This window comes from Prunus persica, chromosome G2 (assembly GCF_000346465.2).
Source record: "Prunus persica cultivar Lovell chromosome G2, Prunus_persica_NCBIv2, whole genome shotgun sequence".
Classification (NCBI taxonomy): Eukaryota; Viridiplantae; Streptophyta; class Magnoliopsida; order Rosales; family Rosaceae; genus Prunus; species Prunus persica.
Genome location: NC_034010.1, coordinates 22,902,610 through 22,972,086, shown reverse-complemented (window position 1 = coordinate 22,972,086; position 69,477 = coordinate 22,902,610). Strand labels below are relative to the sequence as shown.

General features: G+C 37.1%; 10 protein-coding genes across 20 annotated transcripts; 7 read left to right on the top strand and 3 right to left on the bottom strand.

Moving 5' to 3' along the window:
• On the bottom strand, positions 7,523-13,176 carry LOC18786291 (exportin-2). Of its 2 annotated transcripts, none has more exons than XM_007220215.2 (2): positions 9,972-13,176; positions 7,523-7,959 (listed from the first exon to the last, which is right to left on the bottom strand). In XM_007220215.2, exon 1 carries the CDS (start codon positions 12,888-12,890, stop codon positions 9,972-9,974), a length of 2,919 nt encoding a protein of 972 aa, XP_007220277.1. In that variant the 5' UTR covers positions 12,891-13,176; the 3' UTR covers positions 7,523-7,959. The 2 variants fall into 2 exon arrangements, with proteins under 2 accessions (XP_007220277.1, XP_020412529.1); XM_020556940.1 differs by having other exon boundaries at positions 7,945-8,032; positions 9,972-13,148.
• LOC18786753 (ethylene-responsive transcription factor ERF023) lies at positions 18,387-19,198 on the bottom strand. Its single transcript, XM_007219680.2, has one exon. The coding sequence runs from the start codon at positions 19,151-19,153 to the stop codon at positions 18,539-18,541; it is 615 nt and encodes a 204-aa protein (XP_007219742.2). The 5' UTR covers positions 19,154-19,198; the 3' UTR covers positions 18,387-18,538.
• LOC18786395 (transcription factor bHLH13) lies at positions 30,576-33,512 on the top strand. Its single transcript, XM_007220142.2, has 2 exons — positions 30,576-31,044; positions 31,274-33,512. Exons 1-2 carry the CDS (start codon positions 30,958-30,960, stop codon positions 33,119-33,121), a joined length of 1,935 nt encoding a protein of 644 aa, XP_007220204.2. The 5' UTR covers positions 30,576-30,957; the 3' UTR covers positions 33,122-33,512.
• LOC18787505 (protein DEFECTIVE IN MERISTEM SILENCING 3) lies at positions 36,420-40,002 on the top strand. The gene is made up of 7 exons (XM_020558042.1): positions 36,420-36,662; positions 37,331-37,421; positions 37,660-37,912; positions 38,454-38,645; positions 38,718-39,038; positions 39,127-39,359; positions 39,717-40,002. The coding sequence occupies exons 1-6, from the start codon at positions 36,633-36,635 to the stop codon at positions 39,305-39,307; spliced, it is 1,068 nt and encodes a 355-aa protein (XP_020413631.1). The 5' UTR covers positions 36,420-36,632; the 3' UTR covers positions 39,308-39,359; positions 39,717-40,002.
• Positions 40,212-43,833, bottom strand: LOC18786720. Its single transcript, XM_007220904.2, has 4 exons — positions 42,642-43,833; positions 42,104-42,209; positions 41,759-41,849; positions 40,212-41,571 (listed from the first exon to the last, which is right to left on the bottom strand). The coding sequence occupies exons 1-4, from the start codon at positions 42,939-42,941 to the stop codon at positions 40,575-40,577; spliced, it is 1,494 nt and encodes a 497-aa protein (XP_007220966.1). The 5' UTR covers positions 42,942-43,833; the 3' UTR covers positions 40,212-40,574.
• LOC18787141 (cytochrome P450 703A2) lies at positions 44,138-45,919 on the top strand. Its single transcript, XM_007220109.2, has 2 exons — positions 44,138-45,067; positions 45,281-45,919. Exons 1-2 carry the CDS (start codon positions 44,138-44,140, stop codon positions 45,917-45,919), a joined length of 1,569 nt encoding a protein of 522 aa, XP_007220171.2.
• On the top strand, positions 47,278-58,451 carry LOC18785228 (lysine-specific demethylase JMJ25). Of its 9 annotated transcripts, none has more exons than XM_020556286.1 (14): positions 47,278-47,708; positions 47,813-47,946; positions 48,198-48,294; positions 48,398-48,530; positions 48,623-48,686; positions 49,292-50,075; positions 50,180-50,518; positions 51,908-52,588; positions 52,676-52,748; positions 52,839-52,924; positions 53,099-53,218; positions 53,869-53,939; positions 57,263-57,643; positions 58,153-58,451. In XM_020556286.1, exons 1-13 carry the CDS (start codon positions 47,400-47,402, stop codon positions 57,456-57,458), a joined length of 3,087 nt encoding a protein of 1,028 aa, XP_020411875.1. In that variant the 5' UTR covers positions 47,278-47,399; the 3' UTR covers positions 57,459-57,643; positions 58,153-58,451. The 9 variants fall into 9 exon arrangements, with proteins under 9 accessions (XP_020411875.1, XP_020411874.1, XP_020411876.1 ...); XM_020556285.1 differs by having other exon boundaries at positions 57,194-57,643; XM_020556287.1 differs by lacking the exon at positions 57,263-57,643.
• LOC18784591 (cyclic pyranopterin monophosphate synthase, mitochondrial) lies at positions 58,770-60,875 on the top strand. 2 transcript variants are annotated; one of them, XM_020556294.1, is made up of 3 exons: positions 58,770-59,027; positions 59,350-59,516; positions 60,005-60,875. In XM_020556294.1, exons 2-3 carry the CDS (start codon positions 59,415-59,417, stop codon positions 60,593-60,595), a joined length of 693 nt encoding a protein of 230 aa, XP_020411883.1. In that variant the 5' UTR covers positions 58,770-59,027; positions 59,350-59,414; the 3' UTR covers positions 60,596-60,875. The 2 variants fall into 2 exon arrangements, with proteins under 2 accessions (XP_020411883.1, XP_007218453.2); XM_007218391.2 differs by having other exon boundaries at positions 58,771-59,027; positions 59,385-59,516.
• Positions 62,484-64,356, top strand: LOC18787178 (aspartyl protease family protein 2). The gene has a single exon (XM_020557835.1). It carries the CDS (start codon positions 62,675-62,677, stop codon positions 64,112-64,114), a length of 1,440 nt encoding a protein of 479 aa, XP_020413424.1. The 5' UTR covers positions 62,484-62,674; the 3' UTR covers positions 64,115-64,356.
• Positions 66,328-69,114, top strand: LOC18785273 (UV-stimulated scaffold protein A homolog). The gene is made up of 2 exons (XM_007220577.2): positions 66,328-66,554; positions 66,946-69,114. Exons 1-2 carry the CDS (start codon positions 66,375-66,377, stop codon positions 68,701-68,703), a joined length of 1,938 nt encoding a protein of 645 aa, XP_007220639.1. The 5' UTR covers positions 66,328-66,374; the 3' UTR covers positions 68,704-69,114.

Sequence of the window (69,477 nt, the reverse complement as noted above, 5' to 3'; positions counted from 1 at the left end):
TTGTTTTGGCTTTTGCTGAACCAAATTTGTAACGAGAGGGATCTCGCTTTCAGAGGACTTATTTTCTAAGTCTGAACTTTGGAATTCTGATCTAGAGCTGTTTTCCTGTTTGTATTTTTTGATTGATTGATGAAAAGAATGTCCCTTTTCTTTCTTGCCTGTTTCTGTTTTTATAAGAGACCCTCCTTTTGAAGGTGGTTTTAAATTTTAATAATGGGCGGCAAAAGATTTCTCAAAAAACGTAAAGCAGGAAAGATTTTTATCAATTATGGCAGATAGACTCCCAGTGGTCATTTCCTATAGCGATCCCTTCCCTGGTTTCCTGGCTGACGGTTTTTTTTATTTTAATGCCACCGTCTGTGTGAGCTGATCCTATGGCGGTTTTGATTTTTCTTTTGTATTTTCTGAACAACTCCCTGTCTCTTGCTCTTGAAAACGTGATTTGCGAAATCTTTTTAGAAGACGGTGTGTTGCTTTGGAGCAAAAAGTCTCTGATCATAGACGCCCCTTTGATTTTTCTTTCTCGGCAGTGTTTTCAGAAACGTCCCTTCTCACATAAAAACTCTAGTTGGATTTGCTGACTTTCCAGAGAGGTGAGGTAGCCACGTGAATGTGTCTTTAGTCTCTTGGGCTTGAGTTTAAACAATATTTTGTGGGCTGATTTTCAAAGGCCCAATATGACAGCTTTGGGTCTTTTTGGGACTGGATAAGTATTTCACCACGGGCCTGTTTCTGGATCTCTTTGGTGTGTCGAATTTAGGCCCAAACATATAGTTTCTCAAATATCATAAAGTGCATCACCTCTCAATGTCTAGGCTAGAAATGCCTTCCTCTCTTGCAAAATGAAGTCCCGCTTTCAAATCCATAATTTCAATAGCTCGAAAGCAAAAAATTATTGCACAGGAATTGCCAAGCCAAGCATGAAAATCACGCATCCATTCTTTAACAACTTCGAAACCATGCTTTCCACCATTTAAGTCACATGCTCTATCAAATTCAACTTGAATTATTGTTTTCCCAACTTATACATGATACCCACATACATTATTATTATTTTTAAATTTAAAATGTTGTAAAACCCAACATCAAAATGTATAACATTGTCTTGAAATGATATACTCTTTTTTAATTTACTTCATTTTTCGGTTTTATAATTTGGTTTGAATTTAAGATGAGCGTGAAATGCAGTTTCTTACAAAGATGGGGTTGGGGCTTGGCTTTGCCACTTCACCACACATAATCTATTGACCACTCCGATCTGTTTTGGTGGTCCTGCTCCCGAAGATGAAATAATAAATAAAATAAATAGAAAAACCTTGTGTGTGGTCCCACCGTACACGTCATAATGCCTAGCTCATTAAGCTTAGCCACGTGGTTTGGTCGTTTCCGTACCCACGTGTCATGAACCCACTAGTTTTTCCTCTCCGATGCAGGACATTCTGTTTCCAAGTCATTGGATAAAGCATAACCCAATGGATTATTTATAAAATAATTTCATAGAATATAAATAAAAAGAACAATAGTTGGTTGTTCTAAGAACAGGGCTTTTTCTTATTTTCCAACAAAACAAAACCAAAAAAATAAGAACAAGGTTTTCCACGTTGTTTTGTTGCTAAAAAAATTACAAGCACACGTCGTTATTACAATTTCCGAGATGATATTTTCGCCAAACTCTTCTAAGAATTGATCTACTTTTTATACAAAGTCAGTCAGCCACACATAATAAATAGAAGAAAAAATATATATTATAGCCAAATTCTGTGAAAATTTCTAAGTCCGTCCTTGAGAATGTTGACGAATACATATTCACATTCGCGATAAGTAATTTAATTAATAATCTGCCTATTATGTTGTCCCAAATCGTCGGACATGGCGATCCTCATTTTCATTAATCTAACATTTTATTACCTTATCTTTGTTACAAATCAAATTGAATAGTCAACTGAAGTTGATCCTGATAAATCACAGCTCTCTTGCAGTGGACCACACTTTTATTTTTCTATTTTCCTCTTTGTATATTCTTTTGGCACCTTCAACAAGATGAGAACATTGATTGAGAAAACAGAAACAAAGTAACAACATAAATCAATGATACTGCAGAATAGAATATCTTATAGAGAAGGGGAAAAAAATAGAAGAAAAGAACAGAGAGCATTAAAACGAAATGCAATTGCCAAAAGAAGCACGAGCAAAGTTGAATTCCTCATTATACGAGAGCTTTTTTCATCTGACTTGTGGGAGCATTTTATCTTAAGGAATATTAGTCATAATTCTTTTCCTTTTCATATGCAGATTAGCGTAATTCGTCTTGTCAGTGCGTCTAATCCTTTGCACTCGAGTTCGATTCCTCTCCTCTGTAAATTAGGGTATTAAAATTTTGCAAACTAAAGAAGCTATAGATTGGTATAATATTATTTTTTTTTCAACTTTATTGTAAACCTCAAGTTCGAGTATTTCATCAATTGTATTTGAAGTAAATATCACATATTATACGCAAAATTATAATATAATAATTCTACTACTTCTCAAAAAAAATAACATGCTTATTATTAAGCATACAAAACGAAGCAAAAGTTGGCCACATTCCCACATCGTTGACCACGAAATGAAGGAAACATTGGAAAGTACAATTCCCACTTGATTGCTTCCTGAAAATTTAAATTGAATAGGTTTACCATCTAATTCTTTAATGGCTTGTTTATTAATTTGTAATCGAAATCAATTATATACAATCATATTTTGGTCAGTGAGGAAATTGTTTTGTGCCTTCCAATTTCGAACTTAGAAATTTTAAGTTTATAACTTCGCATGTACAATCATATTTTTCAACCAAATAGGTATTTGAAACTATTATGAAATGAATTATTATTTAATTTTGTGATTAGACGGTTTAGCAAGTCAAGAAATATTACTTTGGATATATGTACATATAACAATAATTTACAACAAATGGTGTATTTTAAATATTTAATTAGATGTCCCTTAATCTGTTTTTAAGTTCCTGTATATTTTGGAAACAAATTAGTGGCTGGTGGTGCTAGGGTTTTGAAGTTTGAAAATAAAATTTGATTAATTATTTCTTAAAATATGTTATTGGTTAAATTACATATGTTGTAGTTGAATGTGTATGCATGCATGCACGCGTGTGATTTAGTTTTATTTTTGGCCTTGACTCTTTGACCAGACATAGGTAGGGGAATGGACTGCGGAAAGAATCATATTAGCTTCTTAATTATTATTAATTAGAGGTAGTTTTGAAGCTTAATGAGAACCATTGCTTCCAAAGCAACCACTAACCATGTACAAAGTAATATTCTATTGCATAATCAAAGCACACGGATAGGGATATTTTTGCATATATTAAGAAAAGCTTAGTGGTGGAGTAGGATCCAATATATAGTCTATACTCTACACTATGATTTATTTTATATATACCACCAAATTAATGACTCTTTATATATAATGCTAATATGTTTCACTGCCTAATTAAAGGCCTAATAAAAAAAATTAGTGAAGATTGTGTGCCTCAATTATAAATGCAATCTATCGTCTTTATTGACTTTATCTCTATAAAAAAATCTTTGCTTAGGCCATGAAATGTAAGGCTTTTAGCTTCATATATAGGTAAGAGTTTGAGTTTTTTTTAAAGGAAAAATCTCCATTAAAATTAAGTGAAAAAAGAAAAAAATTAAACATTAATTTTTTTATGCCCTTCCTTTTATTTATTTATTTTTGTTTCTTTGTTTTTATATGATGAAATTGGCAAATGAATGTGAATCATGGACTCATTGGAATGCATCTAGGTGGATAAGAGGCTTATTTAGTTAATCTCCTTTTTAGAGAATAATTAGATGATAATGAGAGGGTATGTTCTAATAAACAACTTTAAATTAAGGGTAAAGAGGAGGATTTGATTCTTGCTTTGCATCTTTTCCAACATTAAGCAAGCTTTTTGACTCATAGTCTTTCCTCCCTATTCCCACTAACCACCCAAAAAAAAAGAGCTTTGACATGAGGCCACTGGCTAACAATGCTCCAGCTACAGCTAACCCTAATTATTTAGAGTATTAGTATTCAGATTATAAATTATATTTTAAGCTTAAAATAAGGAAAAATGACTCTTCCCACCTCTTAAGGGTTAAGATCTCCATTACTTATAATTACTACTCAAATAAAAATAAGAAAAAAAGTAGAATTAACCCTATCGTATAATTATATTCTTATCTATGTGTGATCTGTAGATTCCATTTGGATTGGAGATTAGATCCCTCAAAATTGACAAAGAAGAAAATTATAACATGATTAAGGATCATGCTAATAGAAAGATGGCTTCTTTTGTCTTCTTGACCTGACCTTAGCATCTCCTTTGCTTCTATTTGCCACAAATTTGTATAAAAAGAGTTGGTATCTTGGCAGAATCTTCTGAAACTACTGTACCCATTACTTTGGGTTGTAAATAAATGTTTTCTTATTGAGAGAGAGAGAGAGAGAGAGAGAGAGAGGTGACCTCCACATATAGGGTATGTGCCCTACTTGTGTGACATTAAAATATTTTGAAAAAAAGCCTGATTGTTGGTGGGACTATTGATTTTGAATGCAAACCCCATGTGGAGACCAATTCAGTTTGTGTTTCTTCGCTGCCCTAATCCTTAACACATCATTAAGAAGAAGCTTGAGGCTGGGGTACCTTAGTCCTTTACCCTTCTTTTCCGCTAAGGTTTTAGTATTATTTGATGTGGGTACCCTACCATACCCTACCCTACCCTACCTAAATTTAATGAAACAAATAAGAATTAGAGGTTAGAAACTCATGTTAACACATGTGAAAACAATCATTAGTAGAATTATGGTGGCAACAAATAATATAGTTTCAATCTATTTAGCATCTTAAATTGATATTTTTTTTTCTTCATATAATTTCAATCGATTTTTAATAATCATGAAGTAAATTAACGTCGTTCTATTCGAAACTATGTCTTTACTTCACGAGTTATAAATAAGATATCAACTGCATTGTTAATATCATATTTATTTATAAATTTTCCTATAGAAAGTCAATAATGCAGAGTTGTTTAATGCAAATTAATGAAAAATTAATTATGTAAGAATGATTTTTTTACTTTTGTAATTCCAGCCTGATAATAACCTTGATGGTCAATAACATTTTAAAACTATACAAGGGAGGCTGAGTGAGATATTGGTCCAGGATCATGACCCACTTTTGACCAAGTTTGAAACTCTCTAAGCCGTTGGATCCATTTCTTTGGCTCAGAATCTTTGAGATCCATTGGACCTCATATGCTTCTCTGCCCTTTCTATTCCACCTTCTTTTATCTACTTTTGGGTAAGAAACCTCATTTCATTTCGCCTTTACATACGTATAGAAAAAGGAGGTGAGGCCTCTGTGGAAGTCGCCACTAGAAAACAAACATGTGGGGTCATTTTCCTTAGTTTTCTTCACTTTATTTCTGAAACCCTAATGGGAAATGGTTTTATTGGAATTTAAATGTGTCCGCAGTATAGTTTTCATACCTTTGAAATTCTTGAATTTGTTGTTTACATATGACTAATAGCAGTTGATGCAATCAACTATGTGATCACCAATAAAGTTAGTTTAGAGTTCGTTTGGAATTGCTCGTATAACAATTACATTTGTTCACACACTATTTTATTTTAGAAACTTTTTTTTATTAGAAGAACATCGAAATTTTAGTACAAAATTCAACCATAAAGCGTTTTTTTGTATGTCAAGTGCAATTATAAGCATTTTTGGTTGTCAATAAACGTTTTTAACATTTTCAGAAACTCTCCCAAACAGACTGTCAACAACTTTGTCAATGATGTTGGTCTAAATAGTACGTATCTAGTTTTTAATAATATTTCTATTTGTTAAATTGACGTGAATTTTTATTACTCTCTTTCCCAATGACTTAAAATTTTGAGGTCTAATAATCCTCTAACAAGAAAGGATCTTAGCTTTGAAATATATATATATATATATATGCATTGTTGTGTTGGTCTAATGTCTTCTTTCCATCAAACAAGAGAAAATGCTTTCTTGGAACAATTGTTTTCAATGAAACACAGAATACAAGCCATACACATACACATATAGATGGCAAAGAATTGGTCAAAGGGATTAGGTGAAGTCACACCACTAACACTATAAGTAGATTAACGAAAGTACTAAAATGGCCTTTGGACCATCAACTTGGTGATGATGATGGTAGGTTATCAGGGCATAGATGTGGGGACCACTGGCCATCCCTGGGACCATTTGGTGGGGTCCCCAAAAGACATGACCAATCATAGTTTTTCTTTGGTATCAATATTTGGTTTGGAGAAGGCTTGCTGGTAAGGAACATGATATCATGCACTTAAAAAGACATAGTTATGTTATGTCAACCATACACTAATTAATCCTCCAAGAAGAGATTACCAAAAAAAGAAGAAGAAAAAAAAAAAAGGTTTTAGTGGAAGTCAGTTAGGCAGTCCAGCAAACTTCATAGCATTAGCTGATCATAATTTGATTATCGCATAACACATTTCGTTAAACACTGCTATGTAGATGGTTAGTGCTTGTTTACGAAAATCATTAGTTGATTAAAAAAATAAAAAAAAACCTAGTTAAATTTCATTTATTTGATCAGCATTCAATAGGGAAAGAGAGGAAAAGAATCCCACGGAACCCTTTTTTTGTTTTTTTTTTTTGTTTTTGTTTTTTTGTGTTTTTGTTACATCAAAGGAAGAACCTTTTGGGCCTGGTCCTATGAGACGATGGCTATTTTATTTGTTATCTCAAGAGTCATGGTATAAAGCTGATAGCAACGATGGTTGGCGTTGGCTTAAGAAAGATTTAAATACATTTTCAAAACTTACGTGGGCATGGCAAGTGCATGATGTCAGTTAATGCCATAATATTTGTGTAATTAATTAACATCTAAGAAGGCTTTTAGCACTTGTTTAGCTTATAACTTCAGTTGCAGAGCCTTTTAACATCTTACCAACTGGCGGAGAAATTAAAATATCATTCTATCAGCACTTGGGCGTTAAACTAGTTGGCTAAGACAGTATGCCCATCTTTTGAACCCGAGTTCAATCTCCCTCCCCGTATATTAGAGTAATGCTCTAACAACGACATTTTCAACTCCAACAAATACAACTTTAGGTAAGCTGGCCAACCAAAACATTTGCAATCTTCTGAACAAGATTCTGAGGTGCCTTGTCCATTGGGAACCACAGATTGCAGGGTGCTCGAGAATGCAGTGCACTAACACAATATGCACATTATTTGCATTAGTGCTGCAAGCATGCTTCCACTAAAACTTCCTTTCTTCGGCATCGACAAAGTTGAACGTAAAGCTTTCTTTTCTTCCTCAAGACCTAAAGGCTTCCAGTTCTCCATGGTTTAGCATAATTATCTGAAGTTTCATTTCTCAAAAACGCAAGGCAAAATGATTACTTAATTTTTGGTCTCTGCACACACTTGCTAGTTGCTAAACAAGAAAAATGACCAACCTTCTTAACTTAAAATGATGCAATAACTTTCTTTTATATAAATCTTTTTGCGAAGACGGTGGTGAAATAATGCATACATGCAATATTACTGAACAAAAACAAACTTACATGATAACAATACAGATCTACCATTTTTAGACAAATTGCATGCTGAGAAAGGGCAGGAAGCCACAAAGAAATAACCCATGATGATGTATGATTTAAAACCCAAAATCCAATTAACCAGCGGGTGCTTGCTGTGCACGGTAGATCCACTCAGAGAAGTGTAACCAAAAATCCCGCATCATTTCTGCTGAAGATCTTAAAAGTTGCAGAGATGAAGAGAATCATCCAAACCAATAGACTGCAAGATGGTATACGTTTGCTCACACATGCATGCTGACCAAGACTTGTTGAAACTTCAAACAAAAATAGTCCACATCTTCATCGCCACATAAAATTCTGGAAGTTTCCACAAGAAGTTTAGATGATTTCTTGAAGTGGTGGCACGAATTAAATTTCGATTGAACAGAAACTAAAATAGAACATAAAACAAAGATTTAAAGGGGGTAAAACTGTACAAAAGAGGAGCAGTAAGTTGACTGGTTTATGCACTCACACAGATAGACAGAACAAATTTCCGCATATCATACATGCCATTAACAAGCTAGTACATGAAGAAATATACATTACCAACAAAAAAGGTTACAATTACATGTTATGCATGGCATACTGGGATAACTTCAACAACTATATTGAAAATATAGATAAACGTGCCTAATCATATTTACCACAATAGAGGAAGATATGGCATCAAAGACAAAGGAAAATTTGTCATACATAACTGTAACATACACAAACAGGAACGCAGGGAAATTCATAGGTAACACACTCACTCGTGGGCTGACTAACATTGCTAGATTGAGAAATGAAGACAAATACAGCCAGAGCTTAAAAAAAGTTTGAGCAGGTTTCAGATGTTTCAAAGACCTACAGGACCAACTAATCCATCATTACCAATATTTCCAGGTAAATTTTCACTGTGACTTGGGGAAACCCCTTGAGCATTGAACCAACAAGGCTAAATATCAGCCATAAAGACCCCTCCTCTAGTGCAGAAATGAAACCAAGACATACATCATTATTTCACATACTCACAAAACTGGCCAAGGAAGCACAACTAATAGTCAACTCATCAGCAAGGCTGTTGCTTTCCTCCTGTCACACCATGAGCAAACCAATTTCTGGCAATACTCAAACCTCAAACCAGTCCCATTCAACCTAAAAAAGTTTTTGCAAACCACAAAAACACTCATCATAAAAATGTACCTACAAATCACAAAACACCGAAGTCTAATGCTCCTTGGCCACTGTTAATACCCCAGACTCACCATCTATTTTCAACTAACTTTTGTTTACACTTTAATCAATGAATATTTCCAAGCAAGTGATACTTTTCATTCTCATCCTACTTTAAATCTGTAGTTTCTTGGTGGCAGTATTTGCAACATGAATCAAAGATGCTCACAACACTTGCCTAAACAAGATGTATTCCTGGATTTTTATACAATGGGTAACTTTAGGGTCCAATGCACATATGTTCTTAGCTGATGGACAATATATCAAGGGAGATTCACTATAATACCCAATATTGGAGCCTAAATTATAAAAAAAAACCCTATATGAAATGGACTTTAGAAACACACCCAAAACCCATTTACAACATAACAATAAGGCTTTTAACTTCTTTTAAATTACAAAACTGCCATTGATTTCTTAAAACAAACCCAACCCAAAAACCTCATAAAAAAGCCCAAAACACTCAATGGGGTATCAAAGTAATTTAATAATTAAAATTAAATTCAATAGGGCCAGCTATTATTTTTGGGGTTTTTTTTGGGTATGTTTATAGAAATTAAATAGTGTAGGGTTTATTTATAGTTTTAGTGCTAAGAATGGGTATTTGACTAAATATCTCATATATCAATAAGATATGCACAAAAATTCTTATGAGTACACATCACTGAGAAATATGGTGTGGATGATTGAAAAAGAATAACACTCTATGAAGGTAAAAGCAATGATATAAAGAGACGGATACATATTTTCTAAAAAGCAACTCTGGTTACATATCAGAGAGGGGAAGGAGAGCATATCATGGAAAAGAGAGACTAAGGTAAATCGTTGCTGACGGTCAGTGCACATAATCAGTTTCTAATTAGTATAAGATAATGAGAAACAAATAACAAGGAAACAACCTTTTATAAATATAATTCAGTCTAGCACCGACTCAACTTTAATCCTCATTGTGTTTCACATGCTTATTCAACAAACTATTGTCAGAGACTCAGAATATAAATATATCACAAACAATTCCAAATTGTAAAAACGACATGATTCATACACATCAGGCCTAATAGAAAACGGTCCATAATTAATAAAGCAAGAAAATTTAACTTCAGATGCGTACTCACTCAAACAATTGTGCAATTATAAGAGCTGCAGAGACGAAGTAGTTCTGCCTGATTGGTTTGGTCAAGATATTGATTGATGATTTGAGGGTATCTGCCAGGGGAAAGTGCAGAAAGCCTAGCCAAAGAAGTCACCAAAAATTCCTTCGGATCCCTTATATCTTTCAGAGGGTCATCCTCTGTCTTCCCAGCATTGTGAAGACGAACAAAGGTGGCAGAATAACCCACATTTTCTGCAATATCAGGCATTTCTGGTTCTTCTTCAACCCTATCCTGCTCAGGCCGTGAAAGAAGGGTCACAATACTGTCCAGCATTTTCCCCCAATGTTCAACAGCTGCGGCATCCAGAAGGGCTGGAGATTCACATAGAAGTCTAGTTGATGCAACTGCAGTCAACTTAGTCTCAATGACTCCTGTAATAAGCTTAAGATTGGATATCCAAAACTGCACCAAGATCACCTGAAATATGTTGGCCTGGATAGCATTCATTGTATCTGCAAGGTTTTTAGTGCCGTGCTTGACCAGAAAGAGTGACATATAAATCAAGAGAGACTTGATGAACCTTCCTGTTTGTTTGTCTTGGAGCACGGTGAAAAGGGCACTCCAAATTTGGCCAACATAAGGTGCAATCACACTATAATCAAGGCTTTCAATAATAGTATTTAGCACATAGAAACCCTGTTCATCTGTGTTACGAGCTGAAACAAGTTTATAGGATATCCCAAGCACCTGTGTCAACCTCCCCTCTTGATTGAGTTCATGTGGTACCTTATGAAGGAATGCTTGAAGCAATCGCACAAGAGCAGGAACATTAGAAGCCTTTCTCCATAAGTCAGGAGTCAAAAGTATCTCAAAAATCTGAATGTATGCCGATGAAATTGGTGGCCTATTCAACTCAACTAGTTGAGCTAGCAGCTGAAATGCATAAGGAAAGAACTCAGTCACATCTTCACCCAATATCTTCTGGAGGCTGGGAAATAGGCTTCTCTCAAAAATTGTTATTAGAGAGGCATCCTTCCCACATGCTCGCTTCAGAAGAACAGCAAGCGACTCAAAAATATAGTGGTTAAATACTGGATTCTTGGGATTTTCACAAGCTTTGTTGAGAATTAATATCAACCCAGTAATGCAAGGATCAGCAATCTCACGAGAGATGTCTGCAACCCCGAGAACTCGCATAATACACTTCATTACATATTGGTTTTCTTCAGATTCTGGAACCTTCAAGGCCTCAAAGAGGTTGGTCATCAGTTGTGGCAGCACAGGAGAAACATCTGCTGAAGTATATCTTGCTCTTCCACCCTCATCCTTTACAAGCAAAAGTTTCTCAATACAACTTGCAGCATAAGAGTGAACAACATTTGACTCGGCACGAAGGAACCGAATCAAATCCGGAAAAAACTGTAATGCCATAGGCTTTGGTATATGGTTCCGGAACATTGTGAAAAATTTCAGCGCACCAGCCTTAAGCATTGGAAACCCATTCACATCCTGACTCTGCAATTCTGGAACAATTACAGTCAAAAAGAAGTTCTGAACATCAACAAGATCAGTCGAAACAGAAGTACCACCGGCCTTCTTAATAGCAAGTGATACAACCAAGTATATAGCACAGTCCTTATCCTTCCAATTCCCAACTGGGTTTGCAGCAAAAGAGCTTAGCAAATTCTGTATCTGTACAGAAACCAAATTGGTAACCTGTGGTTTATAATTGGTAGCAATCCCTTTAAGAAGCTCACATGCAATCCTCCTCCTAGTATCAAGATCACTACCTTCCATATCCCTTCTAATGAACTCAATATAGTTCATCTCAAACAGCTCTTCATCCTCATCCCTCAACCTCACATTAGGGATCACAATGCCCTGACAAATCTGTGGTATCACTCCCTCTCCAGCAAAAAGATTATGATGCACACTTGTGCTAACGGTGGTCAAAAACTTTATAGCTGTAACAGCAAGATGATCACGGCTCGACACCTGAGACACATTCGACAATAAATTCCACACAGAAAGAGCAAAACCATTCAAGAAGTTTTGAAACTCTTCCTCATTCTGCTCCATATAAAGGTTAATATTCTCGCACACGGCTGCGCGCAACTCATCAACCACGGCAAGCCCATCAGCACTACTCTCAAGCGCTGGATAATTAGTGGTTAAATACTTTTGCATCTCACTCATCCACTCATTCATATGGTCCTCAAAAAATTCAGGCAAATCTTGAAAATTCAATGAGTAGAAAATCCTACAACACAATCTCTGCGACTCGAACAGCAGCTTAAGCACAACAACGGACCCACCACCGGAATTGGCGGACTCAATCAAATTCGCGGTTTTAATGAAAATTTCCAAAAGGGGTGCGGCAAAATGGTCCAAACAGTATTTCAAATCAAGCAAAAGATCATTGGTCTTGTACTGATACCGAAATTTCTTAAATATTGAGTTAGCAGTGCCGAGAATACCGTTAATGGCGGCGTAGTCGCCAGCGCTCGAAGCGTTCTGGAGGCGGGAAATGAGCTCGGGGAGCAAAGCGGGCCACCGCTTTGGGAAATCGTGCTTGCCGATGAGGACTAGTGCTTCACTGAGTTGGCCCTGGATTTTGGGCGCAGCAGAGAGCATGAGGGAGACGATAAGGGCTTTGATCTGCTCCTTCTCGGCTTCGGTGATAGTATGCTCGTCGTCGGAAGAGGAATCGGGGGCCCATCGGGCCTTGAGGTGGTTTTTGAAGTTGACGGAGGCGGCCTGCCGGATCTGATCATCGACGGTGGGTTCGGCGACGAGGCGAAGGACGGCGAGGCCGTAGTTGGCTTGTTGAGAGACCTCGGAGAGCGAAGCCTCGGCTCGGCGGCGAGGCTCCGGGGCTGGAGAGAGAGTGTGGAGGAAGCACTGAGAGAGGAATTGTAAGTTTTCGGCGTTCCACTCCATTGATGGGTTTTTTAAGCTCTGTCGTTTCCCTAGGGTTTTTTCTGCAGGGAGACTGCTACTGGACTAGGGTTTATGCGAGATGTGGAGATTTTGAATGTGAGCCAAAGGTGTTTGCGCAAGTAACTGAAAGAGAAGAGAGTTTGACGAGAGGGAAAAACGAAAGATTTTCGGGGATTTTAATTTTGGGGTTTTGGTCTGTGAACTGAGTACTGCTGACCAAGAAAAGTTGGGATGCTTTCTTCGCCCTGGTTCTAAACGATGTCGTATTTAGGTTGTGAAGGTGAGTTTTATGTGGAAATTTCTTTATTCTTTATAGAAGTACAAATTAACCCTAACTATAATAGGGAATTTTTATACCCAAATAAACCTAATTAAATATAATTAATTAATTTTTAAATATATTTTTGTTATTGGTTATCCTAATTGAGAATTTGGATCAAGTGAATGATATTTAGAAAGTTTAACTGTTGATTTGCCCCTTGAACTTGTACTTAACTTTTAATTTACCCCATATATTTTTTTTTAGAAAATTAAAGATATGAACTTCATTTTTCGTCAATTTCCCCTCGCCGTCTAAATTCACAACATTTCATTCAATTTGCCATTAAATATGAGGGCAAAATGGTCATATCATATGTTAAAAATAAATAAAAACTTTTAAAAATTGAAATACTATTTTCTCTCTCTCTTTTTGTGTGCTAGGTTATGTGGGTGGGTGGTGGGAGCAGGGATCTGTTGCCGCCACAGGGGAGGGGAGGGGAGGGAAGAGATGGGTATGGGGGTTGATCTCCAGGGGAAGAGGGCAAGGGCTGGGGGACTGGTCTAGGCTGGGTCTGAGGCTGGATCTCACTTGGGGATGGGGGTGGTTGTATGGTGGCATTGGGCTGAGGGGTGGTTTGGGTAGAAAGAAAAACAGAAGGTGAGAGAGAGGAATATAGGGAAGAAGCAGGTCGGGGAAGGCATGATTAGGGGTTGGGTAGAGGAAGTGGGCTCTGTGATGTTGAGTTCGTGAGGGGGGTGCATCGGGATAGGGTCTGTGGTCGATGAGGTTGCATGAGAGAGAGAGAGAGAGAGATGGAAGGGGAAGGAGGAGGAGGAGGAGGAGGGGATGAGGGAGACAAAAAAGGAAGGATGACTGGGTTCTTTGGGTTGGGGGAAGAGGGGGTTGGCGCTAGGTTTGGTTTAGTGGGTCCCATGAATTTGTTTTCCTCTTTTTCTTCAAATTCCAAAAAAGTATTTTTTTTAAATAATTTAATAAAAAAATTGGATGAAATGTTTAGGACTCAGACAGCAAAGGGAAAATTGGCAGGAAAAAAGAAGTTAATATCCTTAATTTTCTTTTTAAAAAAAGTATAAGAAGTAAAACGAAAATTAGCTACAAATTTAAGGTCAAATCAACAATTAAGCCTATTTAGAAAGCCATATGAGTGATCATTTGGTTATACTAATCCTGAATTTGTGATTCATGAGATATATCATATATATGTCTAGATAATTAACTAATAAATAAAGAGTTGTGATTTTCTCACTCCCCTTTTGTTCACTTACACTCCCTTTTGTTTTTTTAAATATTTTTTACTATAACAAAAAAAAAGAGTGTAAATGGACAAAAAATGAATGGGAACATACAATTTATAACAAAGGGAGTGTAAATGGATAAAAGAGGAGTGGAAAAACCAGCTCCCTAAATAAATAGATTATGTTTTATTTCATAATAGGAGAATTTTGAACTTTAAAATCTTTTCTAGATATGCCAAAATAATTCTTTCACTTAAAAGGGTTCTCTATGCTTTGCAGCCCCAAAGCCCAATGGACCTAAATAAATGCACAAAAAACCCTTCTTCTTTTGCATGTTTGAATTGACAAATCTGAAACAAACCATATATACAAGAGTAGAATTCTACAGTGTGGGTCTTATCTAAGACCTTTAGATGAGGTCTTATCTTTGAATCGTTGGATCAAATTAGTTTGTATAATTCAATAATTAAGAGATAGAACTTTATCTAAGGGCTTTAGATAAAACTCTTGAGTTGCAAGATTGGTTTGGTCCTGATTATAATATCCAGGCATTACGCAGGCTTATAACTTTTGGTCCTGCTGAGTGGGCTAATATCTTTACATTGTGGCTGAGCTTTGGGTTCATGGAAGCAAACAAGCCATGCCTGAGATTGGGCTCATTATTTGGCTCTTTTGAAATGACCCAAAAATCTTTCCTGCCCGCCAACTTGACAGAGGAGTGATTCCATGAACACACAATCATCTATGGTGCTCTCTAGACACCCAACCTCCAATTCTTTTCTCTGAAATTTCCAATTTTGTACCTATCATCACAAAGCCTAAGGGCAAAAACTTTATAAAAAAAACTATAGGTTGCCAGCCAACCCTTGGTGGTTTTGTGCAAAATTTAGGTGTTGAGTATCCGTAAAATCGTAACTCTAGAGTTGGGGTATTGTTTAACTTTTATTTTTATTTGAAAACACGATTATAACTTTAGTGGTAAAGTACTTACTCTTTACGTTCTCGATAAAGAGTTTCGCTTTCGCTTCCTCTCTCTATATAAAACCTCCTTACAATACTGAAAATTGAAATAGAAAACAATCCTCTACTGATGCATCAAAATGATGTTGACAGTAGCTTCTTCTAAGCAATAGCGTCCTTCACAGAGAGATCTCAATGCTTTCACTTGATTGAAATCCTAATAACCAATGAAGTAAGAACACTTATCATGCTGCTATCCTATTCAACAAAAATACGAGACAGGCACAATACATCTTTCCTTTTCCCTCGGGCCATGTTTAAAATTAAAACTCTGACAAGGCCCCCTGAATTTAGTGAGTGAATTTCCCTCCACATCTTTCTTTGAATTTTTTTATCACGTGTTACATTTGGTATCTGCTTCTGTGGTCTGAAATAGCAAAGCAACAAACTGGAGCTACCCAACAAAGTCATTAATTTAGTGCCACCACACCCCCCTCCCCCCACCCAAACCCAGCTTCTGTTTTAACATGTTCTTGGGATTTTGTTTCTTTTTCTTTTAGAAAACCTCAAAAAGGGCCACGAAAGATCTGTGGCAAGCAATAGCAAAAGCCACTATATAACCGTGGCCAATAGGGATTGGCCACCGGAGAACCATGGATAAGCCACAGATCACAATACTGCGTCACAAATTTATACCTAAAATAAGGCCAAAACTAAAGCGTGATTCTACAGTAGTTCTATTCCAAGTATATGATTCTTACAGACACAGACTCACAGTGGTTCAACACAACGGTTGATTGTTGTTTCTTATAGTTGAGCCAAAAAAAAGTTACTGTTTCCTATGGTGTCAAACTGTCACTGCTGTAAAACGAAATGCAAATTCTAAATCAAATATCTCTGCATTTTGGTCAGATGTTGCTGCAGTAAAGTAGGATAAGGTGATTGGTGACACGTTGTTCATTTGTTATTATAGGACGGCTCCACAAATTGCAGGCAACTTGAGATTTTTATTTGTTTTGATTCAGAGCCTTGCATGGTGTTTTCAAACATCTTTGTAGTTGTATGCAGCAATGATATTCTGTCTGAAACGGTCCCACCACTGAAAGAACTGTCCCATATAATTCATGGCAGAAATTCCCCATGTTAAAATCTAAAAGTTTCAATTTATGCATATTCCAAGAATCTCCCCAAGTGGCCTTTTGATCTCATCTGCAATATTTGTTGCTTCCATGGCTCTTTAATGATATGGGATTGTGTGAGTATATATTGCAGAGCAGACTTACTGGAAATTTGGAAATGAATCCAATTTGAGCTTCAAATTATAAGCTCCAAAAAAGGAGAAAAAACCAGAGAGAAATTGACACTGCAGAACAAAGCTTGCACACATTGCGGCCAAGATAGAACAAAAGCTTGGTGGTCCAAATTTGGACTCGTTATACATGCAATTTACAGTCTCTTTTTACAAGGCTGGTGACACCTCATTAGTATATATATATGCAAACGTCCAGGTGTTATTACTGTGTGGACGTTATATAATTTTCATTTTTTTAATTGTTTACCGATCATGTCTGAACAGTAATAACGTATTTTCTTCTTCTTCTTTATTGCATTTCATATGCAGGTGCATTGATAATGGCCTCGAAGTGCTAGTTTTATCTCTCTTTGTCTTCTCTATTTCACCTAAAATATCTACTTTAGTCTTTGTCTCTCAAGTGGGCATGCATGGCACTGGCGCTTCATCACAGCCAATGCTAGGTAGTTGAAGAAGGTTCCAATATGAATGTTACATTCAATTGGCAGTCTTCAATTGTTGGTACGTATGATCAATTTGAGCTTGATGTGTTCCAGATTGATAGTTTGAATTTGGTCCTAGTTATTTTTTTCTTCTTAAGAAAGGTCAAATTTAAGGGGCCTACTTTAACATTTCCCCTGATATATATATGTGTTTGATCAAAATCCTCATCTGCAAGTAACCATCAATCAGCTAAAATTACGGGCCTAATTTAGAACTGAAGCTATATGGTGAGTTTGGCTAATATCCAAAATTTGGTATATTTAAACAAGAACAATATCAATCCATGCCTTGAATTATTCAATCAACCTCCAAAATCCTAATGATTTGTTGACCAATTCTTTTCCTTAGCCCTTACACTCAGAGAGTGGTTTCCTACTATATATTTTGACTGGTAAGAGCACTTTCATTCATTGTGTCACATAGCAAAGGGAAATGACAAGTAATGGCATACACTATTTATGTGAATAGTATCGGCTCTACCTTTTTTAATTTTGCTTTCCTAATCATTGCCGTGATAAGTAAAAACAAACACTATTCACATGAGATATGAGAAGAGGAATTTATATGGAGTTTGGGTGTGGAAAGTGAAGAATATGGCTAGATTTTTATAATTTAAAAAATTGGATATTTAAATTGGTCAATGGTGTCACGATGATGCCAACAAACTCAGGCAACAGCCCAGATAATTTTTGCTTTTTAACTGGCCCGAATAAATGGAGCCCATTCTTGCCTAATCTAACCTTTGTTGATGTGGGCATTAATTCAAGACTGGACTGTCTTTTGCAAGAGCAAAAGGCAACCGGTGAAATTGCTCTAATTGTAGAAGAAACATATGCTTATGATTTGTTGACCAATATTCTTTTCCTCGTTAATTAGCATGTGTTTTTCCATAATGTCAATTTGATTTGATGAGCTTAAAGTTATGAATTAATTCATTTAAGTCAAACTTCACGGATCACTTAAAATCTCTTCATGATTGTGATGATGAAAAGCTTTTTGTGATAGCCAACTTGTTGAAAGTTGAAACTCATCAAAAACCAACTAATTAATAGCTGAGATGCATGCATAAGAGTTTGTCATATATATATCTGATAATTACGTTTGAGATTTTTTTTTTTTTAAACGTTAGTCTAACTAAACTACTGTAAATAAGGGGGATTGAATTCGGGTACGAGAAGCACAATGCGATAATCAACTGCCTAATTCACGTCTGCAAATCCACATAGGAAGTAATTAGATTCAAATTTATGCGTGGATTTATTGGAACTTGAGGAACTACACAACAAATAACCACAAGATAGAGTGAAACACACAAAGCTATCTACCTAACTTAATTGGTACACATAAATGGACCATACCAACCACAACACAATTCTTAATCAGAGACAAGCACCATCCCCATAAATTGTTGTGGAGCCTCTCCTTCCGGCCATGCTGCTGCATCACCTGAAAACGCAGTCGTATTCCAACCACATGATGAATTCCAGTGGCACCCACTATTCATCAGCTCAGGCAGCTCAATCTCACCCCAAAAATCATCATCACCGTCCAATCCATCATGATCATGATCATGGTGATGATGATGATGATCGTTTTCCTTGGGAGTAGTACTATTTGACTTCATTGTATGTGCTGCTTGAGCTGCTGCTGCCTGAATGTCCCTAGCCGTACACGTGGAGGGCCTAGGCAAGTGCTCAACGTCTTCGGGGAAATTCAGCTGCGCTTTCTGGCCTTTCAAGCAGTAGGCGGCGACGTCGTAGGCCTTGGCTGCCATCTCAGGCACAGGGAAAGACCCTAGCCAAATGCGTGATTTCTTTCGTGGCTCCCTAATTTCAGACACCCATTTGCCCCACCGTCGTTTCCGCACGCCTCTGTAGACTGGGTGGCGGGTGGAGGCGTGTTGCGAGTCAGATTTCTGGGTAGTGGTTCTGGTGGAGGTGGAGGTGGTGCTCAGGTCATCCTCAGTGTATGGTGTTTGCTCCATCTCCATGTACACTACTTTGGATGGGAGTGTCACATTTATAATTTAGTTTGTCTTAAGCCTTGGCCTTATATTATAAGTTCATAGCGGCCCATGAAATGACTGTTGTGCCCTTGCCTTACAAATTAAAAGTGCATTTAATTTACAGTGCCCTGTGCGCCAAGTGATTGTGATATTCTGGGATGGGGCCATGGTTACTAACTACGTGTATGATTAATTGGATATAACAATTCAAAACGCCCTCAGGGCCAAGAAAAGTGAAAATTATGATAAGAAAAATAACCCCCCCACCCTCCATCCTTTTAATTCTTCTACTATATATGTTGAGTATGTATGCCGTACATATATACTCACCAAACAAAGAAAGATCTCAATTGTCACGTAAACGCAAGCACAAAGTAATAATATTAGTGAAATATTCTATTGTCAAACAGTTTGACATGTCATTATATGTTTTTTAAAAGTGAATATGAATGCGACTATAGAAAAAGAAACCCTTTTTAGAGTTCCATAAACATCATTAACTACCAAAAGGTGAGGCTTTAGCCTTGTAATTACACCTAGGTTGGTCCCAAATGAAATATGATTGTGATTTCTACAACCACCACCGTGGCTCTACCAATTTTATCTGCCTCTCTTACAAGGAGTGGTGGAGGACGATTGTCACGAAGGCAGCAGCAACATACAATGACTAACCTACCCTTTGAAGCAATATCATTATCAAATACTCAAAGGGGGCTAGCTAGCTATTGCTTTGCTTTTGGTTTTAGTTCCTGTGGGTTTTGGCAGGTTCCCTCATCACATGGTCCATAATGAAATGAGCACGGGATTTTGATGATTTTTTTCTTCTTCCAGCTTTTGTCCTTTCTTTCTCTTATGGGCCTTTTGGTGGGGGAGTTTTTGGTTCATGATATGTTGGTGGGTTTCGTAGCTTTGATGTGTACTTGACAAAGACAGAAGGCCCATGTAAAGTTTTGCTCCTCCCTCCCTTTCATCTCGAGTCGTTTTATAGTAAATGTGTCATATATAGATCACAGATGTTGACCTTTATATTAGTCACACGATATATTTGAATAGTAACTTCATTTAAGTTTAATGAAATGATCATGTGGCTAATATGAATGTCCACACCACATGAGATGTTCATATATGACACTCTTATTATAGAATTCCGCCTCTCATTCATCCAAGGGTGGAGCCACATAAAGCTCTATGAAAAAGCTAATAACTCTTAAACACATGCTGCAATATTAGTTGAAATATTAGAGCATCCACAATGGGCTTGCTAAACCACCTCTTTAAACAAAGTTTAGGGAGGAATTGGAAAAATATAACTTCAACCATGCTACCTATCCATCTTCTAAAATAGGAATATCTCTAAGAGCTCCTAAATATGATGAGAGAGAAAGACCTCCTAATGACTCCCTGTAATTTAATGTTGCTTTGTTTTAAACTTTAATTCATGCAAACTTTTTTTTTTTCCCGGGTATAGAGATGCACTAATTATATTGAATTAAAAAATAATTATAGCATTTATGACTCTTTAAAGCAGGGATATGATTGGAGTTCAAATTTTATAAAGTGCTCCTAAAATAACTTTTGTGTGTTTTTAACAAAACTTTAACTAAAAAACAGAAAGCATAATTGTAGATGCTCTAAAACTATAAAACTTAGCCCCTCTAAAAACGAGCTACTAGCTCCGCCTCTACATCCATCCACGAGGGACGGCTCCTCTAATTGGCCTCTCTCTTTGCTGCATAGATAATGAGTTTGATAAGGACCACAATTTTGCATCCGTACTATGAGACTTCTAATCACCACTGGAATTTGGATTACTAATTCATTCAATCATTATTATGATAATGATGCATGTATTGTCATAAAAGGAACAAAGATAATTCAACATTCATTACGATAATGAACGATTTATCTTTAGTGATAATACCAGTTTGCCATTAATTCAAAGGGCAAAAGGGAAAAAATAAGAGGTTATAGGGTCAAATAATTCAAAATGGATAAACGTCATTATCCCTTTTACATGGATTGAGATAAGGTTATAGTTGTCTTTTTCTCCATAAAATAAGAACACCATAAAATTATATATATATATATATATATGTTTTCATATTTAGTTGGGTATCATAATTAGCTTTGTGAAAATAATAAAGGGTGATGGTAATTTTTTATGCAGATGTGAGCAGCATTATGACTAGTTATTCTTCTAGAGAGAGTGTAACAAGGTGGCTTATGCCCTTGCCTTTTTTACTTGACATGAATGGAGTTTTTTTTTATTGATTAGAATAAGGTTAAAATGGATATGAATTAGATTATTAATGACTTTGTTGTAACTATTGCTTCCGATTGATGAGATTTTCCCTTTTTCTATAGAAAAAAGAGTGATGAGAATGGAAAGGTGCTTAATTAATCAAGTAACTTTCACTTTAAGGTACGATAAGAGAGGGTAGTTAGAAGTTGTGTATTAATAATGATGTTGTCGTAACCATTGCTTCTGATAATGAGATTTCTTTTCTTTCTATAGAAAAAACGGTGATAAGAATGAAAAACACGCTTAATTACTAAAGTAACTTTCACTTCATTTTATAGGGAAAGACAAGAGAGTGATAGCTAAGAATTGTGTTATTTGTTGACTTTGTTGTAACAATTGCTTCCGATTAATCGACCAAAAACAGAAAGAGATTTCCTTTCTTTCTATAATTGAAACGGGTGATGAAAAAGGTGGTTAATAATCAAGTAACTTTCACTTCATTTTGTACGGGAAGATAAGAGAGTGGTAGTAGCTAGGAGACCACTCAAAATTCCAAGTCTATTTCGACAGAGATTAGCAATCAAAGAAAGAAAATGAAAGATGGATTGGAAGGAAGTGCACTTCTGTGGACAGCACCACCATCAACCAACATTTAAAACCAAAAAAAATTAAGAATCTTTAGAAAAAGATAAAGAGATTCGTATTTATACATTTGCGGGGAAAGATCATAATAATGCACATGGATGTTAGAATCCCTTCATTGGCAATGAAAGACCTCAAGGCTTTTGGCTTTTGGCTTTTGGCTTTTGGCTTGGGCTGTGGCTGGCCACAATCTCTGCCAGTAAAATCTTATCAGTTCAATGAAAAGGAATATGCAGAGAAAGCAGTGGTACCATCACCATAAATCTCAATTAGAGAACTAAGCCGGAGCTGCTGCTGGTTATGAACTAAGCCATCGTATTGGAATACCTGCTCTCATATATATCCACTAATTTAATTCATTTTATTTTTATTTTATTTTATATTTTATATTGGGCAGCAAGAGAAGCCCTCATAAATAGGGGGGACAATTATATATGACGTAATTAATTAAACAAACTACTAATTTAATTATGAGTTAGTAGCCACATAATATGAACATTGCATCTATTAAGTAAAGGACAGAGGGTAGCTAGAACAATAATAATTATTAACTAGAAAGGCCAAGATAATAAATAAAGAGGACGAAAGTAGGCATCTTCAAATCTGGCTTGGCAAATTGATAATTATTTAAGTAAATATGTCGCTTCTAGGGTAACCATCAAATGGTCCTACTCTCATTGTTGAAATGACTCTTCAAATGCTGAAAAACTTATATGAAGTAGGAATAATATAAAATATTGATATTATTCCTACTTCATATAGATAGAAAGAATCGAGGATAGTCTGGTCATTGTACATTACTCCACATCTTTAGATTTCAAGGTATTTTATATTGTAATAGAAATTGTCCGTTTTAGGATTACTAAACTTGTTGAAGAGATGAAATATAACCAATGTATATCTTTTTCATTTATTATCAAGGTTGAATTGGTCATCAGAAGAAGAATTATGTCAAAAATTATGACACATTTTGGGAAAATAAAACTTATATAAAAAATAAGCAAATGGAAGGCTGTCATAATAATTCTTATAGAATTGAGAATGAAGTTTTTATTATGTACATGTCAGATCATGAATTAGTAACTGCATCTTATCTTCAAAAAATCTCCGTCCGAACAGATTTATTTTTGGGTCCTTAAGTCTAAAATGTGGGTTTGGCCAGTTTAGTTAAGGCAGTGAGTCATCCCACCTTGTACTCAAGTCGAATTTTCCTCTCCGTAGATTAGATTAATTTAGAGTAATTTATTGCTTGTATAAAAAAAAAATATTATATTGGGCAAATGTTATTGTATATCTACATGCGTGTGGAAAATTGGAAGAGCATCCTTGTCAGATTCTTAAATTCCGTAAATTATAACGGATTTTACAAGTTACTGAAGAAGGAACATTTGGGAATCGAAGACAAGCATGAGGATGTTGAATATGTCCCATGTTGATGTCGAATTGTTGATCCACACAGCTAGACGATAAAATCACAATTGCACTGTCGCACATACATAGACACGAATTTGAGTGGTTCACCCATAATGAGGTTACATCCACTGTGTTTGTTTTTGTATATTTCATCAGGAGAGAGAGAGCAATGAAAGCTGAGCAGCCTCCCATTCCCAGAAAGAAAACAATAAAAATGATGGACCTTAAGGCTGCCTCTTATTCAGCCCAGCCAAAAAGAGAGGGCTAAGTTCGATCTAATGCAGCCCAGAGGCCTATGAGGCCGGTTCAAAAGGCCCATAAATCACACCTCTATTTTAGGTTTTTTTTCTTTCTTTTCAAGAGAAGAATAAAAGTGAAAATATAATGAAAAAACTTGGCTCCTTACGATTGAGGAGGAGCTCTTCCTTACAATTAATGTAATTTTGACATGTGTTAAATAATTTTAATATTTTTTTTTACTTTTTTGCTGAAACTTTGTTAATATTACTGAAATTTGACAAACGTTAATATCGGACGTGTATAATAAGATAAAATGGATAAGGTCTAAATAGGATATACACCACCAGAAACAGCTGAGCTTTGATGCGTCAAACTAGGTTGTGTTTTAATGGCTAGTGGGTGGATTTATTTATCTGCTCACTCAGAGTTTTGGTTTTTGGGAAGAAACCAAAAAAATGTGACCGTCCTCTCCAACTCCAGCATTCTCTTATTTACTCAATCGGATTTAGGGTTCATATATATAGTTGTTTTCAAAAGACAAAACATGAGAAACTCCAAAGATAAATGTTGGCTTCAAGGATGAGAAATTGATGAACTGAGACAAAAACAGACATTGTGAAACTAGTTCATATCAAAATCCAGCGTCAAATACGAATTAAATATAAACTCTGTGTGCTTTTGTCTTTGATTATAACAATTGGCAACATATATATGCCCTAGTGCAAATTATTGGGGGACAACATGCCTAACATTTTTCTAGTATATTAAAAGTTGGGGTAGCTGGATCTCGATGTCACATGTAATTATAGGAAATAGTCTCGTGACCTAATCAAACTCAATAAACAAAATATTTAAATGGCTGCATGTTCCTCCAACCCCGATACAAACTCAAAAAGCATATGAAACAAAAGTTCATATGTTTTTACAAACTCGAATGCAAGAAAATGGGCTTTCTTCGTAAACTGATCTAACTCGCGTATGCGTGTCCGGTTCAAGATAGTAAAAGGATTTTAATTGAGAGACCGCATATCGATCTAAAGCTAGGTAGATGGAGAGTAGGCAGACACAAGCAGAACGTGCGAAGTTAAATGTGTGCATGTTGTACACGTGCAGAGCTTTCAATTACGTTATGATCTCAGACAGCACACAGCCATGGCCAATTCTTATTCAATCAGCCCACGTGCTTTGCACCTTCACCTTTCGTTGCCCTTTTATTAGGTGCACGAGACGAGACCAAGCAAGCTAGCCTTTGACCATGTCCACTTCTCCATGTGCACAACACGACAATGGCTTACCATATTCTTCATATAAAAAACATTTTCTTAACCTCACTTTGTATAAGTGTAACTGTGTAATAATATGATTAGCAAAATTTATATTGATTAATGATCTTAAACAATTTTCTTAACCTCGTTTTGGTCAGTTGTTATGAGCATAACGAAAGTGACACAAGGATTTCATAAGGTAGTGAAAATGAATCAAATACTACTATTAAAAGAAAAGAATATTGACTCACTCAATTTTCGGTGTCGATAATAAAACAACAATTTTACAGTTTGTCTTTATCTATTCATTTATATATCACATTCTCTTATATTACTCGAGGGAAAGAGAATTTCTCACACGCATTATTAAAGTGTCATGGAGGTTCGAATATGAAATTATTGATATGCAAATCAAAGTATTTTTTCATTAGACCAGATCCGTTTACCTTTAATTTTGATGATTTTTTTTAAAAAATACATTAAAAATTGGTGATATCATCTGAACCCATCATGCAAATGTGGATTGGCAGGCACTGACCCATTATCCCTATACTGTTGTGAGTGGGAGGTTTTCGTTGCTATGTGAAAGTAGCCTCACGGTGTGCCCTCTGGTCTAAAGAGACACACGGCTCGAGCCTTCGCATGGACCACATGACCCAACTCACAATTTAGAATGGGTGAGCCGGCAAGTTGCAACTGCCAACTCTGCAAGATGAGTCAAACTGTGGTTTCTGCCACTTCAATGCCCTCGCTTGAATCATGAGCTAGCGCAACATTAGCTTGGCGATGATTAAAAGTTAAATGGTCTCAAAACTAAAGCAAATTGTATTGGTTCGGTTCGGTTTTGGTTCTTTGTAAACCGAAGTAAAACATTTCTTTGTTTTGTTTTTTTTTTCTAAAAATACATGTCATCTCTTATTTGCGCCTATCTGCACGTTTGTGTTATGATAACACAAAAATTACAGAGTCTTGACTTTTATTTGCATATTCTATATATATTAATCATAAATTATTCTCCTATCCGGATATTCGTATTTTTATTATCATGCATATGTCATTGTAAATAGAAAGAGATAATAAAAAATATATAATGTATGCACGATAATAACGTCCGAACATCCACATAAGAGAATTTCTGTATGAAAACGTTTTGTTGTAATATAAAATGAAAATTATGTTAGTACGTTCTAAAGTTGTACAAACTAACTTTAAAAAACAATGCAAAAGAAAGAAAGAATGTGAAACTTATTTCCTTTCACATTTGAAAAGATTGGCTAAAAATATCTCTAGAAACAATTGATTGCGAAAGTGACACGTGACACAGGACATGACACAAGATATGTGTGACACCATTTTCTTCAACCGTATCGCGTGATGATTTATGAGGGTAAAAAAGGTAAAACGCCACAAAAAAAGGGTAAAAATCAATGGAGATGGTCCACCACGTGGCGTGACCGTGGATAAACGCGTTTTCAGACTTGGACTTTTGCAAAACCAAACAGAATCTCTCACAAATATAATTTGTGAAGGCCTACAGCCATTCATTCCCTTTCAGCCAAAGTCGAAGCCGGTGGTAGGGCTGTGATCGCCTACAGTGGTTCGGTCGTGGACCCTCTGACCAGCCCTGGCGTGGCCCCCACCTTTTGGCTCAAAAGTCCCATAATGCTCACTTCCCAACCTACCCCCCGCCTCTTTACGAGAACATGAACCGCGTCGCCTCTGACGTCGGGCGTCGCATTACGCGGTGCATCAATCCAGTATCACCCGCCATGAAAATAAAATACCCTCCATTAAACCGCGCAAGAACAAAGGTCTTCAGGGGACTTTCATGACCTTTCACTTCACGTGGGCCCCAGCCCTGTCGACCTTATTGTTGCCTTGTGCGGCCCGGCAGTGTTACAGTTTGTAACGATAGCGTTTCTCACGTGTGCTGCAACCGACTTAGAAGCACACCAAAACCGTGTGCTGCTACTGTGCGTTTTGGGCTATTTATTATTTTACTGTTTTTATTTTTGTTTTTTCCATCTAAAAACGAAAATAGAATACAATAACTAGAAAATATAACACAATCTTAACGGTAGCGTTTAACGTTAAAATTGGGTTGGATTACAACATAAGCCAACATAGCTTTCAGCTCATCAATTTGTGGCCCTCGTGTTCTTGCAACTTGCAACTGATACATTTATAGAAATATCCTATATAGTAACTATCCATAATTGGCCTTCTCCTTGTAGGCCACACTTCTTTTTTTGTTTTGTTTTGACATTATGTATTTTTTGTTTTGACATTATGTATACTTTTCATAGAGAATTCATATAAATATCCAAACATTTTTATTAATAAGTATAAAAAAAATTAAAATTATAAATGCTGCCTCTCACAAGCTGATGGACACACCTCATACACTAGAAAAACTTGTATAAAACGAAAATAGCAAAATAGTGCTATCTCCGTTTTATGTAAGTGTTCCTTCTCATACACAGACCATTCCTCGATTCCTGATAATGCCACGTGTTATTTGCAAGCTTCATCACAATTTCCTAGTGTCAATTACCACTCGTTGTACGATAATAATGTTTATATGTTTTTTGATAAACTGTCGATTGATCAAATCCAGTCACGTGTCCAAGGGCCACAAGCTTGTAGCCATGTGGCGTGAGTATTATGGGTTTTGTTTGTTGGTGTTGTAGGTAGAGAGTGATGGATTCGCCCAAAATGTGTTAAGGGCGAGCTGACTCGTGTTATGCGTGAGAAATGAATGAATTGATATTCTCGTAGGCTAAAGTAACTCACGCATTTGAAAGTGCGTGAAACATGTGAATTTGGGAATCTATATTTCCTCCTTTGTCAATATTACTTGTATTAACAATTTGACACACCAAATTATGATAAATATCTTAAGTTTTGTTAAATTATCAATTAAAACCATAATGATATAGGCATACATGTCAATGTTACGTACCTAATTAGTAAGTTTTTTATCAAACCAAATTAAAACTTATGAATATTACATTTGAATATGATAAGGATAAGATAAGTGTAAACAATATTCAATTGCTTTCGGGCATGCTCCATTATTCTTAGGATTATTGCTCAAGAAAGAAACAAAAAATAAAGAAAAAAAGAAAGCCTTTAGCTAAGAATCGCTTTCAACTTTCATGTGCCTTTGATTCTACTCAATTAAGGGCCACCATCCGCATTATCATGCCTCCTAATCGTACTTTTAATCTTCATTAAGCTTCTAACCTCAAACTTATCAAATTCTTTTGGGTTTTTTAGGATTAGTTTTTATCTTTTTCTCGTTTAACTTTCAACATCATGATGCCCAATGGCGAAACACAATCAAATGGAACACACCGTTGGATTGTGTTTCCTTCCGGGGTTCTTAAGGGAAATACCCATGCAATTCTTATTTTCTATATATAAATTCAACCATTTCTAACCCAAATTTGAAATATCCTGTCGTTTAAGGTAATATTTGTCCTAGTATTATCAATTAAATTACAATATGTGCCATTAACCTTCATTAATTCATTCTCTTCGATATGGATGATCCCTTCCTTGTCGTAAATTTGTATTGATTCCATAAAAAGTAATAATAAAAATCATAATAAAAATAATTGCTGTACTGATAGGGATTTTTATTATTATATATAAATGGCATGTACATTATTTTTACAATGAACCTACAATGGTGCTCATTTTTAAATAAAAATAATTTACCTCTATGACATGTACCTACGTAGTTACCTATTATTTTTCATTGATAATGTCAATTTATCTATTATCTCTTATTGATAATAGGTAAATTATTTTTATAAAATATTAGGTACATTATTTTTAAAAATGCGTTAAATAAGTTGGGTATATTATTTAAATCATAAGTAAATCTATAATCAAAACTTATGCATAAAGAGTATTGAATTGCAATTAAAAAAAAAAGAGTATTGAATTGCAGGCTAATTCGATGGGAGAAAAATCAAAACAATAAATTTATGAACTAAGACTTAATATACCCATCACATAACACGTTAACTTGTAAATATGTGTAGTTTTAGAATCCGAAAAATATAATAAATCATATTTAAGTTAAATTAGATAACTTTTTTAGTTAGATCATAGTTTGAATTTTATTTGAAAAAGCGGATATTTTAAATAAATAAAAATAAAGAGAAGGAGTGTAAATGATTGAAAATGAAATTTATAAGTCTAAACTTAATTTACTAATTAATCTATGGTTGTTTATGTTTTGGGGACCCACACGGGTCAACCTCGTTTTACTTTTTTGGTGGATCCTACCAAGAACTATTAGGCACATGAATGAAGATAATTTAATGGCATCGGAGGAGACAACATAGTCATCGCTCACCACATTTATCTTTTTATCCTTTTCCTATTTTGGTCCCTTTTTAAAAAGTCACCCGCAAGTATGTGTATCAAAATTCACACAATTAATGATTGAGTAGTCTTATGAAAAAGAATTTTGATTCGGAGATCTATTTTAATTCTTATAGTTTAATCATTTGGTTAATTTATTTATTTTGATAAGGTAGACGCGTCTTTGTTAAATTAATGAGTTTCAATCTTATTGAAATAGGTGATAGTATATTAAACTCACACACACTACACATATGTTAGGACTCGAATCAATAACCTTTCATGATTGAGCAATTACTTCAAACCACAACACTAGTTAATTCTTTACTGATTATTTTTGTTTTTTGTTTTTTTATTTTAATAAAAAGATAATACATAATGCTATGTCTAAATCTTATTTGAAAAAAGTATAAAAGGAAACGAGTTCAAATCTCAAAAGATGGAGCATTAAAGCAATTTCCTTAACAAAGGTACCATATAATCTATCATGTTCCTAAACCAAAGGTAAAGGAATGTAACGTAATGGTCTTCTTCTTTTGACTCAGTGACCAAGGGTGACTAGTTTGTAATCTTTTATGCTAAACCTATTGGTAAATATACCTAAAACTCGATTATGCCCAACTTGCAAGAGTGTTAAGCTCAAACGACTTAGTTTCGAACCAAGTCTATTTTATAGATATTGTTTGTTTGTCGGTATAAGGAATTTATCATGAGACAATGATGTCATTACAAGAATAACAAATATAAAATAAGTAAGTTGAATGTTCTTAGTTTCATACTTTGATTTATCTCATATATATATATAGTTTTTTTGTGATTATACGAGAATTTCATGACACTAGATCACGAGTCAAGAATGTTAATAGTGAAACAAATACGTAAAAAATTATAAAGGTGTAAAACTAAAACGTTCATTTAAATTTATCTGGTACATATAACTTGTTGGTAATTGCATGCATAACAAATTTTATGACAGTATATTGTGCGCCAATAGTGTCAATAATAAACAAATAGTTTTGTTCATGAGTTTACTTTCCGTGTCTATTTTGTCGGTGATTACACGTATATGATAATTTTACATATTTTTTTCATAAAAAAAACGATCGAGCCCCAAAAAATAAAGAAACTAATGTCAGTCGCAGGTTGTAATTTACCTATAAAAAGAAAAGTCATGACTTACTATAATCCCATGAGATAATTAATTAAAAAGTTCGTAGCTTTAAGGCTCTCTCTCTCAGGTGCCTTCCCCTTATTCGGCAAAAAACACACCCACACAGAATCTTTGCCGACTACTTCTCCTCAACCCCAAACCAAACCAACCTGAGGACTTTTAACCACGGTTCAGAATTAACCCTAAATCAGAGTTTAAGCTTTTTAACCAGAGTACATTCATGCAGTTAGGATTTAGGAGAGCCCAACAACAAAGAACGAACAGAGACAAAACCCAGTTCCTCTAACCTCCATACTTTTGCTTTAAACAAAGCAAAGGCCAAAGCTTTTTATGGTTTTTTTTTTCCGGGCTCTCATTATTGCTCGTGAAATAACTGGCTGTTTGTTTTCCGGGAAAAAAAGAAGTCTGTCCCTCAGTTGAAACTCTCACTTTCCCGGGAATGGTTCCAGTGCCAAAGAAGGACTCTTCTTGCTTTGCTGCCTTATCCAATCAATTCCTCATGATCCCATTTTGCATGCCGAAACTGGTGTGTATAGTTTTCTCTTGACCCTTGTGTTTTCTGGATTTATTTTGTTTCTGGGTTTTCTTTGTGGCTTGAAATTATGGTTCTTTGAGATCTGAAATTGTAGCCATGCTGGGTGTATTTGATTTGGTTGAATGTATAAAGTTTCAGATATTTGCGGCTGAGATTTGATGTGGGTATTGAAATTTCAAGTTTGATATTTGTTGGGTAATTGATTTTGTGGATTTTATAGATGAAGATTGAGATGGGTTTAGGAGGTGGGGTTTGGAATGATGGAGATAAGGCTATGGTTGCTGCAGTTTTAGGCACTCGAGCTTTCGATTACTTGATATCGAGCTCGGTTTCTTCGAATGAGAATTCGTGCATGGGTATAGGGACTGATGAAAATTTGCACAATAAGCTCTCGGATCTTGTGGAGCCTCCGAATGCTTCAAATTTTAGCTGGAATTATGCAATTTTCTGGCAAATTTCAAGGTCCAAGTCTGGTGATTGGGCTTTGTGTTGGGGGGATGGTTCTTGTAGAGAGCCTAAGGAGGGTGAAGAGTCTGAAGCCACAAGAAATCTCAATCTTAGGCTTGAGGATGAGACCCAGCAGACGATGAGGAAGATAGTGCTTCAGAAGTTGCACACTTTGTTTGGGAGCTCAGATGAGTATAATGGTGCTCTTGGATTAGACCGGGTCACTGATACAGAGATGTTCTTGCTTGCTTCCATGTATTTTTCGTTTCCAAGAGGAGAAGGGGGCCCTGGCAAGTGCTTTGCGTCCGGGAAGCATGTCTGGCTCTCGGACTTGTTGAAATCGGGGTCAGATTATTGTGTTCGATCATTTCTTGCTAAGTCTGCTGGAGTTCAGACAATTGTTTTAGTCCCAACAGATGTGGGTGTCGTTGAATTGGGTTCAGTGAGATGTGTAGGGGAGAGTTTAGAGTTGTTGCAATCCATAAGGTCACTGTTTTCGACTCAGTCCTCGCTCACGAGGTCTAAGCCCCTGACAGGGTTCCCCGTGATGGGAAAGAGGAGAGATGAAAATGCCCAGCTAACTAATTTGAGCCCTGTGGAGAGAGGGGAAGGAGTTCCCAAAATTTTTGGGCAAGATTTGAACTCAGGGAACTCAGGCCGGCCTCGTTATAGAGAGAAACTTGCCGTTAGAAAGGTGGAGGAGAGGCCGTGGGATGTGTACTCAAATGGGAACAGGATTGCATTTTCAAGTCCTCGAAATGGTATTCAAGTTTCAAGTTGGCCGCATATTCATGATGCGAAACAGGGGAGCCCAACTGAGATGTATGCTTCTCAAAGTCCTGTGAATAATATACAGGAGCTTGTTAATGGGGTCAGGGATGATTTTCGTCTCAACCATTATCAACCACAGAAGCAGGTACCCATGCAAATTGACTTTTCTGGGGCAACTTCAAGGCCTTCTGTGGTTGCGCGACCCGTTGGTGCTGATTCTGAGAACTCAGATGCTGAAGCTCCATGCAAGGAAGAGCGGCCAGGCACAGCTGATGAAAGGAGGCCGCGAAAACGGGGCAGGAAGCCTGCAAATGGAAGAGAAGAACCCCTCAATCATGTGGAGGCAGAGAGGCAGCGGCGTGAGAAGCTGAACCAGCGGTTTTATGCTTTACGAGCTGTTGTACCCAACATATCCAAGATGGACAAAGCATCCTTGTTGGGAGATGCCATTGCTTACATCAATGAGCTCCAGGCGAAGCTTAAGATGATGGAAGCAGATAGGGAGAACCTCGGGGGCACTTCAAGAGATGCGTCAGCTTTGGGGGCAAATCCAGGTATCAGTATGGAAAACCAGAGCCAGGCACCTGATGTTGATATTCAAGCCGTGCATGATGAGGTTGTTGTAAGGGTGAGCTGCCCTTTGGATTCCCACCCTGCATCAAGAGTCATCCAAGCATTCAAAGAGGGACAAATCACCGTTGTTGAGTCAAAACTTGCCGCAGCAGACGATACTGTGTTTCATACGTTTGTCATAAAATCTCAGGGATCCGAGCCGTTGACGAAGGAAAAGTTGATTGCAGCATTTTCCCGGGAATCCAACTCCTTACAGTCATTGTCATCGGTTGGGTAGCAGGAGAATTGCAATTAACATAGTCCATAGGTATAGTAAGTGAAGAACCCATTTAAAAGTTTCTTCAGAGGTTTTGATATACAGCCAGGGATCCTGAAAAGGAATAGCATTGCTAGCTAGAAGTAGAAAAAATAACTACCTAATGACCAAGTAGGGGGAGCAAAATTTCTATGATTGTTTATAGCATACATATTCTGTCCTAAGTATTCTTGCAAGGTCGATTACATTTGTAAGTTTAACCGACTCTAAAATTGTTGGTTATCAAGAAGCTCATAGATTTGTTTTGTTTTTTAAATGCTAGTTTCGTTGTTTTTCTTTTTTGTTATTTGCTCCTCGTATGAATCTTACCATAATTTTTTTATATATCATAATGACTGTTATTTCTACTGGATACCAGTGTTTCCTTTATGACTTATCCATCTTTTCCTTTATGACCAATCCATCTTCTACATTCAACTTGAACAAATTCTGAAAATTGGCCGCTATTTGTTCGTTCGACATACCTTAAATTGAGTGAGTTATCCAATTCAATCGAGTTTGGGTCACCAAACGTGTTCCCAAATCAAGGTAAATTTGTTGTTCTCTTAGATTGTTGGAAGGAAAGCCTCCTGCACCGAGAAACACTTATGAAACCTATTTTCAAGTTGATCTCTCAACAGAAAGAAAGAAACATGTTCCAAATAATTTCCCTTGACATTAACAACAACAGCTCTGAAAATATTGTGGTCTATGGGCAAGCAGCAGAGGTGGACTTTTGGTAACATCTCCCTGTCTGCCTCAAAACTTTTGGTAACATATGTTTCATATTGGTGACACATATGTTTCATATTTCTTTCATAAAAATGAGATATAAGTTTTTGTGGTCAGCATGCTTTTCACGAGGGCAGCTACTATTCTATAGACTGTTTGGAGATGTTGACAGCAAAACTATTTTTTGTATGCCTTCTGTTTGGTCGCAGTTGAAATGGTAAACTTGGTTTGCTATTTGGTTCTGAACCAATCTGAAAATACTTTGCTGCATAAAAGAACAAAACCAAGTACCTTCTCAAATTCAATTCTCTCTCTCCCTCTCCCTCTCTTGTCTTAGCAGACAAAAGAGCTTTGCATAGATGCACATGAGAAAGGAGCAAGGAATAGATCCTGTGGTCAAATTCTAGGCCACCCCTTTTAATATTTCTCCTTTCTATAAAGGACCTGTTGAGGTATCTCTCTAAGTTAACCTTGCCAGAAAAGAATTTGAGAAAAGAAAAAAAAAAGCAAACAAACTGAACCCATGGTTCCCAGAGATCAGCATATATAATTAACAAACAATGATCAAGAATAAAAAAGAATAAAGTAAGAATATAGAAACCATGTGGTCCTCTTGTAGTGACAGAAACCATGTTCTCCATGTGTGCTCGCAAAAAAAGGGCCAAGGATTATGAAAAGTTAAAGGCAAAAAAGAAAAATAATTAATATATATATATATATATATATATATAACCAAACATATGTGGTTCATATATTGCTAGAGAACAAAACCAAGAAGCGCTCTTGTCCAATCTGCGTAGACTTATTTAGGTTCCAGTCTTTTTTGCTTATGGAATTAAATGCCTCTCTTCATTTGCAAGGACTTTTGGAACAATTTGGTGCAAGTTGACAGAGTGGATTGCAACCCAAAACACAAACACACGCATGCCCACATTTGTGCTTTCTGTGCCTAATCTTTTCAGGTTTGGTATATATATATATATGGCTAAATGGGGAAGGCTGATTACAAGTCCATGTGGGGCTTAGGGTTTTGCTTTTGTGCCCACATCTCTTTGCACATTTAGAAATTGTGGTGGTTAAATGCATTTAATGTTGACATGTTTTTATCTGCGACAAAAAAAAAAGAAAAAAAAAAAGTGAACTTAGCCAAGTTGGTTAGAACGGATGTGCTCCGTATTCTGCACTCGAATTGGAATTCCCGTCTCCGTAGTTTAGTTTATTTAAAATAGAATATCAATTGTATGAAAAAGAAGAAGAATAGAGAAATAGAGTTTGTCCAATTCCATGGATATGTGACCTAAATGGAACTGTGGACCAGTGACTAGTTGAGAAGAAAAACTTATGTTTTCTTTTATGTTATCAAGAATGCGTAGCTTGAATTCAATAGTCAAAATGCATGCCTACCACTAGTCCACAAGCATATTGGTTGCAAAGAAAAGTAAAGTCTAAGAAAAAGGGATTTCCTAAGATTTCTGAGAAGATGATGAATTTGACTGATTTCGTGCAGACTTTTTAGCAGCTGAAAATGATATTGGTTGAAGGGCTTTCCTAAGACTTCTTAGCAGTAAGAAGGGCTTTCCTAAGATTTCTGAGAAGATGAAGAGTTTGACTGATTTCATGCAGACTTTTCGCAACAAAAATGGTACTTGGCAAACAAGTTTCAGACTTTCAGTCAATTCCAATGCAATAGAAATACAAACATCAGCTAGCTTAGCGTGTTTGAAATTGTTTCCACAGTCTGAAGAATAAAATTCATTATCCTGAGCTCTCAAAAAGGAATCATTATCGTGAAGTTTTTTTAATTAATTATTTATTTTTCCTTCAAATATCTTATATCTAACTTGTCAACACAAGATTGAATTTAAAATTGAAATTGAGTTTGCATACGGAGTCCATTTTAGTGGAAAATAGCTTTAATTTGCAGACTATTAATTTCAAGTTCGAACCTACAAAGTACTTGGCGTGAAAAACTCTCATCTTCCTTGTAGTTTAAAACTATCACTTGAATATGACAAGTTTTAGTGACATTCTTGGGCTTAAAAGGTATAAATCCTTTAAGCTTTGGGCCAAACCAAGGTGACATATCCTATATGGATTTGGGCCATTTGCAACCCGTAGCAGAAATGGTAGTTTTGCTTGTAAGAGAATTTGGCTACATTGGATGTGCTAAAAAGGGGCCGTGACACAATTAAACATATATGGTTGTGCTTTTATTTGTTTCTCTTTCTTGAATTGCATTATTCACTCTAAACTCAAGTTTAGTTATGGCTCTTAAGCCGAAATTCAAGAACTAATGAACTCTAAATCTTAAGATTTAATATCATAATTCTACATTCTAAAAGCAACCATAAAATTTAAGCTAATCCTCTTAAACCATACGGAATCTTAACACTAATAAACTCCAATAATCACTTTGGAAAAGAAAAACTCCAATGAAATGTAAACTTTATAAAAAGTTTAAAATTTTAAAAATTAAATCCCGATGAATTGGACTTTTTCTACTTAGGAATTAGGATTGCTAACAATTTAGCCAAACTCATTTAATACAAATATATTTGCGGGAAGAAGTACGAATTTCACATTGTACTTCAAATTGACATGCATTTGATTTGATGGCCGATATTCAGGAACAAAAATGCCAAGAAAGTTCCAGTTACAGAAAACCTACGAAACTGCCGCTGTGTTTTGAACTATCCGACAGCTCCACAGAGCAAAATTAGAGACCGAAACAGAGAGCTGCTGAGTCAACTTCTTCGCAGCCATGTCTAGACCAAACCACCACCAGCAACAGGTTACTTCTCTGCCCATTTTGTTTCTTTCTCTTACTTTCCATTTCTTCATCACTGCTTTTTTTTTTTTTTTTTTTTTTTTTTTTAAGCTTCTTGTTACAGCACAAGGTCTCATTTTCTTTTCTCTAATTTCTTGGCTTGAAGCCCCCTTTCAATTTGCACTATGAATTGAAGTCACCCTTGTTTTTTTTTGGATTCTCTAAGTACCCAGAATGTTTACTTGTTCTTTCTTGCTGTTATTGGGCTCATATTTGAAAAACCTTCTGGGATTGTGTAAGATTGCTCCATGTGGTTGTGATGAAGTCTTAATTGATTGGTTAACTATTTTTTGGACAATGCTGAGTTAATTTTTTTAGTTGGTATGCAAAACCTAGATAAAGATTTGGAATGTTATTAACAGAGAGATATATATGCTGGATATGGGTTTTGTTAATTTTTTCTAAATAATTGAAACGTTGGTGAGCAAAGAGAAGTTGAGTGTGGTGTGAGAATGGGGCAATGTAATGTGAATTTTCGATATGTCAAGTTGTGTACTTTCATTTGTAAATTTGTCATACTGTCCCTCCAGTTTGTGTTGTCATTTTATATGCCAAGTAATTGCTGCAAACTGCTGCCATATGTTGAACCAACAACAACCAATTTCTTATTAGCTCATTTTAACATTCTTCAGATTAATCTAGAAATCAAGCGGCATGAAGATAATATTAAATTTCTGCAGAGTGAGATAAACCGCTTGAGTGAATCTATACTTGATTTGCAAGGTATCTTCGTATCTTCTATATATTTTCTTCTCTCTTCCTTTCCTCTCCCCTTCTAAGTATCCATACGAATCACAGTTAAAAGTATGATGCTTTTTGATACGAATGTAATAAACTTGGTTATTCATTTTCTTTTGATCTAAAAGTTCAACTCGCATTGAATAAGTTCCACCTCTACTTCAGTATTAACTAGCTGGACATCATTGTGATATTCAAAATTCTTCTGCTTCTTTTTGTCTAGTGAGTCTTGGAAAGCATCTCCCAGCCAATGGAACTGGAACAACAAATGAAAGCAGCACTACTCTTGCTGAGAAGGATGAAACAGAACAGATATTGCGGCATGAGAAATCTGCAGCTAGCTTATTGTGCAGGCTGAACCTGTTGAAATCTCCTCACACGACTCAGGCTTTGAATTTGGCTCTGACAAAGGATGTTCTGGGTATTGTTGGCATTGTTGCCACCCTTGGCAGAGTCGATGATGACAACCTTAGCAGGTCTGTTTTTCTTGGCGTCCATCTCTTTCTCATGATATCCCATATGAAAGAGAGTTTTTTGGCTGGATGAAGTCAAAATTTCTTCAGATCATATTTCTTGATTGGTTTTATTGATCATCCAGATGATAGAGTTCATGATAAGGGTTATTAGGTTGCTTCCTCAAGTTTCTTCCTGCTACTGCTCAAACTTACTGTGACTCATATAATTTCTGATAACAAAAATAATCCATCAGTTTTGTTTCGACCAGACAAATAATTTGCCCAACTTGTATGTGGGATTCATATGTGGTCTTTCAAAAATTTATGATATGCTATTCTGATTAATCTATGTCCCAGTTCAGCATTTCCAACAAAGTACAGATAGAAAGACCACAATATTATAAAAAAATAAATAAACTTATTATTTCGTTTGTTGCTCTTGATTAAGTTACGTAATAAGTATAAAAATATAGAAGAAAGATAGATCACTGTCTATCACAAACACTATTTCTTTCTTTTACAAAGTTGCCTGACATGCTGCTTTCCTGTAACTTTGAACTAGGCTTCTCTCAGAATACTTGGGACTGGAAACGATGCTAGCAATTGTATGCAGGACGTATGAAGGTGTTAAGGTTCTAGAGAAGTATGATGCGGATGGCACAATAATCAGCACTGCCGGTATACATGGGCTAGGATCTTCTATTGGGAAGAGCATAAAAGGGCGGTTTCTTGTTATATGTCTTGAAGATTTAAGGCAAGAAACCTGTCCCCCTTTTCTCTCAAGTTGTTATTGCTTATACAATTGCTAACTGTTGTTTGTTTTTAGCCCATATGTTGGGGGATTTGTAGCTGATGACCCACAAAGGAAGCTTTCTCTTCCAAAACCAAAACTACCAAATGGGGAGTGTCCGCCTGGCTTTCTTGATTATGCAGTGAACACAATCAATTTGGATGACAAAAACTTGGATTGTCTCACCAGCGGTGGGCATGGTCTCAGAGAGACACTATTCTATAGCCTCTTTTCTCGCCTCCAAATATATAGAACCAGAGCGGAGATGCGTCTTGCTCTGCCATGCATAAATGATGGAGCACTGTCTTTAGATGGCGGGGTTATTAAAAAGAGTGGCGTGTTCATCCTGGGAAGCAGGTTAGTTTGCAACTAAATAAAACTCTCGAAAACCTTGTTTATTGCTATGTTTTTTTTTTCTTCTTATAGAAGTGTAATCTACTCTCAGGAAAGATATAGAGGTCAAATTTCCTGCAACCTCCGTAGAATCTAGTATGTCTGCAAAATACCTTGAAACTGAGGATATGATCAAGAAGCTGAAATGGGAGCGATCTCATGTTACCGAGGATATGCAAAGAGAACAAGAATTGTTGGACTTCGCTAAGACAAACTTCACCAGACAAGTGTGATTCTGTGGGGTTTCCTTTTAATGGGTACTGGCCTAAGGATCTCTTGAAGACTGTAAGCACTGATTCATACAACCTCTATCTTTGCAAATTTAATCAGAAAACTGTAGCGTTTGAATGAAACTCAAGGGATCAGATTCTAATTTCATTATGCTTAAAATTTCAAGTCAAAATCTGAGCTTCTATGCTTCATATTTTGGCATTTTGTTTTGGCAATTCCTCCATATTATTTTAAAGGACATTTCTGTTAAGGTCATGAAAGATTGTTGCCTCTCCATATTGTTAGTAATTCAAGATGTTGGATGCTTATAAACTATCCATGCATAAACCATCATGATTGGTGTCCTGAAGCTCTTGCTATTCTAGACAATATTTGAATATTACTAACACTTTCTTGTGTTGGCTATAACAGAAGCATGCAGGCCAAGATGGAGGCATCAGCAGGTTGCTTGGATTTTTTTTCCATCTCTAAGTTACTGCTTCATGTGCCTTCTTTGTATCAAATTGTAAAAGCAGCAAAATGTATTGATTCTCTCCTTCTGTTGTTTTTTGGTTGGTTGGCTTTAGCTACAACCTGTACATCCTCAAGCCAAGTTGGTTTGTAACTTTAAAAATTGTGGATTCCTTTTCGTTAGCATGAACGATACAAACATAAAGGAACGACATTTCCCCCCTTATGGGATGTGTATCAAACCCTGTTATATTTATTGTCCCTTTTTTATTTTTTTAATCTCTGACACTCCCGTTTTTTACTTTTTACTTTTCCCTTCAATATGCTCTCCATAGCCAAGATGTTGGTGTAACTTTCACGTGTTAATTATGTATCACTTATATATTCAACTTCATCAAATCGATTTCTATGGAACACAACTGCAAATGAGAAGCAATAGATGTCTGCTTATAAGTATATTGGAGAGCAACTGTAGCCATTCTTTGAATGCAAAACTTCACAACATCAGACCTAAATGAATCTCATGTACCAAAACCAACATACGCTTTTCGGAAAGAATGGTATGCATTTACAATAATTTTAAAAAGAAAAACTTATGGTACAAAACTACAGATCAGTTTCAAAACCCTGCTTCACAAGAAAACATGCAAACCCCACATTTATCCTCTAATGCAGACTATCACCTGATACCAATTTCACCTGAACATAAGCCCCGTGCCTGGCTTTGGAACAATATCACAGATTCCCTTTGTACTTGCTCTGTAAGTTAGAAATGCTGTTAGTGCAAATGAGATGGGAGGGAAGCAGTATGGAATTTAACTATTCCGCTGCCCTCTCAGACATGTTGACCTCCATACTTGTAGGCATTGATCCATTTCCCTCATGGTCCTTATCATTACCTTCCTTGTCATCCTTCCTGTTACGATAACGACAATGTTGAGAGATGTGCCCCTTCTTGCCACAAACTTGGCAAATAACTTTGCCATTTGTCTCCAATTCTTGCCTCTTCCATTGCATACTTCGCGGCTTCATATCTCTTTGCCTTGGTGCATACTTCCTTGCTAGATCACCTACTAGGTTAAAAGGTGCTCCCTGGTTCTCCCTAACACGCATCTCTTCTTCAACCCTCAAACGTTCCATCAACATTGCAAAAGGTAGATGTTCCTCACGCATCAACTTAATGCACACATCCTTCCAAGACGGGGGGAGTTTGGAGATGATGACACTGACATGAAATTTTTCCTCAATCATCATTCCAGAACCCACAATGGAATCAGCAAGCCTATTAAAATTTTCAACTTGCTCCACAATTGATTTCCCCTCGAGCATCACAAATTCAATGTACTTTTTAACTCGAGTTCTATCTGTTCCAAATTGCTCAAAAAGATATATTAGCTTTAGATCTTCCCACAGCTCTTTAGCAGTCATGGTTTTCTTTGAGTAAAGATAAAACAGATCATCAGAAAGAGCGTTTAAGATGCCACGACGACACACGGAATCATCATTCACCCATTTCCGGTCAGCAGCCTTTGAATGAGCAATTTCTTCACTACTTGCTTCCGGGCCAAGCATACTGCTTGGGCATGGCTCAAAGAGCACATATGCAATCTTTAATTGCTTCAACTGAAGCTCCATCTGTTCCACCCAGAATGGGTAGTTTTTCCCATCAAAACGGCTAGTCTCAATGGTAACAAGTTGTTGAGGAGCAATACCATTTAATGAATTAGACATGATTTCAGTTTGCACACCGTCTCCAGTTTGCTTACCATCTTCAGTTTGCTTACCATTTTCAGTTCGTTTACTGTCAAGTTCAGATCTGCATTATAATTAATTAAAGTCAGTCAATAGTTCAACTACCTGCTTTTCAGCGACAAAAGAGTTATCAAGGAGAAGCCTCCGAATCGACTTGCTCAAGATAAAGGTGAATACGATCAGAAATCTAAAAAAAGGGATTTAAGAGTCCAGATCTGCACTCAAACAAATTATCAACAGTTTACTCTCACCTTATCTTTGATTCCATCTTTTTAACGGCTTCCTCTATTGCAGGGACACTCTTTTTGAACGCTGCCCATTGTTCACTTGGCAAGCTAATTCCTGAAAGCATAACATCAATACAAATCAATATTAAAACAAAAGCATTGAATATACAGAAAGATACAGGGCAATGGACTGCAATATACAACTAAGTATGTGATTATGCAAGCAATACATATTGTTAGGACTATAATCAACACAGTAAATAAAAAAAATTATTTCTTATCAATAACCAGGAAAGCGATGTGAATGTTAAAAACATCAAACGCAACCAATAAAAAAAATATAAAGCAGTTTCACAGATATGGGGTCACCTTTGGCAGTAGGAAGTTGCTTTCCATCTTTTTGATAAAATTCTCTGAAGGACACGTAAGTTTTCTCTTTGAAATCGTTAATCACCACAGTTTTCCTGTTAGATAGCTAATGAAACCAAAAAACTTCAGATCAGAAATCCAAACACAGAGTCTCACAGATACATAGACACACACAATATGATCAAATTGCGAGAAAACAAAAGGTTCTCAATTTCTCAATTTCGAGCAATGATTGTGTTCTTATAAAATCCCAGTTTCTCTTGGTTATTTGCCTGCATTTGTCATCAACCAACTAGAATCTAGTGTTGTTTTAAATATATAGAACTTTTTCAAAAAATGATACAAACAAACAGGAAAAAAAAACACTAAATCTCAATTCTTTATTCACATTTGAGTGTCAACAACATTTTTGTAGCCCAATAGTTGCATTTGCTTCACTTTACTAAACACTCACCTGAAAGTTAAAACGGATGAAACCAATTATTAAAAGATTAAACTTTACTTTCTGAGCAGCCAAACACAGAGATTAGGGTTCTACCTTGCAAATAACACGGTGTCCATCCTCAGTCACCTCCTTCTTCGACCTCGTGCCCGGCTCTTCTTGCACATTCGTCTCCATGAGCTCCTCCCGAGCGTTCACCTTGGGCTCCGGAGACGAAAGCAGGAACCTTTCGATCACGCTTCTCACGAAGCTCTTGTGCTCTGTATCAGAGAAATCGATTCCAAGTTGCTCCGAGGTTACCTTTCGGACTTTGAACTCAGTCATCTCCTCCAAGTTGGTTTTCCTCAATATGTCCAAAACCGTATCCTCGATTTTCCGTCGACTTTCAGAGTCCATTTTCTGACCGGTTTTCTCGGAAAATTATAATTTTCTCAGAAAATGTAAAGAACGAGTTTTGATTTTGTGAGGTTAAATTGGGGGGGGGGGGGGGGGGAGGGGGAGAAGTGGAGGAGAGTTCAGACTCGGAGAAACGGCTTCGAACGACTACGGAGGCACAAACATTTGTTTTGGTCTTTTTTTTTTTTTTTTTTCTTTCCCTTTTTTGGTGGTGGGAGTAAAAATATGAGATTATTGTCACGGTAATCATAGTACTTACAATTTCTATTTTTTTTTTCTTTTTACAAGAGCTTATGCATGAGATATGTTTTTGGAGTCACAATGATAACTTAGAATTTTTTTTTCTTTTACTTTTAAAATTATAATAACGGTCGAAAATGTCACGTGATGTTACAAGTTTATTTAAATTAACTTAAATTTGAATTACGTGTACATGTTTTAAGTGAGTTCGTTCCGTATACAATTTTTTTTTTTCCTTCCAAAACACACACTAGTAATCTTAATATAATGGAATCGTCCCATCTTATTTAATAATATGTACTGTATTATTTGTGCTCTATACCCTAACACGACTTTTATTTATTTATTTATTTACAAAATCAGAAAATAAAACTATTTGAAAACCTTGGCTTCTCTTCCACTATCCTCATTGGCAACTCCCCCTTTACTCAACTTCTCCCTCTTTTTGGAATCCCTTTTTCTCTCTCTACGAAGAGAGACTAGAAGTAGGAGCGGGGAGGGAGGAGAAAGACGGGAAGGCCACCGACAATATGGGGCTGCTTGCTTTGTATTTCTTATATAGAAACAAATAAATGAGATCGATGTAGGAAAAAAAAAATGTAGGCCGAGTATGGAAAGCATCCAAAAAATGTTACAAAAGGAAATTACAAATAAGTTACAAAATTAGCCTTAGGTCTTCACCTAATTTAAAGGCTCATATTCTTGGTACTCTTTTTCTACCTTTCTTCTAATACATAAGCAAAACATACAAAACTCATTTCTTTGTTCTTGGTAAAGATTCTAGTCACCAAATATTTGAATAACATGACAATATCACTTATAACCAACAATACATGCATATAAAGAGCATGGTTTGACCCAAAAATGTTGTTGGCCAATCTTTGTTCCTTCCCATTGATTAAGTTTATAAACAGATTCATAAGCCCAAGCTTTTCCTTCCCTGTACAATTTTATACATGGATTTAGACACCTCTCATATAACTCTCATTTTTGCAGCCATCATTGCCTGCATCATATACCAAAGGCTGAAATGCAGATCTTCACCCAAACCCCAAAAGCTTCCTCCGGGCCCACCTAGGTGGCCAATCTTGGGCAACCTGCTTCAGCTGGGCCCATTGCCACATAGGGACCTAGCCTCTTTATGTGACAAATATGGGCCTCTGGTCTACCTAAAACTTGGTAGCGTTGATGCCATCACAACCAATGACCCAGAAATCATCCGGGAAATACTTCTCAAACAAGATGAGGTTTTTGCATCCAGACCAAGAACTCTTGCTGCTGTTCATTTGGCCTATGGGTGTGGTGACGTGGCACTTGCCCCTTTCGGCCCGCGGTGGAAGCGAATGAGGAGGATATGCATGGAGCACTTGCTGACAACGAAGCGGCTGGACTCTTTCACACGGCATCGGGCTGAAGAGGCCCAACACCTTGTTCGAGATGTTTGGGCCATGGCCCAGACGGGAAAGGCGGTGAACTTGAGGGACGTGTTGGGTGGGTTTTCTATGAACAATGTGACTAGGATGCTACTTGGGAAGCAGTATTTTGGGGCTGGGTCGGCAGGCCCACAAGAGGCCATGGAGTTCATGCACATAACCCATGAGTTGTTTTGGTTGTTGGGGTTGATATATTTGGGTGATTACTTGCCAATTTGGAGGTGGGTGGATCCTTATGGGTGTGAGAAGAAAATGAGGGAAGTGGAGAAAAGAGTGGATGATTTTCACACCAACATTATTGAAGAACATAGGAGGAGGGCAAGGGAGGAGAAGGGAAAAAAAACTAGAGGGCAGGAAGGAGGAGAAATGGACTTCGTTGATGTTTTGTTGTCTTTGCCAGGTGAGGATGGGAAAGGACACATGGATGATGTGGAAATCAAAGCTCTAATTCAGGTAATATTTTTCCAATAATATTAGAAGGACTTTGCTAACGTCAATCCCCCATGCGCATTCTGATCGTTGATGAAATGTGATTCTCATATCGATCAATGGTTAAGAATTGCCTAAATACACATGAACGATTGATTATAACACAAGTCATATAAGAACCATATTTTGTTTTAATTATCTAATATTTAATTAAAAATTTATTATGAATTTCTTCAGGATATGATAGCCGCTGCCACGGACACTTCAGCTGTGACCAACGAATGGGCAATGGCTGAGGTGATCAAGCATCCACACGTACTTCGTAAGATCCAAGAAGAGCTCGATTCCGTCGTCGGTCCAAAACGAATGGTCAACGAATCGGACCTAGCCCACCTTAACTACCTACGATGCGTTGTACGCGAAACCTTTCGCATGCACCCAGCTGGACCCTTCCTCATCCCGCACGAATCACTTCGTGCCACGTGGATCGACGGATACCACATACCCGCCAAGACACGTGTCTTCATCAATACTCATGGACTAGGCCGAAACACCAAGATATGGGACAATGTGGAGGAGTTTAGACCCGAGAGGCATTGGCTTGCTGATGGGAGCCGAGTTGAGATTAGCCATGGAGCCGATTTCAAGATCTTGCCATTCAGTGCTGGAAAGAGGAAGTGTCCCGGCGCGCCACTTGGAGTGACTCTGGTTTTGATGGCATTGGCTCGGCTTTTTCATGGTTTTGATTGGGCCCCACCAGATGGGTTGAGGCCTCAAGATATTGAAACCAAAGAGGTTTATGGGATGACCATGCCCAAGGCCCAACCTTTGATGGCCATTGCTAAGCCTCGCTTGCCTAACCATATGTACCATTAGCATTAGGGTTGTGGAAGATTTTCAAAATTTACAAATTTAGTTCGCAAAATAAAAACCATTTGCCTTAAATAAAGAAATAAAAACCATTTAAAAATTAAAATAATTTCTTCTAGTATTTACTTGTACAACAAATTCTTTTAACTTTGTCCCTGATTTTAGTATAATCTGTGGACAGATCTTCCACATTAGACAACAGTTTGATGAGAGCTAAACCAGATTAGAACGTAGATTTGGTTGTATGGTAGTCACCTTTGCCAGCAGGAACTTGACTTCCACCGATTTGACGAAATTGCTCAATTGACACAAAAGTTAGCCCTCCTACATTACGAACCACCACACTTGTCTTGTTTGATAGCTAATGAAACTAAACAAAAAACTGTAATTTTCTACCATTCAAATATCGCCTGCAATTTTTCATCAACCGAGAAAAATGTCTGTATCTTTCTGAAAAAAGCAAACAAGCAACCCTAAATTTGGATTCTTTATACGTAACATGGATTAAAGAAACCCATTATTATAGAATTCAATTTCCCTTCCGTTTCCTACACTTTCTAAGCAACCAAACATAGAAATTAGGGTTTGGTTTTCACCTCGTAAACAAAACGGTCTTCTCCAACCTCATCCACCTCTCCTTCTTCAACCCCATCGACCATTCATATTTCTCTCCTCAAGCTCTTCTCGATCGCTCAGGCCATGTTTGAAACTCTTGTTCTCCATATCTACCAAAACGAACGATCCAACTATTCTTATATATATATATATATATATATATATATGGGGTTCACAAAAAGCCCAATATAATAAGTTGCTCCTATGATCAGCATGCATCCATTTTTCAAAAGCAGCCTCTGATCTTGGGCATGGCTCGGACAGCAGATGCTCCTGATGAAAATGCTTGAGTATAGACTCTGCCCAGAGAAGGTAGTTCTTCCCATAGAAACGAGCAATCTCAAGAGGATTACATTTATGAACAGCAAGGCTAGTCTCCTCATCATGATAGAGTGTTTCTTAAAGGCAACCTTTGATTGACGAATGCTTGGACATGGCTCAAAAAGCACATGTTCTAACCGCAGTTCCCTTAGCGTTTGGAATCGAGGAGATTAGATTTCTGAAGAGCAAGAGCACTGCATAGGTATCAAAACATGTTATTTTTCATATTTCTCTCTCTCTCTCTCTCTCTCTCTCTGTGGATTAAAAAAAAGAATTATGAAATCATCCAAATGGAAATTATGTAAGAAAAAAATAACACGTGTTACACTTAAGCGTGACCAGCGAAACAAGACGTTATAAATAACGTACACTTATCTAAATGAAAAATGATAAAATAATATGACTATAAATATAAGGCATCCAAAATATCCAATTCCTATTTGCATTTCCTACCTAACCGCGGAAATCAGATAGTCGATACACTTTGCATTTCGTAACTTTCCTGAGCAATCAGAGCCGTTGATTTCCGAACACGAACTGTCCTTCGACGATGGAATCGAAGGCAGATGATCGCCGGTGCAAGCGCAACGATGGTCAAAAGTGGCGGTGCAGGGAAACGGCGTCGTCGGGGAAGTCGTACTGTGAAAAGCACTTGGCGCAGCTCAAGAGTAAGACTAAGAATAAGAACATTCAGAGAGAAAGATCCAACGGAGACAGCGATGCCGATAATCCTAAGAAGAGCTCTGAAAAGCACTTGGCGCAGCTCAAGAATAAGACTAGGAATAAGAAAATTCAGAGAGAAAGATCAGACGGAGACAGCGGTTCCGATAATCCTGTGAAGAATTGCAAATTAAAGGAGGTGAAATATCCAAAATTTGATTTTATTTTTTTTTGTCAATTATTTTTTGTGCTGCTCTAAGTTATCTGAGAAATGAACGCAAATGAAAATTTGGGGTTTTGTAGGAGAAGCCTAACAAGAAGACGGAGCAGCGTGTGAGCTTGATGTGCCACCAGTGTCAGCGGAACGACAAGAGTGGTGTTGTCCACTGTTCCAATTGTAAGATAAAGCGATTTTGCTTCGAGTGCATTGAAAGATGGTAAGTAAGAACTAAGATGGTTGACAATTTTAATTTGAGTGAGCTAATTTTGTATTTGCATTTATACCCAGTTTAAAAATTATTCTGTAAATATTTGCTCGAGTTTGGTTGAAAATTTTAATTTGAGTGAGCTCATTGTGTTTGCATTATTTGCATTTGTCCATAATTGCAAGCCTTTGTTATCTTTTGATGTATTGGTTTCGAATGATAAGGCTTTTCATTAGTTTTTGCATTGTTCAATACTGAGATAGGTACCCTGGGAAGACAAGAGAGGAAATAGCGAAGAGTTGCCCATTTTGCTGTTGCAACTGCAACTGCAAAGATTGCTTGCGCCAGTTTATTAAGAAAGTGGGTTCTCTTTCCCGCAGTCTCTCTGCACTTTAATCTGAAACTACCAAGTTTTGAGTCTAATCTCTCTCTCCCTCCCTTATGGTTTTGTTTGTTTCGACAGCCTTGCAACATAAAGGTTGAGCCCAGTGTCAAATTACAGCGGCTGAAGTACTTGCTATATGAAGCTTTACCTGTTCTGAGGCATATTCATACTGAGCAGAGCTTTGAACTAGAGATTGAAGCCAAAATACGAGGTGACCTTTTTTGAGATTCTAGTAAATTTAGTTTTTACTTCCTTGGCCGAGGATTGCTGTTTATCTCATTTTGTGTTTTGGTTTTTTGGTAGGTGTTCAGTTAAGTGAAATGGACATAACGAGAACTAAAATAGATCAAAGTGAACGTATGTATTGGTAAGTCCAGACTCCCTGACAATTAAACTGAGAAATGCATTTCGTTTAGCATCTTTTATTGAATATCTTTTGTCATTATGTCTGTAGTGAATCTACAAGAATTTGTGCTTAGTTTAAATTCCTGTCATTCAAGTGTTAGATACTACAATGAAATGTTTTTAAGGACTAGAGAGGTCTTAGGTGTCAAGAAATGATTTTTTTGAGGCACCAAACTGTCCATGGTCTGTTCTCCACTTTCACTTCTTCTTCAAAGCTGAAGCAAAATCCATAAACTTCATTTGAATTGGTAAGAAAATGGTGGTCCTTGCCAAGTAATATTTTTGGTATGGTGTTTCCGACATCCCTGCCTGTTATCAATAAGAGGAATAGTAAATTGTTAGAGTTCTTTCACTAGACACATAGGAGGTTTAAAGTTGTGGCTGGACTCCCATATATTACATGCATATCTTGATACTCTTTTCTTAATTAATGTCATATTTCATTTTCTTATTTATATGCAGTTCATAGGTCGTGCACATTTTTTAGCAGAAAACATTTGTTTTTGTGTTTTTATTTATGGAACCTTCACGTATTGTCATAACAATGCATGCGTTCTTGTATGACAGCGACAATTGCTATACATCTATTGTTGATTTCCACAGAAGCTGCCCCAACGTCCATTGTTCCTACGATCTCTGTCTTACTTGTTGCCAAGAGCTAAGGAAAGGCTACCAACCTGGAGGTAGTGAAGCAGAAACATCTCACCAACAATCAGTGGAAAGAGCTCAGAAACAAGTGACTAAAAGCGAGGACAATACTAATTTGAAAAGGAAAAGACATGGCTGGGAGAGCCAAATTACCCTTGCTGCTGATGATTCTAAAACTGATGTGACTCTTTCTTTTCCTAACTGGAGAGCTAATCCTGATGGGAGCATTCCATGTCCTCCAAAAGAATGTGGAGGTTGTGGCAAGGTAAAGCTGGAATTGAGGCGCAAATGTAAAGCTAATTGGGTAACAAAGCTGTTAAAAAGTGCGGAGGATGTTACTAGTGACTTCAAGAAGCAAGATGTCGATATGTCTCAACGATGCTCCTGGTGCCAGCCAAATGATTCCGAGGAAGATAATAACCTACAGTCTGAAGTGAGGCAGGCGGCATTCAGGAAAAACAGTGATGATAACTTCTTATACTGTCCAAGTGCTGTTGACATTGCAGATGATGAAATTGAGCATTTTCAGAGGCATTGGATGAATGGGGAACCTGTGATAGTCAGAAATGTTCTTGACAAGACATCTGGTCTTAGTTGGGAACCTATGGTCATGTGGAGGGCTTTTAGAGAAACGGGTGCCAAGGTAAAGTTTAAGGAGGAGACACGAAGTGTGAAGGCCATTGACTGCTGGGATTGGTGTGAGGTAGCTATAAAAAACTAGCTAAATTACTAATAGATAATGAGGAAGAGTTTTAAAACATCTGCTGCTATGAGAATTGAAATTCTTGACATTTCACTTTCATGTAGGTTGAAATTAATATTCACCAATTTTTCACGGGCTACTTAGAGGGTCGTGTACATAAAAGTGGGTGGCCAGAGATGTTGAAATTGAAGGATTGGCCCTCATCAACTTTATTTGAGGAGCGACTGCCAAGGCATTGTGCTGAATTTATCGCAGCACTCCCCTACAGTGACTATACTGATCCAAAAGATTCAGGCATAGGTTGTCTCAATCTTGCTACAAAACTTCCTGTTGATTCATTGAAACCTGATATGGGACCGAAAACATACATTGCCTATGGATTTTCTGAAGAGCTTGGTAGAGGCGATTCAGTAACGAAGTTACACTGTGATATGTCTGATGCGGTAATGTTTTCTCACTACAATGTTTTTTATTAGGTCATAAATGCCGCTTAAGCTTGGGAGAGTTTGGTTTGGCCATTTTGTTACTTTTATTATCCTTTTCTTGATGTGTCCTTAGTGATCATGTTGTCCAAATACCAAATTTGATTGTGTTTTTTTTTTCAGCTGTTATCATGCACGAAGTTGGGTTATTTAAAAGATAAATTGTTAGTGGATGAGAATGACAGTTTCCCTCCCATACATCAGTCATGGAAGTTAGAAGGTCATCAACCTTTGGGTTTAGCAGTTAGTCTATCTTAAGACTATGGTTACTTTCTCTGTTGGCTCCCACCACCATGTTTCCAACTACACTGGATATGGCTTGCTTTCTTTCATTAGAAGTTCTTCTGGTTTTCTTCTTATGATCTTTACTTTGACCTCACAGTTGATTTCTTTGAGTCAACAATACTTCAATCATTCTTTATGAATCTTCCTTATGAAGATATTGGTTATTGCTTTTCTGCTATGATTGGGCAAATAAGGACACAAACTCATGTCCACCCAAGTTGTACGCTGCTTTGGATGCTTAAAATTAACCTACGTTCATTTGTGTTGAAAAAGTGCCAAATTATCAAGGTGTGGACTGTTTACACATGGTCATCATTTCCATAATTATCTCAATAGCCATGGTTCTTTTATAAGTGAAGATCAGTTCAAGTAAAGATACTTCTGGCAGTTTACATGTCAGACATTCCATGTCCATGTGCTCAAATCATAGCTTTTGTGGCATTTCTGGCTTAATTCTCATGCTAGCTTCATCTACCTATGTGATATCACGGCTATGTTCCATGTCATTGAACTTTCACCCGAATAATATTAATATTAATATATATTTTTTCTCTTTCTTTCCTTTTTCATCTCATCCTGCCTGAACATTTTACACCAGTCCTGATCTCTTGGACTACAGGGGTCCAAGAGATTTGTGGTCACTCACCGTTGGATGTAAATTCAACGGTTCACTCACTCTTGCACTCCTTTTAAAAAACTTTTTTCAACCATTGGATTAATATCCAACGGTGGGTGACCACAATCTCTTGGACTCCTGTGGTCCAAGAGATCGGGACTGCAATTTTCACTTATGGCACACTGACTACACTATAAATGCTAACTGAATTGAAACTTGGAGGTGGGATTAGTTAGTGGAAGTTCTTTGAGATCTTGTACAAATTTATGTAACTTGAATATTGACTTATATGTTCTGTGGTTATTGAATTTATAATTGTACTTCAAATGTCATTTAATATGGGCTAACAGTTTTTTTACACCGCTTTTAGATTTTATTTTATTCTATTTATACCTTCGATATAGTTATTTAAACAGGGCTTAACCAACAGTTATTTGATTTGGGATTAGGTAAACGTTCTTACTCACACAACAAGAGTGAAGATCGCTCCTTGGCAGCAGAAAAAAATAGAAGGTTTGCAAAGCAAGCATGAAGCTGAAGACTTGTGTGAACTCTACAATGAAAGAGATGACGACAATGGGAGAGTTAGAGGAAAATCGTTGAAGAAAACTCACAAACTGCAGATCCTGAGTGCTGATTCTGGGGAATGTACTAAAAATGAGAACATTGTGGAGAGTGACCATCTAATGCCAGAACAGGAACAGTTGTCAGATTCCGTGGATCTAGGCGGCATTGTCGGACATGAAGAAACAGAGTATGTTTCGGAATCTCCTGATACTCCGAGTCTTGATCATCAGAGGAGTGAACGGATGCAATCCACCTTGCCTCATACAAATGAGGTTGAAGCAGAGCAAGAACATGTTCAATGTTCCACCGACATCATGATTGGGAGGCTTGGTGGGAAAGATGCTTCAGGGTTTTGTTTCTCAGGCAATAATGCAGTTGATGATATAAAAAAGTCAAACGTGAGGCAAACAAAGGATTCTCTTGAAAGTAATGATGGGTTAGATGCTGCCCATGGCGGTGCTGTTTGGGACATCTTTCGCAACCAGGATGTTCCCAAGTTAATAAAGTACTTGGAAAAACACAAGAAAGAGTTTCGCCACATTAATAATCATCCTGTAGATTCTGTAAGTTTCAAGGCTAGTATTTGTCACTATGCTATATGTACATTGTACAAGATGGTTCCTGAGCATGTGTAATGTGTTTTGTCTTAGGTTGTTCATCCTATTCATGATCAGACTCTTTACTTAAATGAGAGACATAAGAAACAACTAAAGGAGGAGTTCAGTAAGAATCTTATCTAGTTTTTACTTCAATTAATCTTTATAAGTTGCAATCTTCAACTGCAATATAATTGATGCGTGATTTTAAATGCAGATGTGGAGCCTTGGACATTTATGCAATACCTTGGTGAGGCAGTTTTTATTCCCGCAGGATGTCCTCATCAAGTGAGAAATACACAAGTAAATACTAATTATACATTTTGAACAAATTATTCAATTTTTGAAGTTATACCTTTCTGTTCTACACTGTATTAAAAGTATTTGTGGCTTTCTTCTAGACTTCAATGATTTGGTTAAGTTCCTCTCTTATTAGTTTTCCCTCATTTGAATTTATTTTTATTTGATTCCTCTCAGTCTTGCATAAAGGTAGCACTTGATTTTGTATCTCCTGAGAGTCTTGAAGAATGTCTTCGATTGACTGAAGAGTTCCGTTTGCTCCCAAAAAACCATAGAGCCAAGGAAGACAAATTGGAGGTATCAATTTATTTTCACGTCTTTCACTACATCATAAACATTGATTTTTCACATCTCAAGTATTCTACTTTTACTTATTGTAATAGAATACTGTTAAGGAGGGTGCCCAAATGCAATTGACCGTTTGTCTCTTCTTACTAGGGTTTCATGGTGATTAACAGATGTAATCCAAAATTTTAAAGTTCATGTATTTGTTTTTAATAGTAAAAGGAGAAGTTTGGGTTTTTATGTAACTTTTGAAATTTCAAATATGCCCTTTATTAAAATAAAATTGTAAAAAAAAGTAATTCTTATTTAAGAAGGGAAAAATAGTAAACTAATTTAATTAGATTAAAATTACTGCTGCTTTTTGTTTCCGCTAAATTTCATTTGTTCTTTAATACACAGTATAAAAACCACTCGGCATGCATTGAAGCATGTGTCAAGAGGCTAGTAACTATGTGATTAAAGGGATTTTGGTATTGATGTTGACTAGATTTTAGTTTAATTAGTCGACACTGTAAATTGTCCACTGGTTACTTAACTCATAATTAGTAGTAGATTTTAGGCATCAATATGCATTAAGAAAATGCACCTTAACTACACCATGAGTCCATGACTACCTTATGTACCTTTTAGGTTATGTTGGTTTCTCTTTTCTTGTTTAACAGGTGAAAAAGATGACACTTTATGCTGTAAGTTCAGCTCTAAGAGAAGCCGAAAGTTTGATGTCAAAGCTCGAGTGAGGTTCATTTTCTTTTCTTTGCTTTATATGTGCTGTTATGATTTGAATTGTAGTCAGCATCTTATCTCTCTTTATTAAGGTGTGAGTGTGACATGTGAGCTGGCCGAACCGCCTGTTAATTCACCTGTATCTTCTTTGGTTGTGAAAATGTCACATTCACACCTATGCTACGTGATTGTGTGTTGAGCGCACACGCGCACACACACACGCACAAAGAACACTTTCTTTCATTTTAACATATATGCTAGTCTCAGGAAAGAAAACAAATAAAGTAAATAGTTATCCTATGATTACTGTCGAGAGCAGGAAAATAATATTAACCTGCCTGGGTACTAATAGGATGCCCTAATGCGTTACAAAATTTCACTTTAGCCAATGATTATTACTTGACCTAGCTTCTTAACTACCAATCTCTCCACTCTCGTTCTACCGTATTGGAAAGTATTATTTGTTGAATGTCATTGTAAACCTTCGTTTGGTATGTATTTTCTTTCTCCTCCATATCAATACCCTTTTTTCCCGAGAGGGAAAATCTAGACCAATGACCTATTTATTTCTCATCCTTTATTCTCTTTTACGACCACCTGTGCTAAGACCTCTGGCTTGATTACTCTTTATGGGTCTAGATTTGATTATATGGTGAATATTTGTTCTAAGGCATGAATTAGATCGTGGTTGGTCCTTGGTACTGTTGCTGCATTATTGATGGTCTTTTTTATATAGAGGGAGATGGTGAACCATTTCATTGACCAAAAAAGGTCAATACCATATAAGTTTCTGGTTTCCTAGAAATAAACTATTAACTTTGTTCTTTTGGTATAAAGTGATAAGAATTGAAGACGCAAGCTTGCGCTTGACACTATGAGTTATACCATTCCACTAGATAATGGCCCCTCAGCAACAGATGAAAGAACGAAACTATGGGATCGCAACACCATCTTTCTGAGTAAAGGATGCACGTCCATGAATAAATTCTCTTACATTTTGATTTATCTCCATCTCCTTAAGGAGATATGTGATCATTTTATTATGTTCCTCAAAATCGAAGGAAGTGGTTACTTTGAGTAAAATGGAATCTGAAGAACCACATGAAGTTAGAAGATATATTAAGAGGGAAGAAGCTGGTGGGTACAAGCATATCATAGGTAATGCAGAAAATTAGATGATTTATTAGGTGGATACAGGCAGCCCTTCTTGTCGATTGACAAGGTAGATCATGGAGCAGGATGATATTAGGCTAGATTAGTAATTGTAGGTGTTTCACATATTAGTTAGATTAAGGGCCTGGTTGGGGTAACTTCTGGGTGTCCAAAAGCACTTTTGTGGAGTTCTTTAGTTGTACTATGTGAAGGGCTTTCATGCTACAATTAAAGTTTATAAAAAAGGATATCTTGAAGAGGGTAAAGTTTGAGCCAAAACCAAAGCCCAAAAAGAAAACTTATGTTCCAATTTCTTATGGTTTGTTTTGCATACCTGTGAGGAAATGCTTTTGTATGAAGCGCTCTTACTCAATAAAGCTTTTGTTAGTAGCGGTTTTATTAGAAGAAAATGAAAAATTTCTTGTAAAGTTCAAGTCTTCCTGCATATTCACTTGGAAGGGCTTCCTCGGATAGATACATATCTAGGGACCTCTACAAGGGCTTCTGTGATTCCCAAGAGCACCTTTTGTCTATTTCCACTATAGAAAGTACTTTTGGCCAAAACCCAAAAGCAATGTGGAACAAGCTCCAAGTCTTTTCCAGGGAAGTACATTTGAAATATGAGCTTCTCCAAGAAGCAAATTTTTAGCTTTTGGAGAACATAAAAAATCTTTTAGCTGTGTGAATGAATTTTGAAATGTTTTTCTTTCCTAGTGATATAGTAGTTTTATGTCTATAATTTTAATTAAAGTGAGTTGGGCTCTATATTAAGGGATAGTCCCTCCATTTGAAATTCAAATAGGGTAAGAATCTAGAGGGATGTATAAATTACTGGATTTATCAATCAAATATTGGCTCCAAGAAGTTAAATGGTATGTTTTAAAGTATATGTCATTTATTTGAAAGGTACCATGTCAGCATGATGACATCATTTTACACTTCTTTTGTCATTGATACAAGCAATATTGGGGAAGGGGGAATCGAACCTAGGACTTTGGGTGCAGGGTTAAATGCTCTTAACCACTTGAGCTACAAGCCCTTTGCATTCTACACTATTTTTTTTAATTATATATATAATAATGATCACATTTGCATTGTTTGAAGACCTCGGTCAAGTTATCTAGTGGTTCAACCAAGCAAGTTTTCTTACAACTGCTCCGACCCCAACACTCAAGACTCCATGAAGCCACAAGAGTCCCTACGTGTTCATAAGGTGTGGCTTGGATTGTGTCTCGTTCGTTATCACAAAGTATAGAGTTTCTTCTTATGTATAACCTAGCATTCCCTTGTTGATGCATACTTTTGTGCAGCCACAGTTTTTCTTTGAGAAGGAGAACATTATACTTGTTTCATAATCTTGACCCACATTCTCATTTGAGATGTCATATGTTCTCAACCCATTCTTGGTTCATTCCCAACTTTGGCGCTTGGATGAGGAAGTTTTAAGAGTATTAATGATTTTTAAAATGATAGATTTTTAAATACGAAACATAAAATTTATTTTGATGGATGTATCAAACTACAAATGAGCAAACGTCGGTTAGGCCAGTTGGTCAAGGCAATGTTGTGTCTGCCCTCTTGTACCGGAGTTTGATACCCCTCCCTGTATTATAGTAGTTTAGAATATCGCTTGTAAAAAGAAAAAAAAATCTATAAATGAGTAGTAGCAGAGGTGGTGGTAATGGTAAGGGTGGTGGCAATGATGGTGGAGGTAAGTGGTGGTGGTGATTATGGTTATATTGTTTTTCTTCTCAAAACTGAATTGTCTTGAGGTTTTGGAAATGACACCTCTTCACGTGGATTTAAACATGGGATTTATGACTAAATTCCAAGTGGATTAAACATGGGATTTATGACTAAATTCCAAGTTTTTTTGAACCACGTAGAAGTTATACGTTTCCTTGATTATACATAAGGAAATTAGCATATGTCGTTTTAGAAGTTCTGGGTTTTGTTCCAATTCTATGTTTTACTTTCTCCATCCAAAAAACATTGTAACATCTTAAATTTTTCAGACTTGGTCGTTTACTATAATACCGGAGCTCTGACTGCAAGAGGTTCTGGGTTTGAAATCTCCAAACGAAATCTCTCACTTATTTGTTAATTTGCAAGGTGGAGGATGAGGTTGTACATTTATGTTTCTCTATGCCTGCATTTTTTCGACGTGTTTACACGTTGTAGGATGGAGCTGCACGTAAGGGACTATGTGAATGAGGGCGTTGGTTTTGCACACATTGTTGGCCCACTCCCTAACAGTTTAAGCTTTTGGGGTTTAGTGGTTGCCCAACATACTAGTAGCCAGACAATTGTTTGGTTATGCTGTGTGCCTATTGAAGTCAATCTTGAAGGAGTTGCAGCTTTGTGGAGACTTCATTGACAATGTTGGGGCTGCTCCATGAACAACCTTGGTTGTGAAACCCCCAACAATCAATGAAGACAAGAAAAATTTTCAAAAGCAAAAGTGGAAAGTATCGACAGTAGATATGAATGGAAGCATATGGTGGCAATCACACAAATACAATGAAAACGTTGTATGGCAAGCATGCTGATAACTTCCCCCGTGTAAGTATAATCAGTTAGATTTTGGTTATATAATCTTCAATGTTCATAATGTCATAAGAATTTAATAAATCATTCAGTGTTGAATCAAACTGTAGTGATCTCCTAAAAAACTCATGTACCTGAGGTTCTGTGTTTGAATATGACATACTAAACTCATACACACTACACAGATACTAGGACTCGAACCCAAACCTTGCCTGGGGGAGCAATTAGTCTAGGCCACTACACTAGTGAGTCCTTTGCAAACTATATCATCTTTTAACTGGACTGATTTGTTGCGACTGCTACGTGGCAAGGAACAGTCGACACAAGTTTCTTCTCGATGGGGGGTTAATGTATACATATCACATTAATTTGTTGACCAACAGTAGCTCGACTCTTAATTGTGCTCTCATTGCATAGCCTATTTTGATTTGACAAATAGTTTTTAATATCTTAAAAGATTTATGTTCTTTTCTATTGAAGTTTTTTTTTCCATGCGCTAACGAATGGTATGGCTTTTCTTGTAGTACATCCAACCCATTGAAAATTGAAGAGGAGGAGTAACCAGTTGGGCAAGAACTACAAAGCTTCTAATCTACTTTTGTATGTTCTCGTTAAAAATAACAGGATTTTATGTATTCACAGAAGGCGTCGTGTATAAGGCTTTGCTAATTGCATACTTGCAAAAACAACTTAGTTACTAGCTGTTACACCCTTCGCTCTCCTATCCCTAAAGTTTATCTTTTGGTGTGACTTTGACACTAATTGTTGTCATGTGGGTTATTTTTTACCTTAAATCTTGAAGGTTATATTTTTCTCCAGAAAAGTTCTCATTTGTTGCCTTTATGGCATTCAACAATCCACGCGAGGTCAGTCTAGCGCCCATGAAAGTAAAAGATGAGTCCACCAAGTTCTACATAAAAAAAATTACAAAGGTTAACTTGTTTGTTAGACTTACAATTGACTCAATAAAATACGGCACGAGTATAATATTATACATGTATTATTCTACAAATTTTTATTTTTAAAATATACGACGAAAAATCCGGCCAGTAAAAAATTTGAATTAGTAGTTCTTTTCTCAATGATATGGGAAAAATATGTGTATTATTGTAAAAATATTCAAGAAAAATGTTTATTATTCATGAAAAATACTTCAATGTGCATATAATATGTGAATAATACGTTTGTTTTAAAAAAGAATGCGTATTTTTTTGTTCATATTTTTTAGACTTATACGAAAGCGGAAGTATCTTTTTGAAAATACGTTTGCTCTAATCTATATATCTTTCACTTCGATTTTGGCCCACTTTTAGTTCCTATTGGGCCTCTCCTCTTGTCTGAAAAATGCAGAGCAAACGCAGAAGGTACATGCTCTTCGCCAATAGCTGCTTTCACTAAGGTACGTGCTTTACCCAATCTTTGCATGGCTTCTAGCTCTCTAGAATTTCCTCACACTGCTTCTCTCTTGTAATGAATACGGAATTCTTAAAATAATTTTTCACGTCTGAAAATCCAAGTTTCAATTTTTTTTTTTTAGATGATGACCTCAAAGTGTTTGTTAAATTGCCTGACTAAGAACTGGGTTTTATCATTTATGTATCTCATTTACTCAATCATTCATATTTGTAGCAAATGTTGCTTCCAAAAGCAATTTATTGCCTTCCAAAATGTTAGGCAGCTAATGTCAGTATGGTTTTTTATCTTTCTACTTTTTTGAGAAGCCAAATAGAGTTGGATATTTTTCCGATACTTGCAGCTGAAATTCCGAATCTAGATTCTGCCACCCATGTTTCTTCGGAGACTTGCAGTAGCATCTTCTCGCTCGAGACGGTTTCTTAGCTGTAATAGCAGCCATGATCTTGCAAGAACTATTGCTGAGCTTAATAAGGTAAAATATTGTTTATGCTGCATATGTACAGAGTCTGTTGGTTCTTATTTCCAGCTGCTTTGAATGATTTGAAAACAATTGAATACTGGGTTAGGAAATCAGTTGCTTACCTTTGTTTGCTTTGCTATTAGATTCAACTAATATGATGCACTATAGCAGACAATGAGGATAGAAATGCACTGCTTCTTATTTGCTTCAGAGTAATTGGTTACTTAAATTCAAAAGAATAATGCAGAAAAAGGACTTGAGCCTCTGTGAAAAGAAAAGAAAGGAGACCTGTCTGATACATTATTGCGTTCAAACAGATGATTCCAGTGTTTGAAGTTATCTTCTGTTATCAGATTCGAGCTCTACCGTTTATCTCTAGAAATATTTCATAGTTGTTTATAATTGCTCAGTATCTAATGTGAAAAGTTTTCTCTTTTGAAGAAAATTCATTAAGGCATGTTGAACGTACTTCTATGTATTAACTATATTCCTGGTTTCAGGAAATGGAATCCGTGTTTGGTGAACCTCCAGCAAATGGGCCTGCCAGTTCTCCGAGTAATGATTTTATGCCTCAAGAACCCCAGTTAGCACCTCAAGAAAAAGGCGACAGTGAACTTGGCCTAACCCACATTGGCAATAAAGGGGAAGCCCAAATGGTGGATGTTTCTCCCAAAGAAAGCAGTAAGAGAACTGCCATTTCTAGTGGCAAGGTAATTCTTGGAAAGCAGGTGTTTGATTTGGTCTTAGCTAACCAGATGGCCAAGGGTGATGTCCTCAGTGTGGCAAAACTTGCTGGAATAAGTGGAGCAAAGCACACAAGTAGTCTCATCCCACTATGCCACAACATACCACTGACCCATGTTCGTGTCGATCTGACACTAAATCCCAAGGATTACAGTGTGGATATTGAGGCAGAAGCCAGTTCAACAGGGAAAACTGGGGTTGAGATGGAAGCAATGACAGCAGTGAGTGTTGCTGGCCTAACAGTCTATGATATGTGCAAAGCTGCCTCCAAATCTATACAGATCACCGATATACGACTCGAGAGTAAAACTGGTGGGAAGAGTGGGGATTGGTCCAGGAAGGAGTAAGTGCAAGATGTCACTATCTGCAGGTTAATGCTTTAGTGAAAGATGCCACATTGTAATGGAAGTTCTCTATTTTGGATGAGATGGAATATGAATTGGATATGACCTTTGACAAAGCTAGTGTGTCAAAATAAAATTAGTATAAATTGAATTTCTTAACTTTATTTCTTTTGCTCAAAGAAAAAAAGAAGAAGATCACTAGCTGCAGTATCATTGAATTTAACTTGGGTGTTTGGAAAAGGTCATCTTGTTGGGTATGCAGATCTGTCTTTTGTGGCCTAAATTTTAAGCCTGCAATGCTTTATTGAGTCTCTGCCACTCTTTTATGCTCTTTCCAGTTGCTGGTTCCTCTTTTTTTCCTGCTCTTTTTAGCTTTAGTGCTTGCCCCACGCGGTTATTCAAGTAGGCTTCAATTATAAGGTTGCTCATGTTGGCGCAGGGCCATGGCCCTACTCTTTAACTCTTCAGCCTAACCATCCTTACCAGAAACCCTTTTCTCTTTCATTTTTTTTTTTAAAGTGACAATGTTTACTAGTTATAATTTATTTCAAATTCTTAATCCTGACTCCTACATATCTGCATGAAACCAGATATATTTTTCATCATTTTCATTCCATTTCTCAACCGAGAACCAAACTATGCAACTGAATTGTAGATCAATTTTCGTCGACGCCGGTCTAACCTAGTGGAAAAAGATCTTGACTTGTAGACCAGTAGTCTCAAATTCGAACTCTCGTGAAACCTTGACAGTGTGTGACAATGTAGATCCATTTTCTATATTTTGTTTTGAAGTCTCGAAAATAAATATTTTACTCATATTGGCCTGTTGTTGAAAACCACCATGTGAAGCTCTAGTTCGAAAGTTCGAAACTTTGCAAGACAAATCTGGTACTTAGATTCTGTACTTCATTAGGTTTTTTAAATTTATATGTATATATTAATTTGAAAACAAAAATCAAAGATGAGAAGATAGAGAGTCACGGGGAAACACCACCGTGACAAACAAGCATGGAGGAGGCATGAATTTCTTGAGACTCTTATATAATATTATGTCTTCTTTTTTTTCTGGCTTGCTGCATGGGAATTTCATGTTTTCTTTTTCCAAAGTCAAACCCTAAGGTATAATGATCTGAATGGTTAGATATGATTAAATGATACGTCAGGATTCATGGGTCATCTCGTGACCAATCCACATTAAATCTTGCCGAGATTGTTGGAATTTGGTCACGGCAATCAGCAAGTCCAATATGCAATTTTTTTTTTTAAAAAAAAACTTTACACACCCATGATATTGATTACCACAGTATAATTCGATGAATAAACACCATCTTCCATCTTAGATCGTGTAAGTTAGAATTAACAAAATAGAATGAGCATATGTGGGCGTTAAATTAGTTGATTAAGACGTTATACTTGACTTTTTATACTCGAGTTTGATTCCCATGTGCTTAAAGTAAGATGATGAACAAATTCTGCTTTTTATCATAATACTACAACGGAAAATGATCACATGATAAAACAAATATAAGAATAGCAACACCTTGTCTTAATCAAATGGAAAAATCATTCCACTACTAGTCTCAAAGTGGTCTTGGCCAGCTCAAACTCACCAATTAATCTTTGTTGATATAAATAAAGTATTCATTAACAATAATTAATACAAACACAACTTTCACCAGCCCAAGCAAATGAACTCAGGACATTTGTTTGGCCCCCCAGGGACACTTTTGTCCTTTCACTTACATATCATAAATAAAATTAGTTGAAGGATAAACTTCCATCTAATTCCAACAAATCATATTTAAGTTCTTACCAAATTAGTTTAGGTTCTAATTGGTGAAAAAATTATTAACTATTTTTTGTTTTTGTTTTTTTCTTCCTTCATAGATAAACACAATAAACCTGACTATCTGACATCTTTACCCCCAACCAAAAAACTGATTAACTTCAGCCTCTGCAGAACCGGCTTTTTCAGAATTCCCACACTCACTCTCACTCTCACTCCAATTATTTATACTCTCCTCTCTTTCCATCCCTAAACTTCATTTCCTCTCTCTCTCTCTCTAAACTCTGCGATCCAAAATGGAAGGGAAATCCAAACTTGGCCTTCTCTTCTTTTCCGTCACCGCCATTTTCCTCTCTCTCACCACCGCCCTCGAGCACCAGACCCTCGTCCTCAACCCCCTACCCAACCCACCCACCCTCTCATGGCCCGAATCCGTGTCCGAGACCGTACAACCCGACCCGACAACCAGCACGGACCCGAACACTCTGTCCGTACAGTTGCATCACTTGGACGCCTTGTCCCTCAACAAGACCCCCTCCCAACTCTTCAACCTCCGCCTTCAGCGCGACGCCGTCCGCGTCAAAACCCTAAGCTCCATCGCCGCAGCCGCCGCGTCGCCGAATAGAACAGCCAGAGGCGGTCGCGTACCCATCAGGGGTTTCAGCAGCTCCGTCGTCTCGGGACTCGCGCAGGGCAGCGGCGAGTACTTCACGCGCCTCGGCGTCGGCACGCCTCCCAAGTACGTCTACATGGTGCTCGACACCGGAAGCGACGTCGTTTGGCTCCAATGCGCTCCCTGCAAGCGCTGCTATTCCCAGACCGACCCGGTCTTCGACCCGAGGAAATCCGGAACCTTCTCCACCATCCCCTGTGGGTCCCCTCTATGCCGGAAGCTCGACTCCTCGGGCTGCAAAGCCAGGAAGACCTGCCTCTACCAAGTCTCCTACGGCGACGGTTCGTTCACTGTCGGCGACTTCTCCACCGAAACGCTGACATTTCGAGGCACCAAAGTGGGACGCGTGGCGCTCGGATGCGGCCACGACAACGAGGGCTTGTTCGTCGGTGCGGCGGGGCTTTTGGGGCTCGGCCGGGGGAAGTTATCATTTCCCACCCAGACCGGGGTCCGGTTCAACAAGAAATTCTCGTACTGTCTAGTGGACCGGTCCGCTTCGTCCAAACCGTCCTCCGTCGTCTTCGGTGACTCGGCCGTTTCTCGGACTGCCCGGTTCACTCCGCTAATCGCGAACCCGAAACTGGACACGTTTTACTACGTCGAGCTCATCGGTATCAGTGTCGGCGGGACACGTGTCCGGGGAATCACGGCGTCGCTTTTCAAGCTCGACCCGGCTGGAAACGGAGGTGTCATTCTGGATTCGGGTACGTCCGTGACCCGCCTGACCCGAGTCGCTTACAATTCTCTCCGTGACGCTTTCCGGGCCGGGACATCGGGTCTGAAGCGGGCGCCGGAGTTCTCTCTGTTCGACACGTGTTTCGACTTGTCGGGTAAAAGCGAGGTGAAAGTCCCGACCGTGGTGCTGCATTTCCGAAACGCTGACGTTTCGCTGCCGGCCACGAACTACTTGATCCCCGTGGACAGTAGCGGGAGCTTCTGCTTTGCGTTCGCGGGTACGATGGGCGGGTTGTCCATAATCGGTAACATCCAGCAGCAGGGGTTCCGGGTGGTGTATGACCTGGCAAGCTCTCGGGTCGGGTTTGCCCCACGTGGCTGCGCTTGAGTAATTTTGGTAGTGGCGTAATGAGAAACAGAAAAAGCCCTCCTTTCCTTTCCCCGTTGAATTTTAATTTTAATTTTTGCTTTATTTTATTTTATTTATAAAATCAAAGCGGGAAGAGCAAACCTTCCTTGCATTAGGATTATCATCTGATGATGAATCAAAGGGTAGGATTTTGAGATGTTTGTGTTGTTTTACTGCTTAATTACAATTTACAAGTTTCACGTGTTGTTTCTTGTATTGTATTATTATCTACTTCAACAAATTATTATTTAACATCATACGTTAAATAATAATAATAATGTCATGAATTTTTAATATATAAAACCTCGTTTGATCAACGGTTAGAAATCACTCTGAGATTTACATTGATCGTGTAATAGAAGCGAGGAATTTGGGGGTTGTTTTTGATTCATAATGTTAAGAAAATGAGTAGTGAATAACAAAAGAGGCCCTGAGGGTCGAGGTGTAAAGTCAAATTAAGCACATGGACATCTACTGTTATATAGACAAAACACGGTGTCATTTTCTAAATCTTGTCGGTTACCGCACTGTACGATCACGTACGGTACAGGATTTGTCTCTTTGTGACGATATTTCTCTTCTCTCACTTTGTTTGGTTTGATAAGTGCGCTTGCATTTGGAAATTACAATCAATAATAACACACAGCATGGAAAGAAAGACTGAAAAAATTTGTCAAAAAAGTTAGTGGCGGTAGGTTTGGATAGGAAAGAGCAAGGCAATTGCCAATTCCCTTCTCTCTCTCTCTCTCTCTCTCTCTCTCTCTCTCTCTCTCTCTCCCCCCTTTAAGATATGTTGTTGGGGTCTAGCTGCAAAACAAAACATTAAAGTTAAAAGTGTGTGTGGACACAAGTACAGCAATATCCTTTGATGAAATTGCAATTATGAATGCACAACATTGCAACATGGCCTCTCTCCTCACTTTCAAAAATTAGATATTGACCCTACCAATGATGTAGTAATGTTGTTGGTGAAAATTGTTCTAGTAAATGGTTGGTTTGGTGCCCTCCTAGTTGCATAATTTGGACGCGGGTAATGGGTTCAGCCAGCGGGTGATGGGACAACTACACACATCACATGATGTGTGTTTTAGGAACAATTGTCGCATAAATCTAGAGCATGTAAGAATCTCTCCAGCTAGTGATATGACAATTCTAGTTCGTAGATTCATTCAATCTCGACTAGAAAAGTTTTCATTTATAAAATCACTTTCAATAATCTTAAATAGTTAAATTCTCGATTGATATTAGCAAAACTAGTAACAAAGAATTCATTTGTTGTAACGACTCACAAGAATCTTAAGTAGTCACTATTTGATTGAATTGTATTATTTTGGACCAACTGAGAATTCATTGAAGGAAGATCTAGAAGAAAAGTGAATAATCCTTTATATTTTATTGGTTTTCAGATATTGTTTATTAAATTAGACACGTGGAATAACAAGAGAGGAACCTACATCCTAATATCCTGTCCCCAACACATGTGGCCATTGGACGTCCATGTGCCACAGATCAATGACTGTATGATCCCATCTTTGCTGAGCCAACCAAGTAGTCTCCTGCATAAATTATTTAATTTTGGGTATTAACCATTTATTAAGAGTAGGACTCCAACTCGGAAGAAAGGGGAGAGTTCATTGTCTTAATTAACTGACTTAATTTATCTGTAAATTATAAACTTTTAAAAACAAAACACTGCCTGATACTAATCAAATTCATGTCCACTTTGATAAAATTTTCAGTGTTAGTCGCACCGTCACGTATAAAATATATTGAAATTGAAAATACATTGTGGGGATTGGTTTTTTTGGTTATTGATTTTTTGGGCTTAGATTTGGAATGGGCTATAATCCCTAGTTGGGGGTTTCATAGCAGGTTTGATGAAGGAGGCCCATTGTGTTTTAATTATGTACATTATAAGAAGAAGAAAAAAAGAAATTGAAGTTGAAAATTAGAACAAAATAAATTTTATATAGTAATAAAAAAAATAATTTAATTAATAAGAAATTTTATGATAATTTTTCTCTTAATATTTTTATTTATTAATTCATTTAATTGGGTTAATTTATCTCTCATTTTACTGGGGCCTTTTATAGCAAAGACCCTTTATCTTCTGCGTCCCTCGTAACTTTCAGATTTTGACATTCCACCCCTTCCCTGCTCAGCGCGAAAATACCCCAAAAGACAGACTATATATTATCCTAAAATTTTGAAAATTCAAAGAAGCTCGCTGAATTGAAAAATGGAAGAAGAGGGAGGAGGGAAGGTGAGGGTTTTGATAGAGAAGGCGACGACCTCGACCGAACCAGAGGTGGACCCGCGCCTCCTCAAGGCCATCAAGTCGGTGGTGCGCCGCTCGGATTCGGAGCTCCGACTCGCCGCCCATATTCTCATGGATCTTATGAAGCGCGAGCACTCTCAGGTCCTTTGTATTTATATAATTTCTCTTTCTTCGATAAAAGAATTGATCTTTAGTTTCAGTTCTGTGTTTCTGTTTGAAGTTTATGGTGTATTTTGGCTGGGGTTTATTTATTTTTACGTTATGTTTGGTTTCGGAGAAAATTTAGAAGGAAAAAATTGCGATTCACAATTCGAGAGGTAGTCAAATTGGATTTCTTTTGCTTTTTCATTTTGCTGAAATTTTAAGGAAATAAAGATATAACCTTGGATAGTATGTTATGCTCCATCACTCTGGTATTCAATTTTGTCGGAAATTTTTGTTTGATGTGTGTTAAAATTGTAGGGTTTTATATTGCTTCTGTATGATGATTTTTGGGAGAGAAGAAGTTTTTGCTAAAGTAAAAATTTTGCAGGTCCGGTACCTCACACTTCTTATAATCGATGAGCTTTTTATGAGGTCAAAGCTTTTTAGAACCCTTGTTGTGGAGAGTTTGGATCAGTTATTGACTTTGAGTGTCGGATTTAGAAACAATTCGCCACTCCCAGGTCCGACAAATGTTGCGACTGCTCTGCGTTCGAAGGCAATTGAGTTTTTGGAGAAGTGGAATGCTTCATTTGGGATTCATTATAGGCAGATTAGATTAGGATTTGATTACCTTAAAAACACGCTTAAGTATCAATTCCCAAATCTACAGGCAAATGCGGCTCGGCTTCATCAGGAAAGAAGGGAAAGGGAGAGGAAGTCGAAAGAGATCTTATTGAACAAGTTTGAGACTTTGAAAAAGAATTTTGCATCAATAAAGGAAGAAATACAGTCAACGGCTGATGAGATTGGGGAATGTTTAGAAATTGTACGTGCTAAAGAGGAACGTGAGCTATTGTGTCCTTTAGATGATGAAGATATGGAAGAGTTTCATTCTTATGAGTTCCGGCAGTTGCGCTTGCATTCGTTGGAAGAAGCAGATAAAATTCATGAGAACAGTGAAAACAAAGTAGTTTTTGATGCACTGAGAGAGCTTTACAAGCTATTGGTAATGAAGCATTTGGTTGCAGTGCAAGAATGGATCTCTGTTCTTGTAAGGGTTGAACTGACTGATAACAGGGCCAGAGATTCTTATTTGAAGGAGTTCATTGATATCCGGAATCATATTCAATCAGTGAAGAAGAAGTGTGAAGAATCGGGTTGTGCTATTCCAAACACTACAAATCATGAAGAAGAAGATTTTTGGGAGGAAGGCAAGATTGGATCAATTGAGAGTAAGAGGTCTAGTATTCCCAATAACAGAACTGAAGATTCAGTGGCATCAACTTCCAAGGAGGTACTGGACAGAGTTCCTGAATGCCATGCTAATGAGAGAGATGGCAATAAAAGGCTCAATCGTAAAGATGGAGCAACCAATTCAGACCCTTTGAGGAGTAAGCTTTTGGCCGAAGCTCCAGAGGTGAATTGGGGCTCTTATTTGGACAACTGGGGTTCAAAGAGGGATGTATTGGCTAACCATCGGGGATTGGAGCTTGAAAGTCATTGGGGCAGGGTGGATCAGGACGCAGTTATTCCAGCAGAAAAGATTGCGGAATTAAATCTTCAGACTACTCTATACAAAGAACAGCAGGTTGAAATTCAACCATGCCGAGCTCCTCTAAGCAAAGGTGAACTTTGTCAGAGAAGAGATTTGAGAACTTGCCCATTTCATGGACCTATTATACCCAGAGATGATGAGGGAAAGCCGCTCAATCAGAACCCTTCAAAAGATGAGAAAACCCCTGATTTAGGCACTGATATAGTGGAACAGTTAGCGAAACAAGCCGTGAAGAATGTTCGTGAGAAAGATAAAGAGTTGGCAAGGAAGAGAGAAATAGATAAAAAGTCACTGAAGCGTGCAAAGCTTGCAAAAATACGAGAACACAATGAAGCAGTTTTACGTGATGCTGCAATGGCTTCAACTTCTAGATCTGCGGATATTGGAGAAGATTGGGCGGCAACTAATGGTGAGAACCGATCATCCAGAAACAAAAAGAAAGCCCTTGCCTCAATGCTGCAGAAGAAAGAGACACCAAAAGACAGATTAGCTCAGAGGCTTTTAAATACTCGTGCAAGTGCTGCCACTGTAAGACAGCTTACATTGGGTGAGGATGCAAATTACAGAGAAGCCTTCCCGAATCAGTGGTAACTGGACACTTTCTTTCTGTTCTTGTTGTCTAATTGAGAGAATTAATAGCCTGATCGAAAAATGAGCAGTTGGTGGTGCAATGCAATGGGATAGACCAGATTCCACTTTCCTGTCTACTGAAGAGTGTTACTGATTGATTTGTTTGGTTTTTGTAAATCGTGTTTTTGCCGGTTTTGTAACGTATGTTAATTTTTCGTAATTTAATTCTTTCGAAATGTATGCATAAAAGGGAGGTGAATAAATAAGAAGTTGGAAGTAATTGCTAATGGCGGGGGAAAGGCTTCTGAATCTCCATATTCTGCTACTCTTATCATCACCTTGTAAGTTTTGTTGCTTCCTTTGGCTGTTGTTGAATCATTGACAGTTACAGCTATATAAGAATATGTTAAGTGTCACGGTTGCCTTGTTCAATTTGGTTATGCTATCCACAGACAAAGAATCATAACCAAAGAGATAAGGCTGAATAGCTGAACTTTAGGTTTCAATTTCAACTACTTTTTAGATGGCTACTTGTGGCACAAAATGACGCATTAATGTTAGTAACGTTGAGATCAAGTCATCTTTTATGCTATTATTAATGTTACTTTTTAAAACCATGATGTGCATCATGCATTTGTCTTATCCCATGACCAGAAGTAACAAATAAAGAAGTTCTTAGAGATGATGTGAAGTGAGGTAAACATTCTGAGAGAAGCATTTCTAAATGCTCTCTAGCCAAATAATTCAAGATATTGTGTTGTCCGACTATGAATTAGAACCGTTGATTAGGTGAAA

Coding starts and splice junctions, on each gene's coding strand:
- LOC18786291 (XM_007220215.2), bottom strand. CDS start 12,890: ATGGAGTGGAACGCCGAAAACTTACAATTCCTCTCTCAGTGCTTCCTC.
- LOC18786753 (XM_007219680.2), bottom strand. CDS start 19,153: ATGGAGATGGAGCAAACACCATACACTGAGGATGACCTGAGCACCACC.
- LOC18786395 (XM_007220142.2), top strand. CDS start 30,958: ATGGTTCCAGTGCCAAAGAAGGACTCTTCTTGCTTTGCTGCCTTATCC. Junction 31,045..31,273: donor CATTTTGCATGCCGAAACTG/GTGTGTATAGTT, acceptor TGGATTTTATAG/ATGAAGATTGAGATGGGTTT.
- LOC18787505 (XM_020558042.1), top strand. CDS start 36,633: ATGTCTAGACCAAACCACCACCAGCAACAG. Junction 36,663..37,330: donor CAAACCACCACCAGCAACAG/GTTACTTCTCTG, acceptor AACATTCTTCAG/ATTAATCTAGAAATCAAGCG. Junction 39,039..39,126: donor GTGTTCATCCTGGGAAGCAG/GTTAGTTTGCAA, acceptor ATCTACTCTCAG/GAAAGATATAGAGGTCAAAT.
- LOC18786720 (XM_007220904.2), bottom strand. CDS start 42,941: ATGGACTCTGAAAGTCGACGGAAAATCGAGGATACGGTTTTGGACATA. Junction 42,210..42,641: donor GACACCGTGTTATTTGCAAG/GTAGAACCCTAA, acceptor TGGTTTCATTAG/CTATCTAACAGGAAAACTGT. Junction 41,572..41,758: donor AAGATGGAATCAAAGATAAG/GTGAGAGTAAAC, acceptor ATTATAATGCAG/ATCTGAACTTGACAGTAAAC.
- LOC18787141 (XM_007220109.2), top strand. CDS start 44,138: ATGGATTTAGACACCTCTCATATAACTCTCATTTTTGCAGCCATCATT. Junction 45,068..45,280: donor AAATCAAAGCTCTAATTCAG/GTAATATTTTTC, acceptor GAATTTCTTCAG/GATATGATAGCCGCTGCCAC.
- LOC18785228 (XM_020556285.1), top strand. CDS start 47,400: ATGGAATCGAAGGCAGATGATCGCCGGTGCAAGCGCAACGATGGTCAA. Junction 48,295..48,397: donor TGCGCCAGTTTATTAAGAAA/GTGGGTTCTCTT, acceptor TTGTTTCGACAG/CCTTGCAACATAAAGGTTGA. Junction 52,925..53,098: donor ATCAAGTGAGAAATACACAA/GTAAATACTAAT, acceptor GATTCCTCTCAG/TCTTGCATAAAGGTAGCACT.
- LOC18784591 (XM_020556294.1), top strand. CDS start 59,415: ATGTTTCTTCGGAGACTTGCAGTAGCATCTTCTCGCTCGAGACGGTTT. Junction 59,517..60,004: donor CTATTGCTGAGCTTAATAAG/GTAAAATATTGT, acceptor TCCTGGTTTCAG/GAAATGGAATCCGTGTTTGG.
- LOC18787178 (XM_020557835.1), top strand. CDS start 62,675: ATGGAAGGGAAATCCAAACTTGGCCTTCTCTTCTTTTCCGTCACCGCC.
- LOC18785273 (XM_007220577.2), top strand. CDS start 66,375: ATGGAAGAAGAGGGAGGAGGGAAGGTGAGGGTTTTGATAGAGAAGGCG. Junction 66,555..66,945: donor TGAAGCGCGAGCACTCTCAG/GTCCTTTGTATT, acceptor AAAATTTTGCAG/GTCCGGTACCTCACACTTCT.